Source organism: Stegastes partitus, unplaced genomic scaffold (assembly GCF_000690725.1).
Source record: "Stegastes partitus isolate 25-593 unplaced genomic scaffold, Stegastes_partitus-1.0.2 Scaffold65, whole genome shotgun sequence".
Lineage (NCBI taxonomy): Eukaryota > Metazoa > Chordata > Actinopteri > Pomacentridae > Stegastes > Stegastes partitus.
In genome coordinates this window covers 875,593-938,629 of record NW_007577796.1, presented here as the reverse complement: position 1 = coordinate 938,629, position 63,037 = coordinate 875,593, and the positions used below count along the sequence as shown (strand labels likewise).

The 63,037-nt window shown below is 40.5% G+C and overlaps 1 protein-coding gene across 3 annotated transcripts; it reads right to left on the bottom strand.

The window, feature by feature from the left end:
• Positions 1 to 15,852: 15,852 nt before the first annotated feature.
• Positions 15,853 to 59,519, bottom strand: shisal1b (shisa like 1b). 3 transcript variants are annotated; one of them, XM_008276123.1, is made up of 5 exons: positions 59,218 to 59,519; positions 39,618 to 39,828; positions 32,352 to 32,565; positions 27,596 to 27,898; positions 15,853 to 19,218 (listed from the first exon to the last, which is right to left on the bottom strand). In XM_008276123.1, coding segments are annotated over exons 2-5 (585 nt in total). In that variant the 5' UTR covers positions 39,685 to 39,828; positions 59,218 to 59,519; the 3' UTR covers positions 15,853 to 19,217. The 3 variants fall into 3 exon arrangements, with proteins under 3 accessions (XP_008274345.1, XP_008274344.1, XP_008274342.1); XM_008276122.1 differs by lacking the exon at positions 15,853 to 19,218 and having other exon boundaries at positions 27,592 to 27,898; positions 59,218 to 59,356; positions 59,439 to 59,486; XM_008276120.1 differs by lacking the exon at positions 15,853 to 19,218 and having other exon boundaries at positions 27,592 to 27,898.
• Between the last annotated feature and the right edge of the window lie 3,518 nt (positions 59,520 to 63,037).

The window sequence follows — 63,037 nt, the reverse complement described above, 5'->3', positions numbered from 1 at the left end:
AAACATGACAGAAGATAGTTTCAGTCAAACGCTCATTTTGGCCATTTTAATGCTTCCCAATGCGCATTATGACACATTACATGAAGCCTTGCAGTTGCTCAAGCAGACAAGGAAGTACTTTCAGATGAACATAATTTCATATATTGCTCATTGTTGTACAAATCTTTTCTCTAACTTGAGACAATGTAGACACTCGGTGCTCACTCTAGCTTACACGAGTGATGAACTCAGCATCTTTGCTGCTTTACCTCTGGATGCTTTGAGCAATTCATCTCCCTCCACCTCCACAGCCTCAGCCTCCTGCTATACAGTGCATTCACGTTCACCGAATGTTGTGTATTTGATTTGTCAGTCGGAGGGATTTGGAATTCAGGGATGGTCTGATCAAACACGCTTAGATATATTGCACATCATCACATGAAAAAATAAAACCAAACTAAAAGTATACTGCTGTTGGAATAAATGGTTAAAACCTTGACGCAAGTGTCTCGACTGGAAGATAGTGACGTGATGTCTGTGCTGAGATAACTGAGTCACCTAACAGAGTCTCTAAATGACAACAGGTTTGCTTTTCTGATGTGACATGTATTTGAAAGTTTCACATGGATGCTGTTGTACTTGTCTTACATCTTAAGAGCTAATGCTGTCAATATTTGTACTTTTAACATTGGAACCCTGCATCGTTCAAGGTCCAGTGAAAGTTGTCAGAGTAATTTCTGACTCTCTATGATACACCCTGTTAGTTACATTGTAATTTCATTGTGTGAAATGAAACTGAATGAAACACTCATCAGTTGGTATTGATATTTATCACACTAACTGATGCAACGGAGAACAAGGGAGCAACAATTGGGCATTTTAGAGGGAAATGTGGAATGAAAGTCCATCCATTATCTATACAATGCTTAATCCTCACTATGGTCGCGAAGGAGCTGGAGCCTATCCCAGTTGACACCCTGGATAGGTCACCAGTCTATCGCAGGGCTACACTTAGAGACAGACAACCAAGCACACTCACATTTACACCTACGGACAATTTAGAATCACCAGTTAACCTCAGTGTGTTTTTGGACTGTGGGAGGAAGCCAGAGAACCTGGAGAGAACCCACGCTGCACGGGGAGAACATGGAAACTCCACGCAGAAAGATCCTCACCGGGATGTGAACAGGGGATCTTCTATCTGCGAGGCGACGGTGCTGACCACTGAGCCACCTTGCAGCCCTGAAATGAAAGTGATTTTTACATTACATATTTCACAGTAGGATATGCTCAAACTGGAGCAGTATTTTCTGCTTGGTCCATCATATAACCTCATAGATTTATTAACGGCCATGAATAAATGACAAAGGCATTAGTTTCCGTTGTACAGCACCTACACTGCAGTCCATCCAAAGACAGTCCGACTCACTAGTTGTAGATTTTGGGTAAAAGCCTGCCATTTCTGCTGCAGATTTCACATGGCTTTGTCCTCCCCTTCCACTTTCCATGCTTTGCCTTTTTCAAACTCCCCTCAATTACAGGAAACAACAACAACCTCTGGGCCACAAGGCTGAAGGTTTGGATCCTGCAACAAGGTAGACTCCTTGTCATGAATTTGCCATTTTAAAGACAGTGCTCGCCTTCGCCCCGTGCAAATGTTGTAGCAAAACAATCTCACTGTTGTGCAGAGGCACCATCACTGCTTTGCCCAAGATGAGCATGATGAGTTTTTAGAATTATAAAAAAGAGGGTTTTCTTCTCCCCTATAGTAGAATGACAATGAGGTGCAGTCAGACACTGTGTAAAAAGGTTTGATAGGAGACTAATCCAAAGTATATAAACTGGTCTCACTCTGTGCTTTGGGCAAGCATTGTAATTTCCCAGTAAGTACTTTGCTTTACTGCAAAAGGATTCACAAGTTCTTTGTTGTTTGAAGATTTGTACCCCTTCTCTTCGAGATTCCCAAGAGCCCGTTGCTGTATCCCAGTACTGTAGAGTTCCCAAACACCCTTGTCTATCTTACTGTATCAGCATGGTTTAGGCAACGTGTTGTAACAGTTAAATATTTGATTCCAAATAGTATCAGAGTTGTTTTCACCAGACTTGAGTATTGTTTCCTAGTATGGATTCCATAAGTAGCCATTATTACCACAAGGTCTCACTGTATAGATTTCATTTCTCTTTCCCTCTAAAATGCCCAGTTATTGTTTCCTCGTTCCCTATTGTCTTGCTTTCTTCCATGTAGCCAGCAGGTAATTGGTAAGTATGTTGTTGTTACCTGATTTATTCAATGGCTGCATTTGACACTGTTATCTGATAATAGAACTAGATTCATCAATCACAAGACTGTTTATGCATGTACCTATAAACATTTGTGTCTTTGATATGCAATTGTGAAGACCTTTGTGACACACAATGGGACCGAGAGTCAGGGAAGATTAATGTCTTTTAGCCACCATATGCATATCAATGACAAGGTCACAGCTTAGTGTGACACCAGTTTCTAATCCATCAGAACAAACAAGGATGCATTTTAGGATAAACATTCAAGGGATTAAACCTGTTCTGCTTCAATGGCAACACCTTTTTGTTCTTCCACAGGACAACGCATCATCCGCACTGACTTCTCAACAATGCAAGACGGTAATAGGAAATAGAAATACATAATTTATACCAACAGTTTAAATCAAGGGCTCAGACTGTTTCAGAAATCATTTAATAATATTTTTTAAGCTATTTTGCCGCTTGGTGCCAATACAGCAGAGGATTTCTCATAAGCTGATTTTGAAGAAAACAAATGCTGTCCCTCAGCCTGGAAACCCACCGGACAAATAGCTGTTGGAGTCCATCCAAAATGCTGACAGGAAACATGAGTAATATCTACCTCCCTTGTCACACTGAACAGATGCATCTTTCTGTGCATGAAAAGGGGAATAGAGCCAACAGAGCAGTATCAGTTTGAGTTAAAAAAAACAAAAACAAAAACAAAACGAAATAAACTGGTGGTTATTCTGTTGCTGTTTCATGTGTTTATGTATGTTTTTACCGACTCACAGAGAAATGACAGTTTTGTGGAGTTCAGAGAGTTCGCATCCCAATTATGTAACACTATTTTTTTGCTGGTAATTAAGTAAGTTTTCTTGGTTTAAATGTAAACTTAAAGGTCTGTTGAGGTCTGCTGTAGAAGTTTCAGAAGTAAACAGCATAGCTTCCACTAGTGTTGCATCCTAATGAGAGGCTAGTAAAACACACTCATCTGCATATAACAAACACTAGAGCGGGTTGACTTTTAATAATTATTTCATAGTGAGAAGAAAAGAAAAAATGGACCCAAAGAACTACCTTGTAGCACTCCACTTACATTAGTTAATCTGTGAAGTTGATGTTGTCCATCCTGAGATTCTGAAAAAAGAAAATCAGTATTTGTACTTCACTTTCAGAGGCTTAAAGTCGTCTTTTTATTTATTTTTTGGGGCCTTTTCCAACTCTCTCTTTTCCTTCTCCAGTTGCTGGGCTCTCCTGTCGCAGCTCTATGAGAGTTTAGAGAGCTTTCGACTGGTTGCATTTTGATGGAAAACTCCCCCTACTATCTCTCTGTCTCATTTCTAAAGCTCTCCCTTTTTTGTAGGAGCTCCCTCTGGTCACTTTTGTCAGCCAGCTGCTTTTGGACTTCTTCCTCCAAAGCATCTCGGTTTGCTCTGTTTGAGACACCATCTCATTCCAGCACCAGCTTGTGCTTTTCTCTGAAGAGCTCCTCCAGCTGGCAGACTTTCCTCTGCAACCTTTCCTCCATGACTTTCACCCTGCTGGACTCACAAGCTCTGACCTTCTTGGTGTCCTTTTTTGTATGCGTTGAAGAAAGGTCATCTGCTAAATGTTCTTTTACTCCAGAGCAGAGAGATGGTGGGAAAAGACCTGATCTCCTGGTTTGCCTTGAAGTTGGGCTTTAGCTCTCTGCTTTTGTGCTCAGTGGCAGAAAGCTTGGCTCCTGCAAAGGTTTATTTTCTTCAAGGAAATGCTGTCTGCCATTTTTCAGAACCAGACTCTCCTTGAGGACCATATCCTTTGTGTGGTCCTCAACTTTTCCTCCATTTCCTTCAAATCTGCTTCCATCTGTCTCCTCATGTCTTCCATCTCTTTGTTTTATTCCTGTGTGGGAGTATTGTAAAGATATGCACCAATACATTTACATATTACAGAGAAGGAATGTGTTATGACACCATGAGGAAAAAAAAAATATTTGAGATATTTTTTCAGCCAACAATTTACTGGAATTCATGTATATAAACCGAATGAGAAGAATTCTGAAAAATAAAGACCACACAACCTTGTAATTAGTAGAAAATGAAAACTCATCGTCAACTTTATGAAATGATGGATCCATTTAGCAGAAATAGGAGAAACAATGAAAAGAAAAGTTGTCTGTTTTGTAAGTTGTTTCATGGTTTGAACCCTGCTGCCTCTTGGTGACATGTTGATGGATGATAAAATTGGGAATGATCCAACATGTGAGATAAGGGTAGAACATTGTTGCATGTCTGACAGACAGATTGCTCCGAAGACACAAAATGTTTTTGAGGTCAAATGGTGAATCTGTGTGAAGTGAGTTTTTTGGTTGGAGTGGAGAACTAAATCTCTCTGGTGCAAATGGGAATGGTTGGTGCTTGAAAATGACGGGGTTCGCAGCATTCAAGGCACGGAGTCAGTCAGTCAGTCATTCATTCGTGAGGCAACAAGAAACGAAGGCCAGACAGGCCATCGGGGAAGTCAGAGATGTTGACACAAAGAAAACCTCACACTTGAGATGTTTAAATATGGATACCTTTGGAAAATATTTGAAGGAGATGAACAGCTACAGGGTTCAGATGAGAGGGCAAAGCTGTTATTTGTCTCAGGTCAGATCAGCTGCTGTGAACACGGTGGATGATACCAGGAGCTGCAGTAAAACGGCTATTACAGCATTTTCTTGTACGTCCTGCACATGTGGAGTATGTACATACATCTACTGTACATATATACTCTAACTTTAGGTTGATTTCTAGGCTACCTGTTCTGTCCTGAGCTCTAGAGAAAGAAATTCTTCTTTCACCTTTTTCTTATCCCAATAACCACAGTGATTATAAGTTTTTCATTATCTTCTTTTAAATTATCATTCAGAAAAATCTGCTACTTTGGTGCTTTTAGACTTGACTATTGTCTTTGACACAGTGGATCACAGGATCCTTATAAAATGACTTAAACAGTGTGTATATGATGAAGATACTGTCTTCAAATGTTATAAGCAATCTCACACAGACAGCTTCCTGCCAAAATTGTTTGTGGGGTCCTTCAGGCCTCCATTTTGGGCCCAGTCCTGTTTTAGTTGTAGATGCTGCCTTTGAGACCCCTAGTCAGGAAACATCCCATTCCTTTTCATCGTTTTATTGACAACATCTGAAAATAAATCAATACTGAATTTTTAAAAAGTCGTCAAAATTTTGCGGGGCAAGGGGCTTGATTGACAGTCGGCAGCGACGATACAGACAAAGCGAGCAGAAGGCGGTAAATGTGGGCGGGCAGAGAGGGCCTGTCTCTCAATCCGTCTGACCAATCGCTGCTCCTATGGTTCCGTCCCCCTCCGATGATTTTTGTGTCACTGGCTCCAAAAATCCAAGATGTCAACCAGGAAGTAGCAAAACCCTGGCTTCATTTTCTCAGTGCAGAAACCAACGGGTGACGTCACGGTAGCTACGTCCATCTTTTATACAGTCTATGGTCTGAAGAGGTTGCAAGAAGTTTAACAGATTCAGAAAGATGCAGCAGAAAAAAATATTTCTGTTGGTTTTGGTTTTTGTGTCAGGCCTCTTAAAATATGTCAAGCTTGCAACTGACTGCTCACTATTATCCAACCCACAGTTATTGTTGCTTCTCCTGAGAAACTTTCGATTCTGGCACCACATACATGCAGTTTATGTGATAAAGGCTGCACCACTTATTCGTAGTAATTTTTTAAAACTGTGGCCCAAGAATTCAGACTCGGGTATACAAAGAGGTCTCTCATTTTCGGCCAAGAACTTTTAGTTTTGCTGTCTGTCTGAATTTATCCGCTGTGACTGTGTTTTTCTGGCTGACATGTTATAAAATCAAAGTAAAGGATAAAATATGAATTTCATTAATAAATACATGATATCACTACAAAAGATTGAAGCTAAAACAGTCAACGTCTTCATAAGCTCGTGATTTATGTAAAAGAACGGTGGAATAATTGGTATATATGCACATTGTCCCTCGAGGTCCTGTAAACACATTGCTTCATTTGGAGGTGTCACAAGCCTGAATCTTTGAAACTACTAGCTTAAAGGATCCAAAAGTGCAAAAGAGGTAAGTCATCAAATGAAAATGTCATAAAGTTGGGGCACATTTAAAGGTGTTGTTGAACAGAAGGCTGATTACTAATGACACTGTTGTCAACTGACAACTAGTCACACTAGACAGCTCAACCAAAGTGACCAAACCGGCTGCCATAAATCCACACTGAGTGCCAGCAAGAGCTGAGCTGAGGAGAAATAACCTCCGGTGTGTGACTGTCAGTCTTTGTTTCCAGAGTAATGGCATGAGATGAGGCGCTGAAGAAGCTCAGTCTGAAACTGGAACGAGGTCTAAGGTCGCCTCTTCTGTTGCTTTTGTTGAACCGGTGGGACCTTTAGAGACCTTCAGTACACCCAATTACAGGATTTTTCTGAGCACCATTGAAAGACATCTGCTGTATCCGACTATTTCAGTTTCCCTGCCTTCACTGAGTGAAGAATAACAAGCATTTCATGTGTGCTGCTGCACTGAAGAGTCATTACAGAGGTTATGATTATGTTTCAGAATCACTTTAGAACTGGAGGCAGGAGTGGAGGTGTGCGAGAGAACTACAGGAGGGAAATTAGTATTCAGTAGTTTCAATAAATATAATATCCCCTGGGGTTTTGTGTAAGTGTATTTACAAATAAATGATACCCTTGCTGCAAAAAATGGTAACTTATAAACATGCTGACTGTATTTTGTTAAATTTTATAAGATATATAAAATAATGTTTATTCCTGATTTCTATTTTGAAATATTTATGAGTGATATCATTTGTGCCACTGTATACATGAACATGATCCTTCTAAAAAAATCACAAGAAGTTGCTCCAATAAAAAATCGAGAACATTAGTGGCGTTTGAATGATGCTAGAGAAGTCTTATTTCCTCCCTGGAATGAGTTTGTTATTTTGCTGAAAATAAATGACACTAAGGATCCACACTTTCTGTTTGGTGATGTGACCAAGGCAGATATAATGAAACGAGATTCAAACAAAATTGTGTTTACGCTCCTGTTCTTCATGCTGCAAACTACTGATCCTCCTGAGAGAAACTTGTCCTCTGAACGTGACCTCTCCTCCGTATTTATAGAGAGCCAGGGCTTCGGAGCTGATACCAAACACGGGCGTCTTTTCAGGAGGAAGGTCACTGATGGACAGAGAGTCACACAAGAGTCGATACAGAAACCGCACAGAATAGAAGCAGTACGCTCTAGAAACGTAATCCGAGGGACTCGTTCCCATCACTTGACTAAATGAATACATCTTCAGTGTTAGGTAAAGCTTTTAACTTAAAATCATTGTTTTGATAAGTTGGGTTGACGTAATAATGCTCATAGTTGCATCAACTAAATATTGTATGTAATCTAAACTCAAATTTCTGCATTAGCTGATTCAAAACTAAATTTAGGTTGTAATCGTGCCATAAAATTGGCTTGACAGCTTTCCAAGAACATTCAAAGGTAAGTATTGCGCCTTTTTAAAAATAAAATCCACCAAAGCAATCCATTTGGGATTATTTTCATAACATATTTTCATTGTGATATGACCAACAGTTGACTTTTGTACGGAGTTAAGGCCATCGTACTCTTCAGTTTAGTTGTTCGTTAGTGGATAAAAATGATAAAGTATCATTTGAGAAAGGGCTGCAAGGTGGCACAGTTGGTTAGCACTGTTGCCTCGCAGCAAGAAGGTGGGGGCACTGGGATCTTTCTGCGTGGATGTTCATGCGTTGCATGTTCTTCTTTCTGGGTTCTCCGGCTTCCTCCCACAAGTCCAAAAACATGTTGAGGTTAATTGGTGATTCTAAATTGTCCATAGGTGTGAATGTGAGTGTGCTTGGTTGTCTGTCTCTAAGTGTAGCCCTGTGATAGACTGGTGACCTGTCCAGGGTGTCCTCTGCCTTCACCTTAAGTCAGCTGGGATAGGCTCCAGCCCCCCCGTGGCCCTAGTGAGGATGAAGTGGTGTATAGATAATGGATGGATGGATCATTTGAGAAATCTTCTCAGCTAGAGGGAGCTTTTCATGCTGACTTATTATTTTTTTGGGTGGCAATTTAAATGTGTGGGTGTCATGCAGCAAAATACACAACTGGTTTACACAAGTTTACAATTAAAAAATGTATTAAAAACTAGAGTAAATCTAATTGAAGTTAATTTTTAAAATTAAAACTTAAAACTTAACTTCAACTTAAAAACTTGTATTCATGAACATGGTAATTACATAAATAACAAACAAAATTTCTTGTAAATACAGTAGAAAGATTTGTTGGAACAGCTTAAGTTGTATCACAGATCAGCTTAAAGACTTGTGTTTTTGCTACCATTCATAGAGTTATCAAAAATTCCTTTGACTGAAGAGGAAACGTTAATTTCCCAAAGTCAATCTAGCTTGTTGTTTCACCATAATTTTGTTACAAGTTTTTCTAACTCAAAAGGTTAATGCAAGATTAAAAACGTACATTAGAACTTATTACATACGTATTAAATATTAAGCAATTTGCCTACATTTACCAAACTTTAAAGGTCACAAGACATTTCTAGAGTCCGTACAGCAAGTCTTATGATAGTAAAAGAACAAAACATTTTGTAAACTTTCAAAAGAAAACCATCAGTATGGATTTATCTGTTCTTATGTAACTTATTTTGCACTTTAAAATAATACATTTAAGCCATGGTGGCCAAACTTCTAGAGGTTTGTCACCCATCAGTCAGAAGGTAACAGTCTGGCAGAGAGCGTTGCCATGTGTCTAATAAAACCTGAGTTTTTGACCGATTGGGAAAGCTGCATTTCCTCACAATGCACCTTGGACATGGACTAATCTGCTGAAAGATCTCAAATTAGATACGTTTGCATGAATTCTTTTTACCTCAGCCAGTTTTCTCTCATAAAAGAGATTTTTGATCTCAATGGGACTTCCTGGTGAAATTGAAGGTAAAGAGAGAAGGTCACAGATTAAGGATGTCCCTCCTGCAAGGTGCAGGGTTGAGAGATTCTGATCAAACAGTACAGTAAGAGAGCTGAAAGCAGACATCAGTTCAAACGGTGCACTGATGCAACACATGAGCTTTTTCAGCAATCAGCGTTTGTGTTTTATCAGCAGCAATTTAAGTAGCCAAGCTTTTAAAGCCAACTTTACTTTCTACATCAGCTCACCTAATATCTGCCTGGTGAAATCCTAGATAAATACAGTCAACAGCATTGTAACATGAATAACATATAGTTAAAACCAGATATTTACATACACTGTATAAAAAAAAAAAACATATAACCTGTTTTTTTCCTCTCACTGTCTGACATTCAATGTGACTAAACTTTTCCTGTTTTATTATTCCTATTTGCTAAATGCCAGAATAATGAAAGATATATATTTTTTAATTACTTTCTTCAAAGTCAGACGTTTACATACATTGCCTTAGTATTTGGTAGCATTGCCTTTAAACTGTATGACTTGTTTTGGGTTTCCTTCCACAAGCTTCTCACAACAGTTTGCTGGTATTCTGGCCCATTTCTCCAGACAGAACTGATGTATCTGAGTCAGGTTTGTTGGCCATCTTGCTCCACACGTCTTTTCAGCTCTGCCCACAAATTTTCTATGAGATTGAGATCAGGGCTTTGTGATGGCCACTCCAAAACACTGACTTTGTTGTCCTGAAGCCACTTTGTGTTAACTAATCTGGCGGTATGCTTAGAGTCATTGTCCATTTCAAAGTCCTATTTGCGCCCAAGCTTTAACTTCCTGGCTGATATCTTGAGATGCTGCCTCAATATTTCCCCATAATGTTCTTTCTTTATGATGCCATCTAGTTTGTGAAGTGCACCAGTCCCTCCTGCAGCAAAACACCCCCACAACATGATGCTGCCACCCCCGTACTTCACAGTTGGGATGGTGTTCTCAGGCTTGCAAGCTTCCCCCTTTTCTCCTCCAAATGTAACGATGGTCATAAAGGCCAAACAGTTCAATTTTAATTTCATCAGACCACAGGACATGTCTTCAAAAATAAAGGTCTTTGTCCCTGTGTGCATTTGCAAACAGTAATCTGGCTTTTTTATGTTGCTTTTGGAGAAATGGCTTCTTCCTCTCTGCGTATCCTTTCAGCCCATGTTGGTACACGACTCATTTCACTGTGGACAGTGACACTCTCATACCAGCTTCAGCAGCATCTTCACAAGGTCTTTTGCTTTTGTTCTGGGGTTGATACGTACATTTCACACCAAAACACTGGACATTCTCATGGTGTTTATATTTGCGTATAATTGTTTGAAAAGATGAATGTGGAACCTTCAGGCATCTGGAAACTGTACCCAAGAATGAACCAGACTTGTGGAGGTCCACAGTTCTCTTCCTGATATCTTGGCCGATTTCTTTGTATTTTCTCATGTTGTCGCAAAAGGAAGCAGTGTGTTTAAGGTGTGCCTTAAAATACATTTACAGGTGAGCCTCCAATTAACTCACATGTTGTCATTTAACTTATCAAAAGCGTCCAAAGCCATGACATCATCATCTGGGCTTTCCCAAATAGTTTGAAGGTACAGTAATCTTAGTGTACGTAAACTTCTGACTTTTAAGAAAATAATAACAAAATTCTCTCATTAGTCTGGTATTTAACAAATAGAAATAATTTTGGTAATCCTAACTGACCTAAAACAGGAAAAGTTTAGTCTGATTTAATGTCAGACAGTGAGAAAAAAAAAAGGGGTTTTATGTCTTTTTATACAGTGTATGTAAACTTCTGGTTTAAACTGTAAATAATTTGACAGCTGGCTCCTAAAGTGAGTCAATCCCCATAGATGTTAAAACGTCCAGCTTTACAGCACAAATAAACATATTTACAGGCTGGTATTAAAAACCGTGTTAGTCTCAGTAGCTAATTTCCCCATTAATGACAACGATACAGGTGTTGACTCTTTATATAATTCACCTCTTCAAATTGTATTAAGCTTCATAACTGTCCTTCAGGAAGCCTATACAGTAAATGGAGATAGCTGATGGTACTAATAAAAACTAGGTACGTGTATGTGTTGGCCCTGTTCAGTAGGTGTTTTGTGTGCTCAGGATTATCAATAAACTATGAAACTGGCTGTTATATTTTTCTCTTTGATCTGCTTGATGTCTTTTTGGTGTCTCCTGGCTGCTTTCTACTTTAATGCTGTTACATTATGTGCAGCGATACCGTCCACATTAATTGCAAATTCATTTCTTGAAATGGCTGACAGAGACATATATTTTTTTTCTTTTTTTTCATATGTTTTAATGCTGCTGATTTACATAGTAGCGAAATATCAGCGCTCACGTTTGTGAGTCGGGGGCTGAATGGATATTGTGCATACTTCCCTCCTTTGCTTCTTGTTGTTGTTTTCAGGGCTCATTGCGAGCTAGGGCTGTTGTTGAAAATGATGCCGTATTGGCTTTGGGGATGTAAACATGACTGCACACGGGGTATTTGCATAATTGCATCCCGGCGATGCTTCATGGAGAGCCTGCTAAAGCTCTTGTCACACATTGTCACATTTTCGCCACACATTTCATGTTCGGCTGAGCATTAGAAACGTTACAACCCAAAGCACTGTGACAGCCCGCTTTACTGTCCTACTCATCATCATATCGCTGACGTCTTGACTGCAGAGCTTCTGTTGCACTGTGCCATTAGTCCTGGCTTATATTCTGTACTAAAGGTCACTTTCTACTTAGTCATTCTAAGAAACATTTAAAAAGAAAATGTCTCGTTATAGAAATGCTTTTCTTGTGACTTCATTGTGCTTGATTCTTTCCTGATGTATCGTCTTAGTTTGCTCTTGCAAATCATGAGGATTTTGGAGTTTAACATTTGCCATCTCAGTTTTGGGGAATTAAGTGTCTTACTGTCACTCCTGATTTATCACTTATGCTGAGCTTAATTTAGACTTGCATCGAGTGACACGAACATAAAAGTCAAATGTATTTTTTTTAGATGATGTGTATTTGCATAATGAATTTGTTTCACACAAGCTCACTGACTGAGCTCTAATTTAACTCTAAAAACCTTTCTGAAGTTGGACAAATACCTACAGTAGCCATCAGTAAACGCAAATGTCAAATAACAAAAGACCAGTACATAAATTAGGAAACAAACACATGATATATTTTTTCTTTATTTTACAGTAAATAGTCTGTGTACAGAATATTTCAAATAAGTTATATTGATGTGTGATAATATTTAAACCAGTGGTTCTCAACCTCAGGGTCACTGAATCAATTTAAGAACTTAAGAAATGATTAACAAGCTTGAATAAAAATGTATTTCTGCTGCACAAATTGTGATTTCTTTATCTTTGTTTTCTGTTGTAAAACAGTGGTGGAACCTTCAGACCTCTACCAGCTCTTTAAATCAATCAGTCTGATAAAGGAACCTCACTCTTTGCTTGAAATGTTCACAGCTGAAATGATCGGTTATTTAATGATTAACTTGTTAATCCACAGAAAACGAATACAACTAGTTATTACAATTGTTTAGATTATAGTTTAATGATTTTTTTTAAAGATACAAATAAATAAAATACACACAAAAAGAAATCAGTTAGGACAACTTATGTTATGGTTTCAGATGTGACTACTTTCTGGTTTAAATGATAGAAAATGAATATTTGGGGGTTTCTGACTTTGGGCTTGACAAAGCAGGACATGCTTTACAATTTTCTGATATGTTTTCGACTAAACTGATAGAGAGACATAACCATCAGGAGATTACTTCCTAATGGAAATAAACATTAGCTAAAGTCCTACTTGATGGCATACAGTATCCAACCTGTGACCAGAGACTCACAAGAGTCTCGCAAACCAAAAACAGCTGGGAACCATTGATTCAAACCGAATTAAAATTATACAGTTACATTACTTTAATAGAACATGACAAAGAAGATCAAATCTTAAGCCACTCTTGATCTGTCGTGTATTACTTTTGCCGTTTCTTTGCAGTAGTTACTTATGAAAGCTGGTTTAAATAGACGTCTTGAATGGCAACATTAATATCTGCTTAAAATGGATCTTAATGTGGTGTCATCGCCACAGAAGATCCGGCCGGAGCAGACAGGGCTTTGGAGAGCCTAATGGAGTTTTAATAGATAAATGTTGGCAGGATGTATCTCAAGCCCCTCAATAACAGCAGGATGTAGAAATCCAGACAATGGTTTTTAAATGGTGATGGATGGCAGCAATTGGTTTCATATGTGCAGATGGGAAGAGCGTTGGTTACTGGCATGCAGGAAGGAGGAGGACACAGATGGATTGAGTGGAGAAAAGATGGCAGCGTGAAGGAGCAGCCTGACGAGCTGAAACCTGCAGGTTGATTGGCAGAGGAAGATGAGGGATGGGTGGAAGCAGCAGCCAGAGCTTATTAGGAAAGCTCAAAGGGACCTTGACAATGTGGTAACAAACTTCTTGGCTGCCGGGGTCTTTGCTGAAGGCCGGCAGCAGCAGGTGTCTGATTTGAAGCGAGGTGTTGCTTTAATGATGTTTCTGTGTTGGCCAGCTTCAGATGTGGCTCTGCCAGCTTGAAAAGGTCACTGCCTTAAGGCTGGACACATCTACTCACGGTGTATTGATTGACTTTATAAAAAGCAAACATTCAGTCATTTGGAGGCTTATGAAGTATTGAAATAGACAAAAGGCAGCAAAAGGTCACCAGTAGAGTAAAGAACACCACCAAATACCTCAATAACACACAGACTTCTCCTTTAACATCCAATAGGTTCGTAAACAAGACAAAACTTTTTCTTTATCTTTACCTCAGTCAGACAATAAAATACATCAAAACTTAATGTTTTTCTCTAAACTATGTCAACTTCTATTTCTCTGCATGATGTCCTTTAAACTGTCTATAGAGCATTACTCATCGTTTAAGGAGAAGGATGATGTCTTTTTTCATGGCATTTGCCAAAATCAAAAGCATCAGAGTAAAATTTCAAGGAATGGATTGAAATGAGTGTTTAATGTCTGGCAAACGGACTAAACGCCTACTTTAGGAGCCAACCAGTTACTGTCCATTTACTTCTAAAGTCAGGATTATCATTTGCAAACTCCAACAGTTTGTAAGACTAACACTTAAAAACTTACATATTCAGAGTGTCTGTGTAGGAGCTGGTCCAGGATGTTACTCTATTATGATGTAGGTAGCATTGGCAGCTCTCTTCTGCTCTCTTTTGGATATAGCAAAGTATGCACTTGTGGCACCAGCCAACCAGTTTCCAAAATGATCACTTTACATTGAGATGTGATGGTTTCAAAATACTAACAACACACAACAATAGCCATAATCCTGGCCAAGCATGTAAGCCCAGCATCCAAACAGGGTTATTTTATTATATATTTGAGGATCTTCTCAGTTGAGTTTTAAGCCTCTATTCTGATCAAAGTCGTTTAATCGGCTTGCAGAAAGTGCACTACTCCAACAGCAGTCAGATTCATTTTTGTTTGCCACCATTTTACGCAAAGATTTAGTTTTGATGAGCGATACTAGATATAAGCTGCCTCAGCTCTTCGCATTTTAAACCATCAAACATGACAGTTAAACTGATGAAAATCGCTGCTACCTGAATGTTTTGTGCTTTTTGCTGTTTTAAAAGAGTTGAGAGTCGAAGTATGGCAAATCTGTGTGTTTTGCCAATCCAGGTGTGAAAACTCAGCAGCACCCAAGTAATTTTTCATGCGCACGCTATTTTTCACTGGCATGTGAGAGCACACTGGCTGTCACAAAGCAGATCAGTGCTGCTACGCTCCAAGGCCAAGATGGAAAAAAACAGTACAAAAAAGAAAGAAGCAGATTTCGATCAAGTTGTTTTCAGCAGATATTAATCTTTTAAATGAATCCCGGACTGGCCCCCTGTTAGCGATCCCACAGATCTGCTTAGGTGGGTTTGATCTTACAATCGTCTTCATAACTCTCTTAATAGGTTTCAACGCTGCACATCAAGAACAATGTGCTGTTTGTTCTTCTCTGTATGTAGATTTTCTACATGGACCATTGATTGGTGTGCTGACTTTTTATGTGGGACATGTGGCTGTAGCATAATATAATGTATGTCATTATGTGCATATGTGAGGCCCTTTTTTTCTTTTTACAAGCATTCTTCTTTTTCTTTTCATTTCATTTCAAAATCAGCCAGCTGGACACAATGTGTTTTAACTGACTGATGGAGCTGATGATAATTAGCTACCTAACCGGTTAAAATATGCAAACTGCAGTTGTCAATTCAGCTGACAAAATGAAGGGTTGCCAAAAATAAAAAAAATAAAAAATCTGAAATGTGCTGAGTAAAACAGGACGTGGATAAATGATTAAGTGTGTTTACTAAGAACCAAGAAGATAGGAAAAGAGCTGACAAAATTAAAGTAGCTGGAGACAAACAGGGGATTAAATTAAATAGCTTTAAGGAAAAAAAAAAAACAGCATGTTTTTGTAGACATAGATTCTGATAACCTTAAACTAACTTTTGTCTGTTTCAGGCTTCCATAGCAACGTGGCTTTAGTGTTCTGTTTTTTTTCAAAGAGCACTTGACACGAAGGGATTTAAACACACTGGAAAAGATAAAACTTTATTTCTCCCTGTCGTGACAATACAAAGTCAACAAGTGCAATAACAATCCAATTGAAAACGGTACTGAACATTCTATCTAGTAGGAAATACATAGACAGAACGTGGTGCACATTATCATCATCACCGCCACACCCAAAAAAGTGAGGTATCAACCACTACAAAGCTTCTGTGTACAGGTGGGTATTCGACTGTAAGGCAACTGTTACCATGACAACCTGGAGAGACTGAAACAGATGTGTGCTTCCTTCTTCCCATCCTCTGTATTTTTTTCTTTTTTTTTTGTATTTCTTTTTTGTAATACGGGAAGAGGGTTGAGCTGATACGATTTACAGTACCACATCACATCAGGCCAGAGTCAAGACTGTTTTCAACAGAACAGAAAACATCACAAAACCAAGTTGTAACATTGAAAAGAAAAAAGAAAGAAAGAAAAAAAAAACAGGGGAAAGACTCCTCATTTGTCGACGAGGGAATCCGTTGTTGACCCTGCTACTGCTCATCAGAAGCAAACTGAAGGTTTTTCTTTTAATTCCCTGGGTGTGACTACTGTATTACATTATTGGTGATGAGAACAAACCGTCGTCGTATTACAGGTCAAAACACACACAGCCTGAAAGGCCACATGTTCTCCAACACATCCGATTTTGTCCCCACTTATCCAGCATTGAAGACTAATTAAATCTCCTTTGTCCTGCTGCACCTGTTAAATATCTCCCCTCCTTGTTTGCTGCTGCTGTTCACACTCTGGGAATAGGGAGGCAGCTAGCCGGAGAGAGAGACAGAGAGAGAGAGAAAGACTGGGAGTGTGTAATTTGGAACCACTGCTGATCTCTGGCCCAATTATTTCACTTGGACACATCCCGTGTCTCTGCCCCTGAAAGCGGTGGCACACGTCTGCTGGAGCGCACACACAATTAAACTTTAGCTATTGAAATGGGAATTAACTTGCTCTAACAACTCAGCAAATTTGAATATTATTGCTGATAACTGAGGACGACGCTGGCAGGCCCCTTTACGGCACTCGGCTGAGGTTCCACTTAAACTTGATGAAGCAGAGAGGTGAGAGATGAAGGCGAGTCCCACGGCTGGCTCCTGTTAGCTTCTCCTCCAACTTACAATGCGTGCACGGACCGGGGATCCTGACGGTACAGGCTCAACAGCTGTCACAGGTTGCAGGTGAAGGACGGGGACACCCTCCTACTGCTGTACCTCACACTGTCTCACTGGTATAAAAACTGACAGCTGCTTTTCCACAAAAAGAAAGGACAGTATGTCATGGACTGCTGAGAGAGGATAAGTCTAATTCAGATTTGACCATGAGGGGAAAAACTTTTCCTTCATTGCAGAAACTATTTATCTACTAATCCACTGACAATTTTTCTGCAGCTATTCTAATCGACGTATGTTTAATTCATTTACAAAGCAAAAACGCTCAACTGTTCCCTCGTTTCAGCTTCTGAAATGTGAAGATTTGCTGCCTTTGCTCCTCCACTGTAATAGTAAATTAAATTTCTGAATTGTGGACTGTTGGTCTAAAAAAAGTCAACGACATCATAAAACTACTAGAGGTATTTTTTGCTTTTTTTTTTTTTTTTTTGACAAATAACAGGCCAAACAGTTTATTGAGTAAATAACTGAATGATTAATATTGAAATTATTCTTTAGTTGTGGCCTCAGAATATTCTATTTTCATAATTTATTCGCTGTTTCAGTTATTTGCAAAATGCCACATAATCGCTGTTTACAAAATCTCTGTTTTGGACTGTCGGTTAAATAAAACAAACATTTACACACATGACCTCGGGCTGTTGGAAATTATAAGCTTCCACCGTTTTCTGAGGAAACAAACTGAAAATAAAAGTAATGATTAGTTGCAGCCGTAAACTGAGAGCTCTCCTTCACAAACTGATAATTATTGAACTCTTTTTCTCTTACAAAGCTGACACAGAAATCTTTGGAGGTCTTTTTGAGATGAGCTCATCATCCAGAGACGTTCATTTCATTGACTTCGCCTTCTTCTTAACCACAAACTGAGCTGAAACATCTGCGATACACCTCAGTGATTACCCGCTGCTTGTTCGGCCGGCCGGCCCTTCTGACTTTTACGTACCATGTCATCCCTCTGATTAAGCTACTGTACATTATTGCTGACAGTGAGGGGGGTTTAATGGATTTTTTTTTTTTTAACATTTCCTATTATGGCTAATCGCTTACAATTGTCTATTACCAATGTGGGATATAGAGTGCTCCTTATAAAGGCGCTAATGGGTATTCATTTGCATCATATTGCTAATGGAGCGGTTTCAGTCGGCTCCAGCACTGAGGAAGGTCAAAGAAGCCGCTGGATGGGGTGATGGAGGAAACTGTCATAAACTAACTATATAAGTGAGGATCTCAGAAGGGTCTGTAGACTCATCAAAAAGGGCTCCGTGTACGTTAACTCCGCATAAAGCTCTTTGCTGTTGTGAAGGCATCCCTGATCCTCATCAATGTTTTGGGTGAAGAGAGAGAAATCTTGATGACCTCATGTCAAACCTTTCGACCTTCAGCAGAGAAGCTTTATGGCGTTATGTCCTCGACAGACACAATGTCAAGAAATCGCTTGTTTCGCAGAAAGGAGACCTAAAACATTTCATACAAGATATTGTTTTTCAACATGGCTGCACAGACATTTTGTCTGGCCTCAGTAGGTAACAAAAACATTCTACTCTAAGTGAGATGCTCAGCATCAACCTAAGCCATTACATGTTCAGAAAGTTATCCACTCATATATTTCTCTGACTAGTTCACATAAATAAATCACCAAATAGATAACCCACAACTGTGTCTAACTGCTACTGAACACAAAGTGACACAGCAGTGTAATAAACATTTTATATCTAGAAAGATGAGCTTTTTTTTTGTTCTTTCTGTTATTTTTTTTCTTTTTAAACAGGCAAGCTTTCTCACTTGCGAGTACAGTTTATCCAGTTCAGCTGAGATTTGTTTGGGATACATCAGGCCTTAGCAGCCATTTCATGGGATCTCTAAACCCTGTGAGCAGTTGAACGTGTCTGTCTCTCGTCTGCTGTGGCAGCAGCCGTGCAGACCTCTGTGTGTCCTCGCAGCCTTTGTTCAGCTGTTTCTAATTGCCATGTAGGCCTGCTTCTGTCAATCCAAGGGTGTTTTGTGCTCATTAGAAAGGGGCAGTAGTCACTTCTAACTACTACACTATGGCTAGCCGACCAGCAGTGTTGTGTCTGTGGTCCAGAGAAGGGCAACTGTGGGACATCTCCTCTGTACCATGTAAGGAAACCAGGTGTTGCTACTCTTCTGTACGTCCACTCGCAGCATCATTCTGTCCAGGAGAAACAAAAAACAGAGGTTGAGCATTAAGGTTAATATCTGATAATAGAAATGAAAGACAAAAAACTTTCTGAGTTCTTCAGATGCTTTTCACCTAATCTTGACATTTTCATCAGGAGTGGTTGATTTGTCATGAAGATGGTTTTGTTGTTATCAGGGAACCTCAGAATGGATTGATCACTCTATATGTAACCCACGTCTTAAACAGGACGACCTCTGTCATCAGGCGATGTAAGCCGTTCTGGTTCAGTTTATAGAACGTTTCTGGTTTTCATTACAGCAAGACTGAACTAACAACAGAAACCAACAACAGCAGCAGACTGTGATCTAGAGGTCATGTCTGGTATAACATGTTGGACTATCTTCTGTAAGTGCAACTTTTAAAAAAGATTCAAACAGTGGATTTGTACTCCTTTGCTGTGACCTCTCACATTATATTGTACACATGTCCCCCTTTTTTTTATTTTGTTGGGGTTCCTTGTCCAGCTACACACAATCTGAGATAAATATGAATGTGACCTGTTGATTGTGTTCATTTATATACGTATACATTAAAGCTGCAGGGATTCTGGAGGCTGAATGCTGACTGTATTTATACATTGTGTTGGTTAGGTTCCCCAGTAAAGTTATTTTTCAGATGACTTATTATTGTTGTCAACCGTTCCTCTTTGCCAAGTTTAATGTTATCTGTTAAATTTATGTATTTTATAGGATTTCTTCATCACAATTGCAGGCTCACCAGCATGTGAAACCTATAAGTCTATGTTTTTTTTAAAAATGCAGTTCTGGGCCATGGAGGTTTTAAGAGAGTTACAGCCGCTCAGTGTTTATGATGGCTTCTCTTTGTACCAAACCATCAGCGTGATGAAGATCTGCCACTGAAACGTCACAAACAAATGCAAGTTACACAGTACACGGTAGACTTTGTAAAACTTTTTGAAATGCTTGTCTGTCTTCTACACACCTGTCTCGTAAAATAAACGTACAAAGAGTTCCTTTGTCCAAAGTCCTATTTTCACCTCCTACGCCAACCATTAAACATTTTGAGCCATTTCAGTAATAGATATACAGAGCATTTGTTACTTGTGAATCGAATCCCAAAAAGTAATTGTCATTAAACAGCACATACCTCTCCGGCTGTTGGTTTTCTTAGATGTATTCTATGACCAGAACCGAGAAAGCTCAGATCCACTTGGGTATCAGACATATTGACACACAGACCCAAAACCTTGAGTAAAATCTGGGTTTCACAAATAACAGTGCAATTGTGAACACCTCTACTGTGACCAATACCAGTTACAGCACTAACTGGAAAAGTGAGTTGACAGATGCCCAGAAAAAGACTGATACGGTCATTCACATGCAACCCCAGATACCATCTGTAAACAGAGACAGATGTACTATTTCACACACATACGTGACCACTATCCATCCATCCATCCATCCATCCATCCATCCATCAGCTATACAGTGTACCGTCTTTATCCATATATAGGGTCATGGAAACGGCACCTATCATCATGTGACTAAATTTCCATTCTGAGGCCTGTGATAACAAAGAAACTATCTCCATGACAACAGAAATACTCCATCTACTTATTAAGGCCTTGAAATGTGGTTTAAATCTATAGAAAAACAAGCAAATAAAGAAAACATGTTTTAGGATCACATATGTAGATTTTTTTTTCAAGCTCTCATACAAATGGAACACATTGTGAAAACAATTAAGAAATGGAGGATATGCTGTTGCTTTATTCTCTCCAAAAAGCCATTTTATAGCCTGGAGTTCACGTCTGCGTCATCAAATTCCACTGAGTTGCCACAGAAGTTGTTTGGGAAAAATTGCCTGGATCCTATTGAACAACACAGACATGCTTTTAGCTTCATGGCTGAAAATGGTCTCAGATTACGATGTGTGCGCTCTGTGCTTCATGTTCCACACTGATCTTTATATAACAACATATTGGCTTGAAAATCAGCTCAAGGCCCAAAAACACAAAAACTAATAAAATGGGGCAGCTTTGCTTTTCAAAAAGCAATCAGATTTACAGGAATATTTTACAAGTCTGTAATTCTTGTAAAGACTTTAAGCCCACCCTGGCTCTATGAATCACATCCACCGAGCCCACTTCTGCTGCCCAAAATAATATAACTACAGTGTAATGGGAAAATAAAAGTTTCCACTTTCCTCACCTTATTGATGTTCTACCTTGTGTTCTTGGAAGGACACTGGAATATTTTTTATCAGCAGAGTGACACACAGGGGCTTTTAGTACTTGAAAGGGTATTCTACTGCACTCTAGAGAGAACGACTAAAATACAAAGTAAATGCGTGACAACACATCTAATAAAAGATCACAAACTCCGCACAAAAATAAGCATAAAAAACTGCAAAAACCCCACTTGCTTTTGGCGGTGCCAGAAGTCATTCTACAACTTTCAAAGAGGTAAACCTGTTCTCCTGTTTTCTGCCTTTGGCAGAACTCTGTGTCTGGCTGCCTTTGTACCATCCATGATGTTAATTAACTCACACCACATGGATGGTGTTGCTTTAATTGGACAAGGTCTTGGCATGCCACTCCGTGGACAGACAGGCCAGGAATAATTTCATAATGTACAATTCTATTATTACCATAGAAAACCAGCCAGCGAGTTCAAAGATGGATGTAAATATGCAGGAGACAGAGCTAGGCTTTGATCATACGCTGACACAAAAAAAACAAGGAAAAAAAATAGCGAAATGCTTTTTCAGCCTTCTGAGTTGAGCAAAGTATAGCTGAGTGTCATTTGCTCTGCAGACAGTGCAGCAGGAGTTTAAGTACTGGCGTTAGCGACGGCTGCCTTTGACCAAAGTGATGTAACAGACAGACTGAGCGGGCGACAGAGTCTGAATTCACTAGACTGGGTGATAACGCTGCTGAGTCACTGAAGGCTGACTGTAAAGAGGCAGTGTTACGATGGCGGGTGAGTCAGGTATATGCTCAATGTGTGACAGATGCCACTTCACATGCACCAGTCTACCCACTGGCTGTGCTCTGTTGGCCCAGTAAGCTGCCACCCTTGAGTGAGTGGGTGGACACTGGCACGAGGGGCTGCTGGAGATCTGTGCCAAGGGATTTACGAAACGTCAAGTGACTCTGTGACATGTTCTGGTTGATGTGCAGTGGTGTCATTTGATGTTGCCCAACATCTAAATCCTCACACTTTTATCTATGACACTTCTGGCTGATGCTCAGCATACATTAAACCAGTGTTGAGTCATGCATTTTTAATTCTGCCACCAAACATGGGCGAAGGAGCATCTTGATTGCACAGCTATTTTTGCACAGTAAGTCATGATCAGCACTGACTAAAGACAAACTAAATTTATTTAAAATATGCAGTGAAGCCAGACTGAGATGACAACAGCAGATCAGATTTATTTCCGTTGTAAGAGGGAGAGTGTCGAGGCAGGCACAGCACACAAGGAATGCAAAGTAAGTGATGATATCAGAGATTCTCACTGCAAGATCCTTTAAAGTTTTCCCTGTCGTGTCAGGATGCCCAGATGAAGACGATGCTTCTCAGTACCACTAATTGCGAGAGGTGGACGATGTGTGGGCACAAACTGGGAACTTGGCCAAACCTTTAATGCCCTAATAGCCATGGGTGGATAACCAGGCTGGGCTGGAGAGCTGCTGAGAACTTCTTGGCAACAGAGCAAGACCTTCCAGGAACAGCTGAGATCAGTGCTGTTTAAGGGCTGGCATGAGAATGCAGCTAAGATGAGCGACGCTAAAATGTTTGTTTTCTTGAGATACTGTAATATCTTACTGAAGAGGTTCCCAATAGCTGTTGTACCACCATGTCCCTGTCAGATGAACTCATGTCCTTTCATTTACACCACCCATCAAATGCCAGATGCAATAATTTAAATGGATTTTAAACAAGGTATTTAAAGGAATGACTTGACATTATGCTGTGAGTAAGATGAGAAAATCAATTTCACAGATCGATAGTTCATCCGGTGTTTGTCCTGGCTATGAATGGGCCTTCGGGCAGTAAGCACGACACGTCCATGTATAGTAAAGGAAGTGAGTCTGCATGACCTTATTTGACAGAAATCTATACATTTTCCTTTTATTTATGATGATTCTTGAAACTTACCTCTGCCCAAATTATGAACAAGTGAATATTGTAGATTCATGTTTGTTTTGTTTTTTTAATTCATGACTGTAGAATTGTTGATGCTTAAGTCTCCTTTCTTTAATCAGGTTTGATCAGGTTTAATTGTGCTTCTTTCCAACTGAATGGAAGGGATTACTTCACCAATTTATCTCTTATTTGCAGCTATTTTGACTTCTCTGCTGGCTTTCAAACCACTGCACAAAGTCGTGCTCTGGTGTTACAATAAAGTTGATTTTAGGTCTGTCCTGTGCAGTCGGGTTATTATAGCTGTGAGATTATTGGGTACTGTGACAACAAATATAGTGAAGATTAAGCTTAGACTAATTTGGAATCCCACTTGTGTGTTTATTTTCTCCCAAACACAAATATGTGGATATTTTTTCCAAAGTCATTATTCAAGCTTTTCAAATTAGCTGAGAAAATGCCTAATGTTTGAACTGCAAAATAACCTCCCACGGTACAAACACCTCTAATTGGGAATCCCTGCATTAGAGGACTCGGGCCTTTGTTCTTTGACATTTGAAACTAGCAGCAATGACTGAAGAGATAAGGCGTACCCAGGCCTTGTATTAATACAGATAAAGATTGACTTTCAGACAGTAGCTTTTGAAATATTGTCTTTTTATTTGTCATTGACAGGGTTTAAGTGCCACATTACCCTGTGAGTAAATTCCCATCAGTTGGCAATTTCCTGCTTGCAGTGCACAGTGCATCCTTCCTATCATGTGAAGATAAACCACAATATCTGACTTGGCAGACCCATTGTTTTGCTCTCGCCTGGTTCGTATATCATTTGGTGAAGAATGAGACGGTTAAGGTTCCTTTATTTGTTCAAACGCAAGTGAATATGTGAATAAGGGATTTTAATAAAGGGTATCCACGGAGAGAAAATAATAACAGTTTCTCAGGCCGCCCACACTGAACCCCCAGCAGATCTGCAGCAGTACATACAGTACCAGCCTGCTCACGTAGCGTTATGGTAAGCAGCAATCCCACACGCTGAATGCCGAGCTGCACTTTCTTTGTATATGTGGAGAAATTATTTGATACTCTTGACTTGCTGTCAGGATTGCTCTGCTGCACTGGTAACCATTTGTGGTGGATTCCTAAGTTGCTGTGCGACGGGGTTGTTTTTAGATGCTGCTGTGCTAGTTGTGGGACTTGACCCCATCTCTGTTTGTTTACATTTGGCCAGCAGATGTTCAACTAAGTGGACCCAGTTTTCTGAGCCATTGCCCTGCGTCCTCTCTGGGGATAAAGATCTGTACCCCCGCAAATAAAACCCGGGCCATCTGATGACACACCGCGTGGGCAACATCAACCGTGGTGTACGTACAGTATTTAGCACATTTATGAAAAAGTGCTAGCATTGTCTGAATCCTGAGAAGTGCTTCATTGTGTGAAACTGCAAACAGGCTATTCTAATCGTGCCCCAGAAAATGCTTGCAGCTGAATTTAGCTCCCAGCATCTGTCACTTTTTTTCTTTTTTTTTTACTGATGTGAGTGATTATAAGCGAGCATTTATAGCTCTTGCTAAATGGTGCCCTGTTTATTAAGGAGCAGTCACACCTTTTATTTTTAGAAAAGATGTTGCACAAGACAATAACACCACTATCTGCCCGGAAGCAGTTCCCATTACTCATCATCAGCATGAATTACCATGAAGTTAGCATGCTCTCGTTTTCCAGGCTCACTTTGACAACGAGCATTTCGCTGCAGATTCAAGCACCTTTTTATAGACATCTTGTGGCTCAAAGCTGGCATCCTGCCAGTAGAGGTCAACCTAGCCAGTCTAGGATTGATGAGTCCTATCATACCAAACTGACTTCACGTCTAATGAGGAGGCTCCGTGGATATGTCCAGTCTTACTTAACCACATTTCCACCAGCAGAGCAGCCCCAGGATCCCTCTGCAGCATCCCAGCTATTCTATCTATGGCTCCCACAGTCCACACTGCTTCTCACAGCCATTTGTCAAATCTCTGCTCACATTAAATTATCATGACCCCAGAGAGATGTCTACCTTTAGGAAGACACTGAGCTCCAGTCAGACAGATAGGGTGCACAGTGTCTGAGACAGAGAACTGAATGAAAAATTGACTGCATGAAAATGTTAGTTTGTTCAGGCTCTGCTGTGTGATTGTGTAGCTATATTATGAAGTTTGAACAATGTCTGGCAAAAGAAGAGAAGTTCCCTGCGGCTACAGTGTGTTATTGTACAGTCCTGGCATCGTAAATCATCTCCTATGTTTTAACAACAGTCACATGCAGCCTAACGCACCTCCTGCGACTGCTCTCAAAGGTAATAAAAAGATAAACTGAAAGGATAGCAGATGGTGTTTTGCCACAGAAGCTCCATGAATGGTTTCTAATGTGACTCAGAGTCGTCTCATTCAGGTTGAGTTAGGCGCCTCAGGCGGCCACTGGAGTCTTCACATTATCCTGTTCTTTTCTATTCATTAATAATGACAGCTCCCTAATGAGCCGGTCAGACTTAAAACCAAGAAATTTCTTCAACCCAAAAATTCTCTTTTATAAAGAAGTAGATGTGGAGACAGAGTGCAGCTATTTTGAGATGAGAGATGCAGATCAGATGTTTTGCAGAAAATTATCCATTAGTGGGCAGAAGGGTGGAATTCTTAAATACTGATAAAGTCTGTAATTTTTAAGGTAATCAGTTAAAGCATCACTGATTGGCTGTGACTGTGTGTGTGCTGCCTGTATCTTGATGTTTGCACTGTGCTCCTAACAAGGAATTCAAGGAAACAGAGAGCCTGATGTTTAGGCTTCCTCGCTGTTGGCTTGGAGAAAATATGCTAAAAATGCTCTAATTTGTCCTCCTAGGCGGTTTCCCTACCATGTAGCCCTCTTTGTAACAAAACAGTGAACACAAAGAAAAATACAAAGACAAGAAAATGAGATCCGAAGAGATACTGTGCAAAAAAGAAATGACGTAAAACAACATTTCCTGAAGGGACCGCTGAATGCGATACGAAGAATCTGTTTCATTCATTGTTTTTCTAAACAACAACAGTGTCTGTACTGGAAATATGCTTATCAGAGCAGAACAAATTATATTGTGCAAAGTTTATGTAACTCATCCTACTATATGGCTGTCGCTTTTGAAGGCTTCAGCTGTTTTGTAGTGTTTTTTGTTTTGTGTTTCTGAGCTATAAAAGAAAGTTTTCAGATATAAACAAACGTGTGCATTTTTTTTTAGACTAGAACCAGACAATTTTACTAGTTTTAGAAATTCTGTAACCATCACTGTGATGTTGTAGCGCCAGCTGGGTTACCTAAATGCGCTGTGGAGGCTTAATTAACAGAAGATCTGAAACAATCATAGTCCTCTTAACCAAATTAAGTTAATTAAAGAGGAAGAGTGCAGCATGTTTCAATAGATAAAACATACGTACATGTGCCTTGAGGCTCACAGTAGTTTACACCTCGTTGTGTGTGTGTTCTTCAGTTCTAAATTGCTTTGTTAAATTAACCGAAAAAAATTCTAAACAAAAATAATGAGGAAAACTTAACTGGTCGCTGTCACGGTATGCAGTTATGACTTTTGGGCAAGGCAACAATCAATGGGACAAAGGCTACAGAAAAGATACAGATATATTTTTTTGGTTCCTAAATGTTACTGTAATTAATTCCAATTAGGGGTCACTTATATTCTGTTGTTCTTTTTCAGAGAAACACAATACTGATTATTTGATTTATGGAATGGATATACAGTAATCATAAAAATAAAAAACCTTGTGTCAAAATTTTCTTTAATTTAACACAAACACAAAACCTTTGTGCAATGCCATTCTTTAATAATGTTTTTTGTATGTTTGATTTAAAGAAAACGTTTCAACATTTATTCTTCAGTGCTCATAGGCTATTAACTGTGATGTGCAACCAATCAGATCAAGCTGTGGGCGGGACTTAGAGAGGTGGCTGCATCAGAGCCTAAGCAGTGGATTTATAAATTAATTTATTTTTTATCAGGAACCAGTTAGAAAACATGCAATACTCCACTAAAAATCACTGAATTGGATTTTGTAATTGGCCAGGCTGATAATCAGTTGACTCCTAATAACAATATTTACTTGATATTATACATGATGTAGTCGCATTTGCTTGTTTGTGCAGTTTTGTGGTGGACATCTGTGCTGAACTGCAGGTTGGCAGTTGTCACATGTCAGGCAGCGACTCACCATGCGGTGGAGGTGTTGTAGGGCAGGAGCGTGGGGCTGTGGCTCTCCCCCCGGAGGCTGTGTCTGGGCTGGTAGTGGCTGGGAACCATGGGCTGGGCCTGGGCCTGGGCTTCACTCTCTTCCGGCATGGACCTGTGCCACTGACTCCGAGCCTTCTTCAGCCAACGTCCTCCCAGACCCCATTTCTCCAGGTAGATCCGGCACAGCTCATAATTTATGGCCGAGTAGTAGAGGAAGTCCAGGGCAAGCAGCACCATGACGAAGAAGCCGTAGATCCACACCCCGACCAGGGCTGTGTAATTACTGCAGGAGAGACAGACTGGGAGTATTAACTCAGAGTAATCTGGGAAAGATGATGATAAACACTCTTCACACGCTCAGAGCCGCCATCCAGATACCCTCAAGCTGGGCCCCTAAATCCCAAAAGCTACGATGCCGCTGCCAGGTGTGACTGTTTGGCGTTCATGTGGCAAGACCAAGACGTTCATCAAATCCTCCCTTGATAAAAACTAGTAGTATAAATAAATATATTAAAACCCTCCATCTGTTCCATTTGCTGCTGCTTAAACTCTCTTTCCTAAATTGGACAAAGAATTTCATTAGCACGAGGGACTTTTTAATCCATCTCATTCTGGCTCCTGCATGGTTTATATGAAAATCGCTGCTCTTATTTTTCACTTCTCATAAATTTTCCTCATGTATTACATGATCCAGCTGGATTTATGTGGGGCACATTTGAACTTTGTCTTAGTCAAACCACATCTATAAAGTACAACACTGGGAATAAGCAGAAATAGCTTAAAAAAAAACCCCAGCTTCCTGATAAGTTTGAGCAGCAGCGTTTGCAAAGGCAGTGATATTAAATCAACTCTGGGTGTGACATTGCGGCTCAAATTGGCACTGAGGGGACAATATCACACAAGTGGATGGAATGAAAAAATATTCTTGGAGACACAGATGACGCAGGATATTACTCCAAAATAGAGATTTATTCGGCGGGAAAGCCATCTTTTATTTTGCCACATGCAATCATTGTGAGTGCAATGATTGGAGCCCTTATAAAAAGTGACGTCCAAGTGACTTCTCGTTCAGTAAATCAAGTGAATCCACTTCTGGCTGGAAATGATGTGGCCTTTGAGATATTTATCTGAAGAAATTGCTTTAAAACAAACATCTGAGCTGCGCGAATGAGCACTCCGGCAGACGAATGTCATTGCTGCACTCAAATCGACGTAACTGCATTTATCTTTCTTCACCTCTGCATCAGAGACATTTGCCCAGAATTTAGTTTCTACATCTTGAACACCTTCCGAGGGACCACCAGGCTTTCCTTGTACGACTGTGTTTGAGTCAGCCTGAGGGGAAGCGGTACGAATACGTGCACAGTCTTTGGAGCAATGGATCATGACCACACAACTAAAAACACCAGTGCTCAATATTTAACACAACTTTCTCAGAGAAAGAAAGCAGATGAAATTGATTGTCTGCCAGAGGTTTTAGCTTTTCTTGTTACCTTTTTCAACATTTATTCTCAGAGGGCTCCTCGATCCATTTCAATTCTGCACTATTTCAGCTGCTGTGTAGCTACACGGAGGGCTGTGGGCTACAATGCACGCAATACACTAGCGGATTCGTCAAAGGTCAAATGCCTTAAATTTTACCTTGAACTGCAGTAAATCTTACACTCTAATACCATTTTCAGCATGCAGAGTGAGAAGGGAGCTGAGTTATGGCCAGTTTGCCTCGCTTGGCCAGTGGTAAATATCAAACCCGCAGTCCTTTTAGCTATTGAGCCCAGATGAAAGAGTGGCCCAACCGGCCATCTGACACTAAAAATGAAATATCATGACCTGCTCCAGGGCAGTGTGAACCGTCTGAGACAGAGGCATGCTGGGAGGGCATTACTACAGAGAGCTGTGGTTTTGTCACCCAAACCTCCTACTGGGAGCTCCCACAGAACAAGAGGCACGTTTGTCTGTGTCCCTCACTGTGTTTAAATCTGCTTATCCCGCAAGCAAGTTACTGTGTCTTCAGGTTTATGCGTCCCCTGTGAAAATCTCTCTCATCGTGGCAATGTGTAGTGCGGTACACTTTTAAATAAAACAACACAGCACTATAATTCTTGCATATTTAATATCTGTACTGTGAAACAGTCAAGTACACTATAGTATTACTCGATATAATAGCCAGCACTTAACACTGGCCTCAGTGAGCGATCATGTGGAGGCGTCCCACTCCCAACACAACAACTGCTTTTAGCATCTGCTCTTCTCTCTGCTGGTTATGAATGCCTCTGTAGGTGCAGATCAATGTCAACGATCTCTCCGAGCAAGAGGCAAACAGTGTCAATGAGCGCGATACCGTCGAGGAAGTAAAACTCTTTGTGAGTCTGCAGAATTAAAACCGACTGTTTTCATCTGATCTGAGGAAATGTCAGCTCTGAAACTGTTTGTTCCGCCACGGCTGCTTACGTAAAACTCCTCAAGATTCAGGACAACATACTTTTCCCTAATTACCTGTGCCTTGGAGGTTATCTTTTGCTCGTGTTTGTTTGTTTGAGTTCTCGCAGGATATTGTTTAAAAGTACAAAACTGATTTCAGTCTAACTTGGTGCAAAGATCCATTAGAGGCTGAGAAGAAAAGCGAATGGCCTTTGGTGTGAAAAGTGCCACAGTGTGACCATTACTGAAGCAATTTAAATTTTGGGCCCTAACAATGAGTCATACGAGTTTATATCTTGCCTCGTTCCATATTTTAAGAATAATGTTATCAGTATAGGTTTTGTCTACATCTGCTGAACTCTGAATGCATATTTTTTAATGGTCTCGAAAAAAGTAAAGACCTGCCATCGTGTTTTCCTATAATATAATAAGTAATATCAGAGGGACATCTTTTTATTCAAAAAAAAGAAAGACTCTTGAATGCATTGAATGGCAGTGGTTCAGTGATCATCCACTTGAGTCAGTTGAAATTATGCACATTTCAGGACAATGGAAAACTGAATATTCTCAGATAAGGTTTGGACAAAACACAAAACCATGACTGCTTGAAAAAAGACCTGACAGCTAGGGCTGTATTTGCACTTTTGTTTCAATATAGGAGAAAAGTTTGCCTTGCAGCAGGGGTGTATGTCATATTAACCAATCAGTAAAGTGGGCTAGTAGTGAGACACTAGGGAGGAATACCAGTCTGATCTGATCATAATGACGACTCAGTATCTGAAAAGCTGTGTGTAGAATTTGGGGTTCGACATTCCAGATGGCAAAGTTACCAAAAAGAATAAGATTCATTGGTAATTTGGTGAAAGTATCTGCCTCAGGGCCAGGTTGTACTCCGTGAGAATTAGGTTGTGTAACCCGCAGTTTGACCAGAGCGGAAATCAAACTTTTTTTATAGCTGTGGAGTAGAGTGGGTAGTTGGCTGTCAGAGAGCAGAGAGCTACCATGATGGATAATAAAACATTTGCACTATAATGACCAGCTCAGATTAAAAATGTAAAGTCTATGAGTGCAACAACTGAAGACTCACCTGCTAGCTTGCCACCCAGTGAGACATCTGTGTCCTCTGCTCAGGACTTTTGGTGAGAAGCTCATAAAAAGGCCATCACCAGTAAGACAGCTAGATTAGGATATATGGCTCGGTTATATGATGCCGCTCAGGAAACAGGAAGGGCAGTCTGAGAGCCCAAATGTCAACGCCCTGTCTTGCATTTTTAAAGAAAGCGATCCTGATCCTCACCTAACTCTAATGTGCTCTTCCTTTGCCCATCTCTCGACCAAGTTTCATAAAAAGTCAGCTTGGTGGTTTTTGCGCAATCTCGCTGACAGACAAGCAAACAAACAGACAAACAAACAAACTCAGCTCTCGCCTTGGCGGAGGATATATGTAGACTAGTCTGGCAGGCGGGGGTGCAATATTTTATATGGATCACGTCCTCAGTTAGTTTGACTGAATTACATGCCAGTTCCCATTCATTTAAAGTCTGAAAATGTGACAAGCTCTTATTTGCTGTGAAAATCTGAGTGTATATTTTTATGTGGGGAGGGGAAAAAAAAACTAAGAATAAATTGATGTGACTTATTATTCAAGTACCAAGTTTGGGATCAGGAGCTTATAAACCTAACTGGAACAGTCGCACTTCTCACCAGGCCCTGTCTTTTTAAAAAACTAAAAACTGAATGTAAAAAATATTTTACGGTCATTTAAAACAGGCAGACACGCGCCGCCCCTGCGCCTGCGAGTCCCGTTTTGTAATGCATCCATGGAGTCACTCAACCTCCAAAACTGCCCATCATCATCATGTGTGTTTTGATGTAGATTAAATACAGAATGAGCATTTTTCTTGTATAAAAATAACAAAGTGGCGTCACTGGCAGAGGTATGTGTCTCTGAGGACTTTCTAGGTCATTTCATTATGACCTAGAAAGTAGATACAGTATGTGCCTATAAAATGACTTCCCCGTTATTAAAGTCACTGCAGCAGGATGCTATTTCTGGTGATTGGGGCATTCCCTACTTTTTTTTCTTTTCCACCTTGTGTTGCTGGAAAACTGGGGATGTACATATTAATGACATTACAAAATTTGCATGTTTGTCTACTTAACATAAATAAAGACCTTCAATTATTTTCTTTAACAAAAAAAGAAATAAAACTATAAAAATACCAAATGAAACAGAACAGGTACTGAACAGGGCAGGCTGACGGCTCGTACATGAGTCAAATTTGGTCAAGTGGATGTTCGATATTATGACTTACTTGTGTGCATAACCGTCTGAGGTGGTGGTGAGGTTGATCTGCATGACCATCTGGAACTCGGTCTCGTTGCAGCAGTACTTGAAGGCGGTGTTGTTGTGGTGACAGCAGAACATGTAGGTCTTGATGTCGGAGAGGCGTGGGCAGTGAAAGCCAAAGTGGTACCGCCCTTTGTGGTCAGAGTAGGGTTCACACACTCGGTAATGAGCTGAGAGGGCTGCAGTGGTGAGGAAGACAAAAAAAGCAAAAAACAGAAAAGTAGATGTTATATTAAGGAGACACATCCCTGCTCATGACCTTAAAGACAAAATTTTGTGTTTGCCTAACAACTCCGAAAAATGACAACCCCTTATTAGATGCCTTTATCGAAAGCCGCTCTCAACGAAATACCCTTCAACCTACAACAACAAAACTCCACAAACATAGTATTGAATGCTTTTTGTTTTCTTGGGAAGCCTCTGAAAAGACATGATTGAAGAGAATTCATCTAACAATAAGCGTGTAGGACAAGGAACAAAAAACAAACTCAGTGTACTTGCAAAAATAATCAGATAGGAGACATCCTATTATGCATGATTGCAAAAGCACTGTCAGTTTTCTTTCTTGCAGGAACACAACGAGCCCCAAAACATAGAATACATTTAATTTATTAGGTCATTATGCAAACACAAGAGTGTCAGTGCTTCTGCTTGGAAACACCAAATATGATTCTCAGACCACATACAGAAATGACTATAGTATATTGTTAATTTATAGATGGTGTTTTTGTTAAAATTCAGAATAAAGAATCACACAGACAATTTTTTTCACCACCATATGATTAAAACGACTGAACTCCAACAAAAAAATGCTGGACTCTCTTTACCTGCTTCATCAAAGCTAAAGTCAGCCTGCAAATGCTACTACTTTTCGTGGCAGCTGGAGTCAAATGTGGCAACGCAGTCAGTTCATTATGGAGCGAGGGAAAGATGTGTGGTACAAATGGTGCCTTGGCTTATTTGCATTCATCTGTGACTTTGCTTTCAAGTCCCTGCAGCGTTAGAGGAAGATAAACCTGTGCATCCTTACCGTCTCCAAAGGGAAAAAATATAGTTTTTGTCACGGAATCCAACAAACGATGAGGTTTTGCTTTAATGTGAAATCGCAGGAATCTACTTCAAAAGCAGTCCAGGCTACATGCTATCAGAGAATGATCGAAAATCACCCTAATAACTACGATGGCATTTGTGTCAGAGGTTGCCTGGGTAAATTATTCAGTAGTATTCTACATATAACATACCAGATTTCCTTTACCAACACAGCACCTTGATTACAAATCTAATTGGCTTCTTTCCAAAGTACCAATGACCATGTATATACATTTTCCACTTTGGTTAACAAGCATGTACACGAAACAAGAGATGGTAACAGATTCATGTTTTATTGATTTTAAGAAAACTTTTGATTCTATTTGGCATCGTAAGGCCTCTATTACAGACTTCTACATGGTGCTATAGGGGAAAAAAAATGTATGCTCTCGTAGAAGCCAATAATGCAACAACAGCCGATAATGCAACAATGGCCGATAACGTAATAAGTCTGCACTTTTTAAAATATAAAAGGCCAATAACTGAATAAAAGTCCAGAACCGATAACGTAAAAAGTTATTTTGTGATTGGCCAAAAGTTATTATGTTATCGGTTCAGGACTTTTATTATGTTATTGGCCAGTTATTACGTTATTGGCCTATTACACTTTAAAAATAACAAATTTATTACGTTATCGTCCGTTATTACGTTTTTGGCTTCTGCAGATCTGATCAAACCAACATCTGGTAAAAGGCGTGCTGTTAAAATTGAAACAAATAAACTTGAACTTTCACCAAGAAAAGAGGTGTTAAGCTAAGATAAAAAAAACTTTGGTGCCACATATTGCCCAGAAAAACAAAATGACATAAGCAGTGCCTGCAAAGTAGAAAAGTAATAGGATACAAGTACGGTGCAGTACTGAAATAAAACAAGCAGGCTAACATAAGGCTAGAAAAAACAGTAATGCAGGCAAATATACTGAAGTGTTCATCAGGGTTGCAATTTGAGTATGATATTTGATGTGATGCTCCTGACCTCGCCCTCCTAGATAGAGAGGTGACATCTTTTTGTTACGGAGATGACCTTGCTCTAATGTTTCCTACTGAACAAGGAGTGCAACAACAGCTGGACGCAGTAGAAAGGTACTGTCAAACCGAGCCCTGGCAGCAAACACGGAGAAAACTAATAGAATGATTTTTCAAAAAACGCCCCAGATGTCCCGACTCTAGTTCACCGTAATCGTATCACTGAATCAAGCGAGAGTTACACCTACAACGCTGCTTTCCAAAACAACAATCAGAGCAAACCAAATTACGACAAAATGTCAGGAAATCTATTTAGAAAGCTGGAAAGAAGAACTGAAAAGCCAAAGTATGTAAAATGTTTTTTTTTTGGCCCTAAAAAGAGATTTGGCAGAGTAGATGTGTACTGAGGCAGTCTTGATTTGGTGAGCACAAACTAGGGATTGATAAAGGGAGACAACCGAAAGCAGACAGAATCTATGATGGCTGCTCGACAGGTGAGGTTGAGACGGAGATACATTTCAACATAAAACATTTAATGAAATAAGGAACCTCTACTTTAACTAGCTTAACTCTGTAATTTCAGATTCTAAAGAGCCAAAATGAGGAACCAAAAATACACATAGGAGAAGGAAACAGGGCACATCGAGCTGCCCAATATGCATGAAATGCCACAACCTCAGGGACAAGGACTGACCTACAAACAGGCAGCACATATACGTCTGCATATGATATACTGTACAAGATTAAAATATATCACCCTTAATGCTCTATTACTGTTCATATTACTGCTATTTCATAAAGATTTGGATTTTTTTGCTTTGGCAACATTTGGCAATATTCTATGCCAATAAAGCCCCTTTAAATTAAACTGAAATAAAGTTGATGGTTATTGCAGCATGTCATAATCGACTCGGACACATCCACTTGTTCATCACCCTCATAGTTAATCAATATCACCATCCAAGCATCCTTTCACTCTCTATTACTAATAATAAGACCAAGAATGAATGCCGCGGTTTGCCTGGAGACAGCTGTGCTGCAGTGGTATAAAAACTGCATAAAATCATTCTTTATCCTCTCCCCCTGCCCTAAATATGTGCTCATTCACTTACTCATAGGCATAAGTAGGCTGGGAAACACATACAGGCTAATAAACCTATACACTGCTACTGCTGCCTGTGTTCCTGTGATTTATGCACTGCGCTTGAATTGTATTTACTAGATTTTATTTGACCTTTGTTTAAACAGAAAAGGCCTCATTAAAATTCTTATCCTATTTGGACCATGAGAAGCAACAAAAACAGGGAGACACCGACAAAAACAGAAGACAGTTGATGCAAAACATGCCACAAATCAGTGGTGGACAGAAGTGTCATTATGATATTAAAAAATATTTACAGAACACAACAGAAGTGAGTGCAGCCCTGTGCAATATGAGCTAAATCGCATCATCTTGCAGTAACCGCATCACATCTGAGTTGAACAGTAAAGTATTTGCTCTTATGTCAAATAAAAAAGTAACGATTTACTACATTTAAAATGCAGGCCTCACAGTAGGACTTCAATGCAACAGAAGTCAGCACATCTTTCTTTTTTTCAATACTTTGTTGGTTCACCTTCATTTTTGGTGACAAACTTAATCCTCCACAGCATGAAGGATACCGGCATTGCAATTTTCTGTAGAGATGTTCTGCCGCTCTTGTTTTTTCATCTGCTCTTTCCTGGAGAAATTGTGTTGTTCTGCCTTTTCTTTAAAATACTCCACATGTGTTGTATTAGATTCGAGTCAGGCGATATTCTTGGCCAGGTCATAGTTTTCACAATTTCCTTCTTTAGAAACTCTTGCCGGAATATTGCTCTCTGGCAGTGCTTCTGCAGACTGGGAGTCATTTTGGTATCTACAAGTATTCATGGCACCAACTATAAATGTCATCTCCCCAACAGCTTTTGCGCTGATGCAGCCCCATATCATCAGCCTCCAACCTTCGTGCTTCACTGTCAGGACTATGTATTCACTGTGATCGTCCAAGCCAGATTCACACCAAACATGCTGGACGTCATCTGAGCTGAACAGATATAATTTGACCATCATTTGACCAAATAATGTGCTCCCAATATTGATCAGCCTTCTTTTCATGCTCTTTTTAACTTTAATCTTGAGCTTTGTAACACGCTGTCCATAAAGGTCGACGGTGCATGATGATGTTTTATTGCACTATCCGTCATACTGAAACTCTAATTTCCGCTGATAACCACCAAGTCTGAGCAAGTTCTGGGGCTCAAATGCCATTTTATGATAATTTTTGTGCAGTTAATCAAAAATCACAGTGTTTATAGGGTTTCTAACTTGTGTGTCAGCGATCACAGACAAATTTACTTTTAATGCATTGAGTTTCTACTTTAGGGCTTGTATTTTCAAAATAGTTTTTCTAAAGTATTTGTGTTTGATTGTTCATAATAGCGAATAGTCCACCGTCAGCTTAAAAATATTGTATGTATTGAGCGGTTTTAAATGATACTGTACTTAGGTCTGTTGTATACTATATATTCTGGAAACCTAAATGGTACCCTAAAACATACCAAGAGATGTCTAAAACACTAAAAATAAAACTTAGCAAGACTAACACGTTTAGTTTTCAAAATGCCACTAAGAATTGGCAGCAAAGAGTGTGACCAACGAATGTGCTGAATTGGACATTTTACAGTTGAAAAATAAACCCGTCTTTACTCTCCGGTGGATAGCTTATGTGACACAGTTTGTAAATTACCTTAAATGAAGCTTTGGCATTTCTTTTTAACTTATTTAAAGACATGATTTGAGTCACTCTGGCTCGAATTGTGACATTTGCTGATCCAATAATATTTGTATCTTCTTTGATTTCTTTTTCCTTGATAATTCTCAGTATAATCATAAATTAAATGACGCCACTCCATGTGAAGTGCACTTAAACTTTTTTATTAAAAAATCATTCTTTTTTTAGTAAATGACTTGCCTTTATCTTGTGCATTTCCCTTTATCAATGGAGCCTATAAAATCTGGCAGGGTTTTCAGTTAAAGTGTTGTTACTGTGATTTAGTTCAAGGTCCTCCTATGCTGCGGGGTGATAGAAGTCTTTCACTAATCTCAGACAGAGACAGATCAGCATTTGAAAGAGAGCTCTTTCAGGTTATAATGAGCTTGGTGAGGCCAGCCAGCTCCACTTCAACAATCCTTATTTTAGCACGAGGGGGAGTAAAATGAAGCAGTCCTGAAGGACACAGCAGGATTAGAAGTCAAGGATGGCTTTTCGTTGAACAAAACACTTTGTTTGACCCTTGCATTGGCTATACAAGTCAGTGAAATGGTTCTGCCATCAGCTCATGCTTTTTATGTCCCATAAAGCGCTGCACCAAAAAGGAGAGGGTCAGCAGTTGTAGGTAAGTGAACAGGCAGTGAGGAAACAGAGGCCCTCAGTGTCGGAAGTGGACCGTAAAGTCCTCTAACGATGCACAACTGGAAGGAGAATAGTTCAGGGGAAGTCTCTGGATTCCTAAATGAACAACAGCTGCTTGTGGAAATGATACAGTTGTAAACACACCCACCTGCTTAATTTCATTAACACCTCTTGAAATTTAGGATACAGTTAACAGCTTGGCTCTTGCATTAGAGTTTGTTTACACCCTGCGGTCTGAAAACCGCCATGGCTCTCTGTCAGTGGAGCAAGCACGCAACATCTGAACATCAGTCGGTGCTCGCACGTCGTATTTATTCATTTATGGCTGCAGTCACATCTGCAGTTTGTTGTCTGTCTTTGTTCTGAAACATAAAAGTTAGCGTTGTTGTATTTCATTCGGCGCTCGTGTACCAGAAAATGAAATCATGCTGAGTCACAAGTAAGTCGACTGAATTCAGGTGGATTTTCGGTAAGCTGTAAAACCTCATTTTCACATCCCCTTTTCTTTAGCTAAACACGAAGAACTCTGTGTACCATTTAGGTGTTATTAATACATGGAAAACAGCTTTGAAAAATGAACTCATTTTGGCTTCTGGGAAATTTTAGTGACCTTTTTACATGTATGATGACAAAATAAACCCAAACTATTTTAAGACTACAGTAACTTATATTTTAATTAGTTATTTTCATAGCAATAAAATCCACAAATAGAGATACATTGTCTCTTCTTCTTACACCTTAAGCCTATTCTTTTCTGTGGTCTGTAACGTTAACGACAACAGCATTCTTTTACTTTTGACAAAAAAATACTGTACAAATCTTTGATATAACCTTGTACTCCACACCCCTGAATTATTAGATTGTGGGGAGTCATATTTCATCTTTTCTGACTGCCAAGGACAGTAAAAATTCAGGTAGTAAGTCTTGTTTCTGGCAGTCATCCAGAATTCATAGCCATCCTGTCTTTGGACTTGTTATTTGAAAAGAAACATGGTTCTCTGGGTTTGATGTATACTTTTGTATAGGTGAACATGGCCATTTTGAAGTTGAAAGTGAGCTGCTGTGCTGCTTCTTAATGAGGTGGTCCTTCACATCAGTCACACTCTCCCTCCTCTGATTATTATGAGTTTTCAACCTGCTGTACGCCTCCTGTTAGCTCTTGTACAGATCTCTCTCTCTAACACACCTTCCTTCTGTTGCCCTATTTTGTCATTTTCAGACTTGAGTCGGCATCTTTTCCCTTGTGCATAATGTGTGTTTCATATCTCAGAGCTATGTGTTGGCGGGGTTCTTCTCTTTGTAGCTTCTAGGGTTATAATGTGCTCTCTTCACAGTTTACGCTGTATGGCCTCATTTAGCGAGCACCCTAAGGTTCAGAGATTTTCCTGCCAAGGAAAAGTAAGTTGTTGGCAGTAAGTGTTTTAAAGTGCCTTGATGTTAAGTGTTTCTGACTCAACTTGTGGACATCAGATGTCAACATGTATTTCCTTCTATCCATAGAACATTGTTGGGGGGTTTGCTTTCTGTATTTAGCTTGTGGCGCTGGTGGCTCACTCAGCGTGGGACTGAGACTCACATTTTGGGGAATACAAAATTTGTGGAAAGTGCTTCTAAGCATGTGTAATATGAGCACACCGTGAAACGCTTATGTAAGTAAAAAAAAAGAAAGAAAGAAAGAAAATGAGAACTTTTAAGGGCCAGATAAGCAGTGTCAGTGAGTGACACACACTAAACTTCACAGACCTGCAGTAGACAGCAGGAGGAAGATGACCGTCAGGACATTGAAGGACTGCCGACTGGTGATAGTCATCTTCTTGTCCTCATGTGGGAGGGAGGGAGGGAGCAGGAGGGGAGGGAGGAGAGAGGGGAAGGGCTGTTCTGCTTTAGCTGGACGTGGGCATCCTCTGCTCGCTGACAGCTCCTCTCACATGGCTGCTGCTGGGAGTCAGGACTCCTGATGGGAACAAGACAAGCAGGGAGAGGAGAGATTAAGATATTTGATTTGGATTTCTGGAAGCTCCACCCAACTGTTTGGACAGCTTGTCTGGCAGTGAGCACCCATGATGCCTTCTGAAATCTGTCCTTAGGCTTACATAACAGGACCGCTTGGGCATTTAGTTTAATTGAATTTGGCACTCTGACAAGTCCGAAGCTCAAGGTTGTTCCATGATGAAACTGTTGACTAATCATTTAGTTTACTATCAAATAAATGGCAGACAACTGTTTGATATAAAATAATTACTTGAGTCTTCAAATGAATGTGACAGAAATGGGAAGTTCCAGCCTATCAGATTGCTGTTTTCTGTTGTTCATAATCTACCAGTCAAGACATTTAAAGCACCGACCAGTGAAGTGAATAACATTAACCATCTTATTGCAGCTACCCATTACCACCATCTAAACACTGTTCCAATGTGAAAAAAATGGTTTTCTAAAAAGACCGGGCCAAGTGAGAAGTGCAAATATTCCAGTTAGGTTCTATGCTCCTGATCACAAACTTAGTTCTTGATATTGAGTCACATCCATTTATTCTTGTTTTGATTCTCACAGAATATAACAGCTATCACATCAACTCAAGTTCGAATGAATTCGAAGGAGCACAAAATTTCTTAAGACTAACATAGACGCAATCCATGTACAGTATTACACCCCAGCCCTATTATAATCTTCATACATGGAGTGAACAATGTTGATCATCTCACTACAAAGCAATCTCCTGGCATTCCTATCAATATAACTTTGACACGCACCACCCACCTAAACATTGTTGCAGATCAAGCACAGCCTCTCATGACCACAGCCCCAACTGCAGCAGCCTCCTCCAGCAGAATACTGTGTCCTGCCACCACAACAGCTATTCAGAATCAGTTCAAAGAAAACACAACAAAGTGCCTGAGATGCTGCCCCAGCCTCAGGTCCAACAAGTATCCATGGAATGCACTGGAACAATCCTGATCTATGGAAGCACTACCCAGCAACCTCCAGAACCCAAAGGTTCTGCTGCCAACGGCCCAGTAAAAACACCATCCATCCATCCATCCATCCATCATCTATACACCACTAAATCGTCACTAGGGTTGTGGGGGGGGCTGGAGCCTATCAGGGCAAAGGCAGGGGACACCCTGGACAGGTCACCAGTCTATCACAGGGCCACACTTAAAGACAGACAACCAAGCACACTCACATTCACACCTACGGACAATTTAGAGTCACCAATTAACCTCAACAAGTTTTTGGACCTTGTGGGAGGAAACCAGAGAACCCGGAGAGAACCCATGCTGCACGGAGAGAACATGCAAACTCCACACAGAAAGATCCCAGGTGTCCTAACTGGGACACAAACCAGCAACCTTTTATCTGCGAGGTGAAAGTGCTAACCCACCGAGCCACCTTGCAGTCAGTAAAAACACCAATTAATTGATATCTTAATAAGTTCCAAGAAGCTTCTAGGAAAGAAGGGAAAGTAGAGACAACTCCTCGTCCAAACAAGATCAGCAGAATGTGCAAAAAATAAAAAAACTGTCCACAAGCAAGCATATGAATTAACATAGTTGTTTTATTTGCTTTCCAACAATAAATAAATAAAAGATACAGTTAAATTACAGTTAAATTGTGCTTTTTTTTCATGGTATTTATTATTTTCTTTATAATTAGTACTGACTCACATTGTTCCAGCTTCTAAAATGTTGTATTTTGCTTTCTTTTTTCCAAGATTTTTTCCAAATTACAAAATTGCGGACCCAAAAACAAGGTGTTAGTTGAACTAATTTCATCTTTTGACTACCCTACTAGAACATATAATGCTTACTGATGCATCACATCACCAAAGCAAAACATTAAGATCAGAATGAACAATGAGTGTCAAACATATTTCTCTTCCAAATGTTTTTTGTCTAAAAATTATCAAGTTTCTTCCATTGAGAACTAAGATTAAAAAAACATCTAGCAGCCAGCAGATATTTAATTCTATAACTGCTCGGCAATCAAGAAAAATGCTACACGTGCACTAAAAGTGTGGCGTTCTGAGAGAAAGTGATGTTTTTACCAAATATTTAATGAATTACACTGAATGTGCTCCTTCAGCACAGTGCAGAGTTTTCACTGCAGAACTGCTGAGGAGCACTTTGCTTGAAAGTGATGCATTGTGGGAGTTCATGAATCCTCCATCCACAGTATTGCTTCACAGCTACCGTTGGAAACACCGTCATAGCGATCTCTCCACTGATGATAAGTGAGATTAATGGGGTGGCGGCACATTTTGCTTAGACACGCTTGTTTCTGTTCTTTGGCAAATTTATTCCTTGAGGAAATTACACATTAATGGTCCCTGTCTCTGCATTAGTTAAAGGTGATGTTTATGGTAATTTATTGCAAACTCTGTCAATGAACCCTTTGCACGTGGTCCTGGTTTTACTCTGTTAATGTGAAAAACAACTTGTGTTTGAATTTGACTTGATGTTACTTGTGTCAGCCACCGACACAACATGTAACTGTATCAGCCTTTGAAAATGACCACAAATTGAGCATTGAACTCTTTTGTTGCATATATGTGTGGAGAAACCTAAACATCCTCTTTGCACAAGCTGCATGGAAACTATTACAAAACTTGTCTTTTGAATTATTGAGGAGCTGACGGCGGCTGACAGCGGAATGAAAACCACATATAAAACGCAACAACAAGGGTGTAGAAGGCCATCAGTGTTCTTTCTCTTGTGATGAAAAAGAATGTAATGGTGGATCACATCCAGTTTAATGTTGCATCACCACCCTCTACTGTCTTTTTTTCTTGAACTATTTGCAAGCTGTTTTGGCAAACCCTCAGAGCCAAGTATGGTGCGGACAAAGCTCGATTTGGAATGAGATTGGAAAACGTCCTTTCTTTGACGTTAACAGACAATCAGAAAGAGAAGGAGGCTGGTGGAGCGCTGCCTCTCCACAAATGCGTTTTCTCAGAAATATAAAGACAACGCTTTGCTCACCGGGCCAGACATGCCAGGTTCTACATGCTTTTATAGACCGGCTATCTTTTGAAGTTGAGGTGATAATGTGGTAGTGAGAAGGAGGTGATAAAGTTGAAATATTCAGTGGTGCAAGAGATCAGCAACAGGTTACATTGAAAAAAAAGCATTTGCAGGTTTCACACAAGTAGCCACATTTTCTGGTGTGAGTTCAGTGCCAGCTGTGAAGTGGAGGTGTGGGAAGTGTTTGTTTGACTGTTTTTTTTGTTTGAGATTTCCATTCCGTTATCTTTAAAGGTTGAGCTGCATGATTTAGATGATTTTTGCTCTGGAAGTATTATGTTGGTTGATTATTTGTTTTTTTTTTTTAGCAAAATATCAAACATATAACAGTCGTCGGTTCTCAAATGTGAGGGTTTGTTTTGACCCTACATGACAATAAATGAAACATTCTTTAGGTTTAATAGTCAGACATTTCATGGCATCATCTTGTGCTTTGGAATATTATGTAGACATTTTTCACTTCTTCTTAACTAATTGGGAAAATAGTCTGGAGATAAACCTGTAATGAAAGTAACTGTTGGTGATGTACGTTTAAAAGGCACATTGTCAATGTTACTGCTTATACAGAGGTTCAACCAGGCTGTTTGTGGAGAAGGGAGCACTTGACAATTTTCACAGCTTTCACACCTCTTGCACATATGACCGGTTGATGCAGAAAGCAGCATGTCTACCGTCGACTCTCTTTTCAGGCTGGCTGAACAACACCCATAGGAGAATATACCACTGTCCTCGCTCTGGTTAGAACACAGCCGCTTGCTGGTTATAAATATGGTATGTAACCATATGAATCATGTATAACTGAAAAAACTCTGCCTGTTTAATTGAGCCTCAGTGGATGAACAAATGTATTGCAGCAAACCAAAGCTGTGCAAACAACTTAGAATCCCTTGACTTATCAGTTATTCTCTGTTTTTTCTACCTGTCCTGCTCCATCTCCTTTTTGTAACCATGCTTCTTATGCAATCCAGACATCATAGGGGGATGGTTGCACATGAGCATATACAACGTGGTAACTATATATGCACGTGAAGCACAGCAGGCTGTTTCTGCCGAAGTCTTTAAAAGCATTTTTGATCAGAAAAGCTGTTCCCTCTCCAGAAAGCCAGGCAGCTGAAGTCCCATGGGACTTGTTAGAGTGGCATTTCTTTTTTTTTTTTTTCCCTAGTCTTTTTATTTCTGGTGAGAGCTTTAGTATACAGTCAGATGACAACATGCAAAGTACAACGAGGGATTCCCATCTTTTGAAATCCCCCCACAAGCCAACTCTTCCTTTCCTACCGCTGTGGTCCTTTACAAGGCTTTTATATATGTTTTTTCTTGGCTTCCCTGCATTTTCGCACGAAGTCACATTATTGCCACGTTGCTCCCTGCGCCGTACAGGCTATAAGAGGGTAAGGTTCACTTCATCTCAGCGCAGGGCTTGTTTGCAAAGAAGTGAATGTTGAAGGGTTTGTGTAATGAGCCTGATGGTAGCGAAGCAGAACATGTACTGTAAATACACAGACGTGCACGCAGCATAGTACACAGTGCAAAGCTCCCTCCGACCGAAAATAGAACATACTGCTGAGCCGAACAGGCATGCAACACAGATGGAGGGTCTAGCTTCTTGCTGTTTATGTCTCAGATCAAACTAAAATATACATAAAGACCATGGCAACACCGTGTTACCAGCCTCCGAGTAAATGTAAAGGCCGCCGTACGGAGGAAATATGCAAAAAATTAACGGACTCCTGCGGTCATCAAAGGCGTGTTTCCTGCAAGAAGAAGGAAATATTAAGTGACCAATTACTGCAGCAACCACTGTGAATCTAACAGCACACTTTTCATCACAACACAGCGAGAGACCCAAATCTGTCAGGGGGTTTGATGAGGGAAAGTGCAGTGGAAGATTTTTTTTTGGGCTATTTGGAGATTACACATAATGATAAGATGGGCCTGTCTCATGAACATGCTTGTCCGAGTCTTTATTTTTTGTTCTGACATTTAACTTTAAAGTATATGACGCGTTATTATGCTTTCTAAAAATCATTATTTATTTACTTTGGCCTGCAACGTCTTTTATCTGAGAGGCTTTCAAGTTTGTAAAGGCACGAACTTGACATTACAATTCTCTCTGTGTGTCTACTGCTCAACTTTATTTTTAGAAGAAACATTTAGAGCCTGTCATTTTGAGTAACCTTTTTTTTTTTTCCTCTTGTATGGATGATAGTAGTTGGATATTAATACGCTTTCGGTGCCTCGTTATCAGGTTTTCCTCAGAAAAACAAATACACTTTCTGTTCCAACACAGGCCCTTAATCCACGATAATGTGCATTATCAATCACCCCGAAACGGATGAGTTTGGGAGCATACAGAGTGAAGTACACAGTGGAGACGAGACTCCCACTTCACACAGGGGATGAGTGAGCATCAGCTAAGTGAGTGTGGGTCCACTGATGGGCCTGCATCCAAACACTAATCAGTATTCTGTTGCAATGAGCCCTGTCCTTAATTGATGCTCGCTTTTACTGTCATCATAATAAATTGGGTTTCATTCATTCTTGATGACATTAGAGCGTCACTCAGAAGCCCCGCGGTGCTCGATTAGGATGTGAGCCCATGTTGGGAGATTTAGAGCAGTGATCTCATGATTATCGTTGGCGCAGAGGACTGAATTGTGTGCAGCACAACTGTCAGTGCGTGAAGAGTGGGAGCCTGAGTCACTAAAAGGAGGCGGCTGGTGGATGTGTACACAGAATGTGTCAGAGGTGGAGTTGTGGATGTTACAATACTTTTTTTTTTTTGTCTGTTACAGCCGTAGAACGTATATAAAAAAAAAGATGGATGCAGGATCTGAAATGTGAAGCCAATGCAGAAGTGACTTAAATCTGTATTCTTGCTCATGGCTAGCAGGAGCCAAGAGTTTTTGGATACAGTATGATGCTCACTTTGTAAATTTAGAGCAAAGATGATGAAGCAGATCATTAAGGGCAGTGCCACCTTGTGATTGACAGGTGATACCATATCATTCTCAGCTGCATCCACCTAGTTTCAAAAGACCAAGATTGCAGCTGCCAGGCTCCAAACACGTCCCAGTTGGGTGAAATCAAGATGGCTGCCTATGTCCTTTACATACAGCCTACAGAGTGTAAACAGCCACAACATTAAAACCAGTGGCGGGTAGAGTGTATCATATTGATCATCTCCTTACAATGAAGTGTTCTGCTGGGAAACCTTGTGTCCCGGCATTCATGTGCATGTTGCTTTGACACCTATCACCCTTTTTAACATTGCAAACCAAGTACACCCAGCCATGGCAAACTAGAACAGTAGAAGGCTCCCCCAACAGGACAATATGCACTACAACATCGCAAAAACTGCTCAGGAAACATTCAAGCAACATGACAAAAAGCCCAAGGCGTTGACCTGACCTCATAATTCTTCAGATCAAAATCTGATTGAGAATCTACAGGACGTTTCAAAGGAAGTCCAGTCCATGGAAGCCCCACCCTGCGACCCAGAGGACCCAAAGGATCCGCTGTCGACATCTCCGTGAATCATCCAGAAACAAAAAGGGAGAAATGACTCCCCAAAGACTGCAGCTGCATGTTCAGGAACACAGAATGCAGTGATAAATCTGAGTCTGATCGGAGGCCTCCATAATAGTACTGCATGATGGATATGAATCTAATCTCCTTTAGTGCCACATTACATTTAATTTATCACCTTGAAGGCACTAATGAAAGCTGTTTTTCCAGATGGCTCCGAGTTTGTAAGGACACCTGTTCAGCCAAGATAAAAGGACAAGCTACTCCAAAGTTAGTTATTTCAAACAAGTTCTATGATAAATCAAAAATTATTTTAATAGTCAAGGAATCAATCAACAAGTCACTCAGTTAAAGTAACAACAGGATGGTTTTCAGTTCATCATCAGCTATCAATTAATAATCTCTTCAGTGTTCCTCATCTGGCATCTTTCCATTACAAACTCATCAGTGTAACAACTGCTTATGCATTGGTGCTGCATCGCTGAGAGCTCAGAGCTGCAGAACTCAACATATTTTTGACTGATAAACAGAGGTTCTTCTTAGGTTTGTATGATCCATCACCTGAATACATTTTCCAGATCAAATGTTCTAAAATAAGACCGGCGGCAGCAGCAATGTGTTTTGGTCTAGTGGCTTGATGTCGCCTGGGAGACGTTTACGTCACAGAGGACATGGGGAAAAAAAATGTTACATCAAGTAATTAGCACCCACAGTGAAGTGTACAGGAAATGAATACAGTCGATCTTAAAAAAAAAAAAAAAAAAAGTCAAGGGAGAAAAGCACAGCGGGGTTGTCATGGAGCTTGTTGTGGAGAGTTTGGCCAATATGGCAGCCTAATGGATTCAGCTATTGTACGGTACAGCTACCTTGCAGCATGGGTGGTCTGTTTCAGTTTTTGACTTGGTGATGGTTTGTTCGCTTAACACACACAGAAGATGAGAAGAGAACTGTAATCAGACTTACATTGCTGCTGGCACATTGTGCTTCTACCTGCTGAGTGCTGTCATGTTGATGGAAACCATCCTGCCTCCCACATTCACTTTGTCTTACGCCCTTAATTCATCATCAATTTGGATCTCACAGGCAGATTGGAAAGTAATAGGGCTTTTTGTACGAAAATCCACTCCCGGGTCTATCCAGAATAATAACTGAGCTTGTTTTATATGAAAACTTTGTGCTACCTGACAGAAAAGGCTGTACAGCATCGCATTGTTTCAGGCAATCTACGGTAGGAAGAGTTTTAGTTGATGTTTCTGCAGAAGGTAATATCAGCATTCATCTGGAAACAAACCTCCCCCAGCAGCGGATCCAAAACAGATCTGCACATTGCTCATATCACCTTGCTACACTGCTCCAGCTTCATTTCAAGTTGAATAAGCTGCTAGTATCACAAGTATGGTGATGGGAGAGGAAATTATATATTTTCTTAAGCTTTAACCACATATAGACGAGGATAATTATAACACACCCAAACACCCCAGAGATTTGTATCACACTGTGGCTCATCTGAGAAAGTCTGATTCTGACCAAATGAGAATTTAACAGGGTGATTCTTTCATCGGTAATTTTTGCATGGCAATAAATATATGCATGCAGCGAGGGAGAGACGGCTAATGAGACAGCTACTGGAGTCTAATAAGTTGAATTCATTATACAATCAAGGTCTCAAAGTCAGCTGGGGGATGAAAATTCTTGGAGCCTCATCTAACATAATGCAGAGCTACAGAGATCTTGTTTGCATGGGATGCAGAATGATTGACTCCAGCTCACTTGATGCTACTTGGGCCTTTGCAAGAGACTGGATGAAAGTACCCAGCATCTCACTCTTATCGGTTATGTGTCAATTCATAAAACAAGAGGGGCAGGAGAAAAAACAGCCACCGTCCTTGGTTTCTGTCTCTTTTGACTTGCATGAAAATATTAGCTGAATATCAATTACCTGGAGATAGGTTACTTGATTATTAATTCTAATATCAAGCAAAAATGGCAGTTTTTTGCTTTGGGCTTTACTTTATTTAACATCATTATTGTCACCAAAAAGCTCTATTTAGGAGCCATATGGAGCGTTTTGTAAGTTCTTCCTCAGCAGGAGAAGCTTGTTTTGTCATCATGGGAGCAGAAAATACTGTTCCCAAAGATGGTTTCTACGGTTGAAAGAAAAAATGCCTGCCAAACTTTTACTGTTTTTCCAATTTGAATATTTTTTTCTGGTAAAATATTTAATTGTTTTTTTTTTGTCCTCCAGCACAAAATTAAATGGTCTGAGATGGGAAAATGGGCTGCATGGTGGCTCAGTGGTTAGCTAGAAGTTCTGTGTCCCGGTTAGGACGCCTGGGACGTCTTTCTGCGTGGAATTTGCATGTTCTCCCCATGCAGCGTGGGTTCTCTGGCTTCCTCCCACAGTCCAAAACATGTTGAGGTTAATTGGTGATTCTAAAATTGTCCATAGGTGTGAATGTGAGTGTGCTTGGTTGTCTGTCTCTAAGTGTAGCCCTGTGATAGACACAAGAAATTGCTAGAAATCACAAAGAAACATTTTTTTAAAATGCAAATATCCAGGCAATTGTCATCTACTTCAACTAAAAAAAAAAAAAAAAAAATTCAAATGATTCTTGACTGACAAGAATAACTGACAAAACCACTGAACAGCAAGTTCCATTTGGTAGCTGCTACGGTGGACTATCTTGAGCTTTTGTCCAGACAAAACTAGCAAAGTGCAGATGTGGGAAATTGTGACGAGCATTTTTCACTGTTTCTGAACATTTTATAGTCTAAGAATGAATTAATTAAATACCTAATTGGTTTCAAAAGCATTTGGCAGATTGATTAATTTAATAAAAACTACAAGGATTAGCTTCAACCCTACTTTGCGTTTGAGTTTGTTGTCCCTGAGCAGCATCTCTGGTGTTGATAGGTTTGCTTTGATCAAGCGACTCAGAGTACAGGGTGTTGCTGGGTTTGACTGCTAAATGTCACAGAGATACAGTAGCTGTCGCAGTTCAGTCACTTTCAAGGCCACGGGAAGCCTTCCAGGAATTGTTGTGCAGCAGCTCCCAACACTTGCAGTTCCATCAAGGTTCTGAGCTGCCTGCAGGCAGCAGAGGCCTCATCTGTCAACGCATCAGCGCTTTGGCACTCAAATTCAGTTTTCTTTGGTAGTTGGACTGTGACTCATGCAGAGCAACTGGACGTGTTTTGGCTCTGGGGTTTGGGAGACATATCCTGTGGACTTTTTGGTGTCTGTGATGCAGACAGACACGACAGTATCTCCCAGACACAAGCCAGCATTGTTTGTTTGGATTTGCTTTAACACCCGACTCTGAGCTCATTTGGTTTCTCTTGGAAATGTTCCCTGTCATCATCCGCCTGACCCTGGATTTAAAATAGCTTCTACCCACAGACAAATAGCCCGGTGGGAATTTCAAAAATGAAAGAGAAAATCATGACACGAGACAGCAATGCATGACAAAACTGCAGCTGAAACACACTGGTCTGATAATCTTTGTTGTCTCCCTTTGGCCTGCAGTAATATTCTGGGTTTACACACACCAGCATGACAAAGAGGCAACACGACACGAAAAGTTGGCACTTTGAGAAACTGTAACATTTTGTGCATGATCTGGTTATTATTAACAAGCCTCAAACTGTAAAGACACGAATCGGTATGTATGGTTTGTATTGAATTTGGTGTATGTTTACTCCCACTGCCCTGCACAATAAATGTATGCTAAGAAATCCTAGTCCCTGTGATTCTGGAATAGAAATTCATACAAAGAGGATAACAATAACATCGGAGGCAGTGTGGTTAAAAGACAGACAAAACATCGGCATACTTGGGGCTTGCCCTTTCATTTTTCTTCTTCCTGCTTTTAAGATTGCTAAAGAAATAACAAATGATTGGTCTTTTATCACATTATAGCCGTGCAAGATAAAATCCAAGATAAACTTAGGGCATGAGATGATAAATATCTTTTGGCTGCTGGCTAGAAAGCCAACAGAACAAATGTCCACAGATATGCTGCCCCACCCAACCACAAGACTAACAGCTGCCAATGGAATAAACCGTATGAACACTGTGAATCTTACCTCAAGGTTTCAGTATGATCAATACATAAAATACCGGAGAGAATTCCCTACATACTCTATATGTGTAACCCATGACCTACAGTATGTAACAGAAAGACCCTGCTCCTTTATAAGTGTTAAGCTGCCCACACTGCCTGAAAATATCAATAGAAAACTCCTAATCTGCAGCGACTTTTACAAGCGCGTTGGATCCAAAAGTAGCACACTGAAAATAAAGAGGCGGGAGGGTTTACCCTGGGATGACCTCCTCAGCAAAAGTCTGCCTTCAGAGGTTTAACACCCCAGACCAAACCCCATCCAACTTAGCCCCAAAATAGCCACGATAGACATGCTGCAGAGAACCTGGGAGTTCTCGAACACCTCTGGGTCTCAGAGTTCACAGAGGGCAGCGGTTATAGACAACCCCACATCGTGCCGCCAAGAATACCTCAGATGAGAACGGATAATACTCCACGCTGCTCCACGTCCAAATGCTAATGGTGTTTTGGCAGCTAGTTTATACAGCCTGTTAGAAAAACCTTAAAATGCAAAGAACCGTTTGTGGGCTGTTCCAACGGTCATTATTGAGAAGTGTTGGTTGACTGGCCATCGTAGTGGGATTGCACTTCATTAATGAGGCTGTCCTGGTTTTGACCTGCAGGGAGTGAACTCACCTCGGTTTGTGTAAGTTTGGCGGATCTTCTGTGAATAATAACTTCCTATTATGTCCTGAAATGCTCCCCGAATGCCATTAAGTTCAACTCTAAGCCCTGATAATATAACTTTGCGCTAAAAGCTCTCACATCTCCACAAAAAAAGGTTCTATTGAGAGATTTCTGAGAATGTGGAATGATTTTTTATTATCAAAATGAACAATAGCAGAGTTACCTGCTGTTATTCACTGACAATGTATGGACGTGACTATCGCGCCTATTTAAATTATTAGCCATTATTGGAGAGAGGGATTATAGTGAGCCATTATATTACATGGTGAATCAAAAAATACAGTCATTTGAGCCAATAATGACTCATGGCTTATAGTGAGGCTTTATATAGCACATCATCTCTGTCAGCTGGACGCACAAGTATGATCAAATGTTCACGCACACATACGCAGCAGCAGGGTTGTCATCCTGTTTCGTGGTTGTGGGGCATTTTCGAAGCCACTGGCTCGGTGGTGGCTGACTTAAGAGACAAAAGCCCAATCTCCCACAGACACACGCAGCTTTTATCCACATTCGTACGTTTTGTGCTTTGTAGCAACGGCGGCGTCACTGTTATTGTGTTTTAACGATGAGGTCCGCCACCAGTGAATAGAGAAAACCAGAAGAAATGCATTGTTTGAAAAGCCAGGACGACAAACCCCAGAGAACTGCACATGACTGCTCACACAGAGGACCCAATCTGTACTATTATTAAAGTGTCACTGTGCTGCTGCCTTTGAAAATGTTATGATCCATTAGACTGAAAAAACATTCTATAATGAAGATATATTGTTTGAGGTTTTTGATGTGTGTTTTCAAGCATTAAAAGGTTCAGATGGTATTTGTAAATCCTGCATAAAGCAGGCATTTACTTTGAGTAATGGCAACAAAAAAAAGAAAAATCCATCTGCAGTGTCAGAGTGCAGATGTACTTTTCGATATTCTGAATTATCCCTCTACTTGTGCCGCGGTCAATGAAAATACCCTCTTTCTGTGAGATATGCTTGAAGGCTCCAAAAGCTTTTAAACAAACCTTTGCTCTTTTTTTTTTTACACATACCACATACTGCTTCAACAGGTCAGCAATAACTGACTTGCTCAGAAATCATATTTTATAGATTATCTGCCTACAGGTTTAAGACAGGCTAAATATATTCTTTTTCTCTTGACAAGAAAGCAGCGGGAAGACTAAAGCGAGCATCTAATGGAGAAGTTGCGTGCCCAGCTCTTCCTTCACTCCCCGCACTTGCCACTTCTTGTTGACATTGTGCAGGTAGATGCATTCATACCGCCACCTCAACATGCTCCTTTTATCTGCTTTTTAAAAGCTTTTTCTCTATATTGAAAGGCAGAGCCAAAGTGACAGAGGCTCTGCTGCACCCCCGGCTCTGTAATCAACAGCCAGTGTCTGACATCAGCGTTTAACCCTTCGTTCACACCCAGCACATCGCAGCTGTCAGTCACAGCTGCTCTCTCTCTACAACACCTCTCACTGAAAGGAGGTCAGGCAAACCAATGCTTTTATATAGAAGCTGTTAAAGGCAGGGAAATTCAATAATCTGTCTTTTTCCCTTTTCTTCTGGATGGTTCCAGTTGTGATTTGAGACCGAGGCAAATGTAAATTAGCACTGGGAATCTAACCTGCTGCCTTCATTAAAACTGCAGGATTCAAACCACAGATGAAATCAAAAGCTGTGTGTCTATGAAGGCGAAATGGCAGAATTGTGACAAAAACAACCTGCGAAAGTTATTTCGACATGCTCCTTGACCAAATCTCCTCTCTGCTTACATTGTCGTGCATTTAGCTGGATTTTTTCAAGCAGGTCTGTTTGGTTTTCCTTCAGTTTACATGACAGCACACACAGAGTTTGTACAGACAGAGTCTTTCTTATCTTATAGTTTACTCTGCAAGTTGAAAGCTGTTATATCTGCTGTACTCTTTAAATCAACACACCTCAAGTGGGGTTTTGTGCACAGCTTCACGATCTCTGGGGGTTTACATTTGAGCAGGTTTGGTTTGATTTCTTGAACAAAACTTCAATAAATTACAGGCTATAATTCCTGTGTTCCTCCATTACACATAGTACCAAACATAATTACGTTTACTTCTCAGACAACAAAGATTTACCTTCGATGTGACAAAAGTAGGAATTATATTGATCACTACAGGTGTCCACTCATTGCTCGGCATGTTGTAACATTGATCTGAGGTGTCATTCGGTGGAGTAAGTCAACTAAAGGTTAAAGACAAGTCGACGAAGAGTCCATGCGGCTTAGCTGCAGCATGCTTTGGTCACAGGTCAGATGCTGCTACACGAATAATGAGAATTGACAAAGTGTGGGGTCATGCGTAAAGATTTAAATGTCAATATTCAAATTATGCTCAGAGGTTATTTTTTCTTCTTTTTTTCTCAAATTCACCCTCAAGTAAAGACCCCACCAAACCTTTCTTAGTCAATTAAGGTTTTTAAGAACTCCTAATAAACTGATTACACAGAAGGTGGTACAATATAGAATTGGAGCTTCACATGTCTGTATGGGAACAAACAAGCACAGATACTAATTTGCATAACAGGTCCACCCCAGTAAATATTTTCCCGTCCTCTGATTTCCCCAAGTATTCGTTTGCCTTCCTGTTAACAGTTATTCAGGTATGATTTAACCGTTTCAGCTGGGTTAATGCTCAGCGGAGTCTGAATCGATGTCCTCCTTGCCTCTTGTGTCAGCCACATATGCACAAACACACACAGAGCAAACACTGCATTAATATTCAAAACAGCCACTGGGTGAACCTGCGTCTGAATTTCAGCAGCTTGTCTGTTATTTGATTATTCCTTCAGCCTCTAATTTCAGTAGCTGCACAAAAGAGGAAGTGCCTTCCTGTTGCCAAACACCCCCACCCCTCAAGAGAGAAAGAGAGCAAAAGAGAGAGAGAAACAATGCACAGCAGCACAGCTCAAAACAATGCACAAGACGCTCAGATAAAAAGGGTAAAAACACATGGACGTCGACATATTAAGATACAATATTATACTATTTAGATACAGCAAAAAAAATGCTGCACATGAGTCGAGAGCGCAGCCATGTTTGTGTTTTGATGTGTGTGACTGCTGACAACAATAGTGTTACAGTACACCTAAAGGGCTCAGGATGCATACAGTCACCATGTGGACCAAGCCACTGATATTAACACTGACAGTATAATGGGCCTGATGGCTTTCTGCCTCCAGCATCTCGCGGTGACAGCACTGAAGTACACGGAGGGAGAGCGAGCGTTTGCAGTTGATGAGTAGCGATGGTGTGCGAGGTCTCCGCTAGATTATCATCTGTTGGCTGGGATCTGATATTGAGGGGAAGTCGGCATCAAAGGCGCTGTCGAAGCTTCATCAAGGAACCTGCCTCTCCGTCTAACTTTCTCTCTCCCTCCCTACAACTGTACACACACACACACACACACTATACTGTACACACTGTCTTTCTCTTCTGCTTTCTAACAAGTACGCAGACATACATTCATGTGTAGCCGGCAGGAATTAAAGAACACGTAGGAATCACTGTACACTCACACACTCTCAGGGCCAAGCCCATGGCAGGAGAACTCGGTGTGAACCCTATGGAGAGAGATGTCAAGATGACAGACCAGATAAACCAAATGAATGCAGAGTTTTCTGCACAGCAGATCGGAAAACAAGACACTTCTGTGCTCGCTGAGTGACTACATGCTACTGTTTATTTTGGGCTGGAGAATGTAATTATTTGGCTGCCACTGCTGCTGTTGGTGTTATTAATCAGTTATACTCTCTGCTGGAAGCTGTTCAATATGATTTTTTGGAGGGGTGGGTGGCGGATGAGGGGATCCAGTGCTCTCAGAACATCAGATAAAAGCCTTTGTTCTGTTCAGATGTGCAAACAAAAGTAGATCAGTGCAGCTTCTTTGAATGATTTTTTAGCTTTTTAGCTGATTTTGAATTGTGTTGAATCTTAAATATGACTTTTAAGCGCAATTATGCAAAGAGCACGTTGATTACACAAAAGGGGTTTTCAAAGTGGTGCCCACCTGAGGGAGGTGATTTGATGTTAGTTTGAGTGAAGTATGTTAAAGTTGGCGTACAGTCAGAACACAGTCAAGACTCATAATGTAAGAAAATTAATACCTTAATAACATAATTAATACACTTACATTTTCTGTCAGATAAAGAAACAGTGCCTTACAAGATCTTTTGAGTAACATTCTAAATGTGTGAACAACTAAATCCTGTTCACACAAGATAATTAAATCAAAAACAGTGAAGTAATCCATTAGCTAACATTCATGCATGAATATAACACTATGCTTCTAAAATGTAAAGATTTGCTGCTTTTCTCAGACTCATCCTCAGCATATTTGCCTTTATTGCTACTAGTCTCACCTAGCTCGCCATTTCTGTAGAACATAATGGTCTGGCTGCACCTCACTATCATTCTCAGGGGAAAAACCCGCCCTGCTTGTTTGTACTTCTTTAAAGCAATCAGAGTCATTTCGGCTGGAACTAAGCAAAGGATGTGGCTTCTGTGGCCCCTTAAAATATTGAAGGGTGGAATTGTTTTTGTGGAACATTTAGGAAGCTGAACAGTCATTAAAATGGATAATCCACTGAAATAGGCAGGGCTGCATTACTACATGATCCAAATCCTGAACAAAACTTGAAATTGTCAGTGTGGTAAGTTGCTACTCGGAGGATGATGATGTTGCTCCTCATAGCAAAGTGGATTTTGAAAATGCTAGCACGCAGATAGCGAACGGAGAGGAGGAAGTCGTCTGAAATAAGTGGCCAATGGCAAACTTTAAGAGTCAGACTAATGACTACTGGTTGGATACAACAAATAATTTCAGGACCTAATCTTAGGGTCTAAGAAACGGATTTCACTATTTTTCTAAAAAGTTTTGGATACCGAATTCATTAATATCTAAAATGAATAAATCAAGAATTAAATTTTTTTTTTCTTTTATAAAGGTGTTGCAAAAAAAGGAACTCTCTCTCTCTGTCTCTGTCTCTCACCAACATATTTTCTGGTGTCCACGTGAAATTATGCTCCCCTCAGCCGGGCTCATGTGGCTCCAGCCACCTGTTAATTGTCGTGCCCATGAATGTCCCATCGGGCCCAATGTGGTTTGCAGCTGTGCTTTGATAAGAACAGCTTTACGCAAATGAACTGCAGGTCAGAATGACTATAAAAGTGCTAAAACAAACATGTTTACAAGGGGTTCAAGGGAATTGGGCACTCAAACCTATGGGTTATCACTAAAGCTAACTTGCTGTAGAATGTTTTAGTTGATTGTTTATTTATTAATTTGTTCATGTTCAACCTGTCTATTACTTGTAGCCAGTAAGAAGCGCAGAAGAGATAAATGGGTAGATGGCAAAATGCTTCATACAAGTAGTAAAGAACTGGGAAGTAAGCTGTTGGTTTATACAGATTTAGCCCAGCGGTGGTCTCTATTAGGTACTGAGCTAAGTAGCGTTCTCTTTTAATACCACCCAGTTTTCTACGTGAAGGAAATGTAAGAATATGCACTTACAAAGCTGACAGATTTTTCAATTTCTGGTCAAAAACTGCATCTGTTTAGTGTGTGATAAACTGGGTACACACTTTAATCTCCCCACAACCAAAGATAGGCTCTGAAGTTTCAGTTTGTGTTCACTCCTAAATAACCTACTCCGTTTGCACCCTGATATGTCTAGATATACGGCTGGATTTGGTGTGCTGTGATGATAGCAGAACAGAAAAAGTGGCGCTCAGTATAGCTGAGAAGCTGTTTTTTTTTCTCTCTCCTTTTTTTTGCATCATCTGGACCGTGATAAGAACCACCGTCCGTGAGATGACGATAACCACAGTTGTATTAATTTCAGCTCTGCACCTCTGACTTTTTATGTTGGAAGATTCAGGCACCAAAAACACATCCTCTGCCAAAAGATTGTCTGCATCTGGTGCTGCCAGCTACTCTGCAGTTTCGACACCAGTTTGATCATCTGTTCTGAATTTGAAATGCTCCTCACTTAAAATTTTCACCTTGAGGGCTTCTGCCAAGCCACTGGTCACGAAGCCTCTCCCTGCTCCGCCTTCCCTGATGTGAGTGTGTGTGTGTGTGTGTGTTTGCTCACTATGGGCTGGCAGTAAGTGTTATTCTGCCTTTGTGCATGCATGTGTGTATTTATGCATACTGTATGCCTGGGGGAAAAGAGAGTGCGTACTGTATGTGTGAGGAAATGTGTGCACCAAGCGCACATTAACACCCTCTCAATGTCAATGACTCCTTCTAGTCTGGAAAGTCAGTGAGCCACTGATGGACCATAACTGTCCATGTGAGTAGAGCAGCGGTGTGTGCGTGCCAGAGACAAGGTGACACATGAAATGGTTCCCTGATGACTGACGGCCAAAGCCAAACGTCCTGACCTCACTTATGGTCAGTCGCTCCTATAGGGGTGACTGTGAATATGTGACACAAACACATGAAGTCCAGACTAAACACAAAACCAGAGCGATCACCCCACTAATGTGCTGCTGAATGATTCCTTATAAAACTCTAATTCCTCACTTTAGGGTTTCTGTATAAACACATTCTGCTGAGCGTGGACCAACACTCTCCTGTCACTAAAATGAATACACGGTAGGCTTAGCTTATGCAATCTCTCTCCTTTTGTGTCAAAACACACACAGTCCAGAGTAATTGCCCCACCGTGCCTCCACCTGTGTTTACAGTGAAAACATAATACTCTGTCCTCTTCTTCAATACATTTTGAATCAAACTGCCCCTCCACCCGACAGCGAATATGTAAAAAAAAAAAAAAAACTTCACTGCTCAGTAGCTCGGTAAAGCCCCCATCAAAGGTCTTTGTTGCTGCAAGCCAGAGGCCAACCTTCCCGTCTCCAAGGCACTTATCTTGTCCATGCTGAAAAATGGCTGAAAGAAGGTTTTGTGACAAATAATGAGCGGAATAGGTCTTTATTGGTCTCAAGGAGAGTTTTTCAGTTGCATATTATAACTAATACAGCCTGAACAAAGGCTGTGCAGAGTCCTTCAGGAGCTTGTTTATCACATTTATTGTAAAGCTGCTCATTTATTCTGGTTCATACAGTGATCACAATATTTAAAAGGGGAGCTTGATTATTCTTAATTATCTTTTTGTCCTATTCTCTTTTTGTTTGACTAGTTCAAAGGATGAATAATTCCTTCCACTTGTGGTAATTAAAGGTGAGGGTTCACCTAAGAGACCTTTAATACACAGCAGCGAGACATGAACAGACGTAGCACACAAACACACTTTCTATGCACATGCTCTGAGAGTACACACACTGGGACAATGTTCACAGTCATGAGAAATCAGAAAAGCTCACAACTGCTGCCCCCGGGCCGGTTTTCACGCAGACACGAGAGAGACGCGAGAGCAGGATTTTTCACAGAGGAACAGGCTTTTGTGTGAATGAACAAAGGGAATCTCCTTCCTCCCGTGCTCCTCTCTAACCTAAATCCTATCATGTGCCACCATGGGTCTCCCACACGCCTGTTTCCAAGTTACCGGCAGCGTCGGCTGCCAATCCCGCTTAATTGCCTCCTGTGTAAAGTGACGGCTGAGGAGCGGCGGTAAGAGCGCGAGCTGTCCTCGCCTTTTCCTGCAGCTCACTCTCTGCTACCTTGCCAAAGGAGAGACTCCAAATGAGAATTATACTGTACACCTTTGGGAAATTACACAGCACTGTTGACCTGTAGTGAAACTTGGGTAACCAAGCGGAAGACTTGCTGTATGAAAAAAGCAATATCATTAAAATGTAACTGTGGGACTTTTAATTTTGAGAAAGAAAATGTTCTCAATTTAGAAAACTGCTCTGTGAGGACAGTTAATTAAAGCTCTAAGAGAAGGATGGAAAGCACATGAATGTGAAATGTTTTGATAAGAAATGTCTTGCTGGAAGTAAAAAGTAAAGAACAGAGGCACAACAGCAGGCAGTTTTGTTTTAACGATAACCAGCTTTTCCCTTACTAACCTTGCTCGAGCCTGGAGAAAAAGAAAAGATCTTCTCGCTCACTCCCGCTCGCAGAATTTACCACCCTGTTGCTCCTTGTTCCCTCTTCCTTTGTTGTGTCTTCCTCACAAATAGATCCTCCTCATCCTTGGGACTGGGGCTGGAATTAACAGCTCATGAGGGAAGCCAGGCGGAAGAGAAAGAAAACACACCAGAGAAGAAAAGAAACACACTCTTCTCACCCCTAAGTCCTCCTTGGCAGTGTATCCCCATCCGTCAGAGCACAGCGACTGAGTGTGTGAGAACGAGAGTGAGAGAGAGAGAGTGAGAGAGAGAGAGATGAAATGATACTAAGTGGGCGAGTCAGAGAGAAAGTGAGAGAGGGAGGGAGAGAGGGAGAGACTGTACGTATGCACTGGAGGGTGATCCTCTGTACTGAATGAGCTCCTGTTTATCTCCCGGTCTGTCTCCTCTGCATGCATTCCTTCCCGACAGAAGCCACAAGGTCAGCTGCTTTTACAGTAACAAGACTTGGTTAGCTCTTGAGGGAAAAGACTTCCTGTTAGCGCTCCGCTCAACTTCCCTCATGAGTGAAATCGCCTAGAGTTTTGTGCCTTTTAAAATCCCCCCTCTCTCTCTTTGCACACATTTTAGCACGAGTTAATCTAATCTCTTCTCTCCCAACGCTGCCTGTCCAGAGGTTATTCCGACTGACAAGGAGTCTGCTGCAATTTAATTTCGGATACTCACTGTACAAATAAACAAACAAACAGAAGCGGGCTTCTGCATGTTTAGCAGATACTGTTCCAATTTGCAAGTATAAAGAACACAAAAGCACAATTAGGCGATTCATTGCCTGAAGACAGAATTGTATGGCTTGTACACATGGGAGGAAATTGTTCTCAAAGTATTTGATCAGTGGAAATGGAGAGAGAAACACAACAGTGAGCCTAATCTACAGTGTAGAGTTGAGACAGATAGTGGATAGACACGAAACGAATCGGGAAATATGAAGCTATTCTTTGTAAAATCTGATCAGCTAAACATCTTTGACTTTAAACTGTTCGGCAATCTGAATATCTCATCTTGGACTCTGGAAACCATTTTTCAAAAGAACATAAAATTATGAATTTGTTCAGAAAAGAATGATTAGACGAATCGCGATCATAATGCTGAAACCATTAGGGAGTTAATCGATTAGCTGACAGCAGGAAAATTTGAATTTCGATCAATTTATTCACGTAATTCAAAAATTAAAAAAAGACTCAATATTTGCTGCCTTCAGCTTGTTAAATGTTAAATAAAAATGATGAATTGATAACGGTTCTATGGTTCGATATGGTTAATTGCAGTCGCATTGCATCGACGTGAAAATGTTAATGAGATGGTTCAACATGCATCGGCTAACAGATTTGCATGTTAATGTGACAATGGGTGAATTACCATCACCTCCTGGCTGTGTTATAGGGCAGAGTTTAATTAAAAACTTTTGGTAGGCCTGGATTCATGTCACTAAAGGACAAACTAGTCAGAAGTGCTGTTTTTGTAACATCTACAGGCGTAAAGAGAAACCGGTATCGTCACTGGTGACTTGCAAGTGCAGCACAGCCTGTATGTATGGAAACATGCTCTATGATAGTCTGACTTTCTTCTCTGCTCTCCAGGTTCCTGGTGTGACATGGCTGCCAGAGAGTCTAAGTGCCTCCCCCGAGTACAGTGAACACTGGATCAATATGCGCATGAAGTGGCAGATCAATCGGGTCGCAGACATCAGCGAGAGGTGATTCAGGGGCCAATCTGACAGCTTCCTCAATTATGTTGGTAAAGTGTCAGAAAGCAACGAATCACACGGACTGACGCGCACATCACAGTGACAGAAACCCTCCGTCGGATGGCGGATGAAGTGATTCTCCAAAGTGGGGAAAGGAAGGGTATGAGCATATGGTCGTGTCATCTTGACGCTGCACGTTCGCCCACTGACCGGGTGAGCAAGAGGTGATCCCGTGGAGCTCTGTGGGTACTGAGCTGTTTGGACTGGCGGGTGTTGCTCCCAGACACATGGCTTACATGCAGCAGGAGGAGGGAGCTCTGGAAAGGTCCAGTTTCTGTCAGAGGGAGGACAAGCTGACGTGGGAGGCCTGAGGTCGATCTTGTGGCGATCAGGCTGTATGATGTTCAGCCAGGAGGGAGGGGGAAGTATGCACAGAAGCGATATCATTTCTTTCACATTTGTGTGTTTGTGTCTCTGCATGCAGAGTTTGCGAGCAGAGCCATAACTACTCATAGCTAGTCATTTCCGATCCAGCACAGTCACCCGCATGCCTTCTCTATGTGCTGTTCTCACAATATTCACTGCAACTGCTTCACAAGTGAGGTAACCGGCCTGAATCTGTTTTGTTTTTTGTTTTTTTAAATCCTATTGCATTTGCACTGCGTGAAAACTAAAAACCATAAACATGAAACCAGCACAAAACCATAAAACATAATTTTATTTGTCACAGAAAAGAACCGTGATGAAATTCTTTCTGGAATTGATGTTTTTTTATGGAACACTCATCCACAGTGCCAGATAGTAAATATTATACATTTCCCTTACAACTCTTATGAAATATTGAGTGTCATGAAATGTACTCGGAAAATGAGGTCATGATAAATGAATGCAAAGCGGGGAAGCTACGTGGATAGTTCGCTGACGGCACTTAGTCACAAGATAATGCCTGTGATGACTGTATATCAGACAGACTGATGTCTTTCGTACTGTAAATAGACCAGCCATTTTTTTTTTTGCAGTGGCTAAACAAAGGATAGAATTTCACCTCCATGTGTGCCTCCTCTGTCAATTACAGATTACACAGTTTGTCAGTGACTATGGTTGAGTGCAGGGTCATAAGCTCCTTGCTCGAACTGTCTTCCATGCAGCCTGGTTCAGTAATAATGAGCGTTGAGGTGTTCATCACCTCTATCATACCTGCGCCTTCTTACAGATGGAATTGAAATTTTCCTCCGCGGTTCCCTTTTCTATTAGAGGCCCCTCCCTCCGCTGGGAGATTCAAATGATAGGAGCTACTCCGTCGAGCGTGGCCTTTTCTCCTTTTAGCCAAGCTCCAGGAGATTTCTTTGAATCTTTTTAGGAGGCTCCATAACTGTAGAGGATCAGCTTACATGGTCCACCATTAAAACTCCATGGTATTTGATACAGCTGTGACTTTGAATCTTCAAAAAAAGACAGATTTCAACTTAGCATTATATGGTCCAAGTGCAAGAAAATGACTTTTTGAATAGGCTTGTCTGTATTTTTACTATTTTTTTTTTCACTTTTTCTCTCCGGGATATCTTTCCCTTCTGCAACACCCGCCTCTGAAGTATGGTTATTTTTATTTTTTTATTTTTTGTCGAAAATTTGAAATGGTGGTTTTTAGAAAGAGTTTAGGTTCTTATGCAAAATGTAGCTCAGCCATGAGTAAGTGTCCTGCAGCTGATGCGGTGTAGTCCCATGGCAATAAAGTGAGTGAATGTTGTTGTCAAGCTTTTCTCAGGGGCCCTGCTTAAGCGCACTAGATAGAGGTCAGAGGAGGAATGGGGAATTGTGCAAATCCCTACAAGTCATTGCATGTCCTCTGGTCTTCAGATGGATGCTGCTAATAGAAACATGCATCCTGCTGCTTTCTAATGACTCAATCAGTCTTCAGTGCCTCTTTTAAAAAATTTAGGTGAAGTTCTTCTTTTTGTTTTAGGTATACAAGATCAATACGAAAGAAGAAAATTTGGCCATTTAATTCCCCAAACGAGCCGTCACAGTTTAGTGTCATTTTTCGAGTGTAATTTTGAAAATTGGGCCTCC

Coding starts and splice junctions, on each gene's coding strand:
- shisal1b (XM_008276120.1), bottom strand. CDS start 39,684: ATGACTATCACCAGTCGGCAGTCCTTCAATGTCCTGACGGTCATCTTC. Junction 32,566..39,617: donor CCTCCTGCTGTCTACTGCAG/GTCTGTGAAGTT, acceptor TCACCACTGCAG/CCCTCTCAGCTCATTACCGA. Junction 27,899..32,351: donor TCAGACGGTTATGCACACAA/GTAAGTCATAAT, acceptor TCTCTCCTGCAG/TAATTACACAGCCCTGGTCG.